At 38.6% G+C, this 72,089-nt stretch overlaps 2 pseudogenes; one reads left to right on the top strand and one right to left on the bottom strand.

Annotated features, from left to right (window-relative positions):
* Positions 1-42,954: 42,954 nt before the first annotated feature.
* LOC114688378 lies at positions 42,955-43,125 on the top strand (annotated as a pseudogene).
* A 22,677-nt stretch (positions 43,126-65,802) lies between these two features.
* Positions 65,803-66,399, bottom strand: LOC114687213 (annotated as a pseudogene).
* Positions 66,400-72,089: the final 5,690 nt, after the last annotated feature.

Genomic DNA, 72,089 nt, shown 5'->3' with positions numbered 1-72,089 from the left:
AACCCTTAACTAACATCTTCATGCTGGACTATTGATTTCTGATTAAAAATATTAAGCAATTTATAATTATTGTCATTTTCCTTTTAGGTTACAAATGAGGAACTCTATCTACCTCCACCCTGGTAGCTGTCCTTACTTGCCAAATATTTTTCCTAATGTAAATCTTAAGGAGGTAGATATTAAAGAAATTTTAAAGTAAATTTAGGAAATATTAAGGTTCCAGTTTTGTGTTAGAAAAGATTGGTATGCTTTAACTAATTCCTAGCAAAAGAATCATGGTATCTTCCTACTCATTTAGCCAACTGATTACAACCTTTGAAGACTTTCTAAATGTCAGATGATTTTAACATGGTGTTTGTCTGTGTATATTTTGGGAAAGGTGTGCTTGCTAATAAATTTAAGACAGCATGGCAGCATTTTAAGTGCCATGTAACCTTAGTGCTGGGAAGTATTGTCATGGTTACCTGCGAAGCAGCAGGATGTATGTGGGTGAAAGACAGACGTGGCTCGGGGAGCATAAGAATAGGCTGCAAACAGAAACCAAAGACCATGGGCCAAGGAGGAAGGTAGAGAAGGAGGGGGCAGTGTGAACAGGCCATTGTTTCACAGCTCCCAGAAGAGGCAAGTCTTTGGTCATGATCTCATAATTATTTATTTCAACGGGCTCTGGCTCTGAAATTGCTTCCTGTATAGAAGTATCCCTCCACACAAATCTTAAGAAAGTTAGAGTAAAGTTGTGTTATGAAAGTAATAAAAATTCAAGAGGTTTGCAGAGGACATGGTGTCATTCCCTGACTTCAGTCATTTTCAGATTATTGAACCACCTAATCATCTAGCTTACAAACATTATTACATTTACCTAGAATATTTAGCCACATTTGTGATCAAAGAGCTATACAGTGCAAATTTGTTTTATTGACCATCTCCTGAAACACAAAATATCTCTCTATATTATTAGTTCTTCTTAGTGCTTAGATTTGTAAAAAATCTAATTTTATTTCATTTATTTGTGGCAAGTTAATCATGCATTTTTCTTACTTTTCACCAGCTCTCTTAAAAGCAATATTGTTCTAAAATATTAAAAACTAGATAACTATAGCATAAATCCAACAGTATTCTGTGCAAGCCTTGACAAACCACAGTCTAAATGGTGGAGAAAAGGACTAATAGAACACAGGGCTGGAGGGATGGCTCAGTGGTGAGGCTCACAGGCTGTACAAACACAAGAGAAGAGCTTGGAACTCAGAACCCAGGTAAAAGCTTTATGTGGCTTTGTGTATTTCTGTGACTCAGCATGGAGCATGACAGAGACAAGAAAATAGGGAAAACAAACAAACCACATTAAGCAAGCAAACAACTCCAACAACTAGGTTCAGCAAGAGACACTGCCTTAAAGGAGAGTGATAGCCAATTCCAAGGCTTTCCCTCTGGCCTCCTCATGCCTACACACATCCATTCACACAACACACACAACACAATATGCACACAAAAAAGGAAATAATAGAACACGTGCTATATTATTAGCATTCTTACAAAGTAAGAAAAATGACACGTTAAATTTTCTAAAACAATTTAATTTTAAAAAAGAAGAAAGAATATGAAGACTGATATGATGAGTCTCATGTTTAGATTGAAGAACAAGGAGACTTGGGACTTTGGAAAGGGGGCAATTTAAAAAAATCAAGTTAATCAAAAAATATAATAAAAACCATGTCACAAGCTCATTTACTCTTCTTATATATGAGAACTGATATATAAGACAATTTCTGAATACCCAACATTAGTGAAAACGTACAAGTAGGAGCATCATGTGTCACACAGAAAACCTTACACCCCACACAGAAAACCTACATCACTTCAGGCCAGAGGCTGCAGCTCAACAGACTCACTCTTGAAGATAATCCTAATCGAGATTTTATAATTAATAATTATGTAACTTCTATTTCTAAACAACTAAAGCTGTTCTTAAACTACATGGATAATATCATAACTGGTCAATTAGTCAATAAAATAAACACAAACTCCCTGAAAATTACACAGCTTCATGAAATAGGGTCAGATTTACAAAGATACTTTTATTTTCCATGAAGTTTACTTACCTTTTCCCCCATAAATATTTTATTACTATCAACTATATAACTTAAGTTGATGCTAAAACCGTATAGGAATGAAACCAGTAAGAAAGGAGTCAAGTTTGGCAATACTCAAAGAAAAGCTGCAAGATGCAGCCAGCTGCTTTTTCTCCAGGGCCCAATTATAACAGAGCCAATTACATTCTGTGAGGTGCTGTTGCCTCTTTACATTCTTCTACAGGCCCACAGAATAAAACTCTTCATGTGTGTGTCAGGATTTACTAATATGGATTCCAAATATTGCTCCATCCATCAATAGCATTTCATGTCCAAAGGGGAAATGGAAACTAATATGTGTTTAGTTAGTTTTTCAAATAATGTCAAATTCACAGACACACTGCAAAGTAAGAATTAATGACAGGGAGAATGTTCAATTCATGGCTTAATTTTGTCCTTAAAAATATGGCAACCACCCCTTTGTTTTCCTTTATTTCACTAGTATGGAGAAGGAAGGAAAGAAGGAAAGAAGGAAAGAAGGAAGGAAGGAAGGAAGGAAGGAAGGAAGGAAGGAAGGAAGGAAGGAAGGAAGCAGGGAGGATAAAGGAAAGACATCTTTCAACCTTTCAAGCCTAGGTCTCATTTGCAGTGTGTTGACCCTGAATCTATATCTTTGTGTGAACATGCTGTGAAGAAAGCAGATATCTCTGTATGTTCTCTGCCTTCCGTAATTGGAAAAAGATTTGGAGAACAATATGAACATTTGCAAAGGAGAACATTTTCTCTCATGAATGTCTGCTGCGACTTCTCTTTAAATTGAACTGTCATTCTTTTCTCCTACAAAGAAAACCTTACTGTTAATTCCAGCTGGTTATTCCCTGCAAATATAAAGACATATTTTTTTCTTTTGAAAAGGGTGAGTTTGTGTGTTTTTGTTCTTGCTTAATAAGCTAAGCCTTCTAACTTTTTCTTTTTCTTTCAAGAACAAATTATCAGAAAGTATTCCATGATAACCAGATGACAACATTAAAAAACATTGTAATAAATTTGGAACCATGATTTTACAGGCAAAATCTGTCTTTTAAATGCATTAGATCTGAGGCCCACAAAACTGGATGAATTGCAATCTGCTATGAGGATCAGAAAGGACAGAAATACTAAGATCTTTTAACAATGTTTATTTCTTATTAATGTTGGTAAAACATTTCAGTCAAATCTTTGCTTACAATTTCAAAAAGCAGTCACAACATATTAACCCTTCTGGATCAAGAGCATAGATAAAATCCATGGGCTCATCTCCCCCAACCCTGTTTAAAAAAAAAAAAAAAAAAAAGCAATAGAATTATTGGAAATGAATGCCACTGAATTTATAAGCAGGACTGGAAAGCAGGGTATCAGTAGACCAAAAGCTTCCCAAATGTGCAAGATGAGAGCCAAGGATGCCAACAGATATCTCTGGCTGTGGGTGTTCTTTGTGCAATCTTGATAGAAGAAGGAGAGGAGGAACTTCAGATTTGAACATGGAAACGTCATGTATCATGGAGCCATAGGCACTCCACATCCCTGCTCCAAACCGCTCCCGGCAGAACAGCCTGCTATGAGAATGCACCCATTGAAACCACCTACTGAGCACAATGCTCTAAATAACTCAATAGATTCTCTGGAAAAATAAAAAGCAGATAATCCAGCTGTAAATCCTTTCTAATTCTAGAGTTTAAAATGTATTCCAACTAAAGTTGCCTGTCTGACTCATTACCCTTAGAGCCAGCCAAATTTTCTATTCATAGAAAGAATTCTTTACTCTTATTTATGAACCAATAACCATAGTTTTATTCATCTTATCTTTATTAATTGATATTCAAGCTATTTGAAAATAAGAAGTCAATATAAAAATTTAAAGTTTGTCCCAACTGGAAAGCATGGTCATTTCCAGAAAACAAAGTAACATTAAATTGTATACTCTCTTTAAATATTCACTAAGATATTTCTGTCATAAAAATAATTACATTAGGTAAAGGTAAGAATCAGAAAAAGAGAAAAAAGCTACTTGAAAGAAAGTATATAATCTCAAAGCATAAATACCATATAAAGTTTGGAAGAGAAATGAAATAAAATCACATTACATTATTGAGCAAGAAAATGCAAACAAAAATTCTAAGGGACAAATGATTAAGAGTCCTGATATTTGACTGACTATAGAGTTCAAGCCAAGATTCAAGTATAGAAGTATATAAAGTACACTGGGAGGGGAGATTATCAAAGAACACCAAAAAGGCCTTAAAGGGGGACAAATGTTAACAGGGGGGGGGGGGGTGGGGGGGCTGATGTGGTTCATTCAAGCAAAACCCACTGATGCACTCACTGTTCCGTCTTGTTCACACATCCATTTCTGGGAACACAGCAGACATATTGGTATTCTGTCCCTTACAATCTATCCTCATCCTCTTCTGAAATTATTCCTGCACTACAGATGTGAGGCATGCTGATGTGGAACAGGGATAATCTCACAAAGTCCCAACCCTAAACAAAGAACTACAGGCAACTAATGGCTGCTTAAGAGAGAGCTAACCTCTGCCAGGGATGAGCTCCCTAATGGGTTACCCAATACAAAGTGTAAACTGGTAAGATTTGAAATCATGTGCACACTAACAGGAAAAAATGTATTCATCAGGTTGTATTCATTAGAGAATGAAACTGATTTGAGGATATGCTTTAGCAAAATGAAGAATTTACTAGAATTACTAAAGCATTAGCTTTAGAAAAGAGTTAAATTTAAACCAAAAGAGAAATAAAAGGAAGTCTCAGTATGACACTTGGTGCATAAGGAATTGTAATTACATTGAAACTCATGGTACATGCTATTTCTTCCAAGAAGATGGGTTCTGGAGATAGGCTACCTGTACTAGCTTAGAGGCCTAAGGGTCTGGCCTAGTCTTGGTCATACAGATAGCATAGAAGTTATTTTGGGCTATTAGTTACCTCTCATCCTGTTTCTAGGAGCTTGGGGAGCCCCTGGCTATAAGGGTCATTTAGATAAGCAGCCACCACTGGCCCTGGTTCTAGGAGCTTGATGTGGCCTGGCCAAACAGACAGTGCAAATCACCAGACTATTGATTGCCTCCACTTCCCAGCTTTCTGGAGGAAGAATGGCTTTTTGTTTGTTTTACATCTTTCCCATTGAAAAGACGGTCCTGTGTGCTCTTTATTCCTGTTTCTCTAGAGATCTGCAGGTGCAAGGACCTTCTTGCTATGCTCCCTGCACCTCCCAAATAAAAGACAGACAGATAAAAAGTTCCCTTAACACGAAAACAAGCAAACAACTAAACAGTATTAATTATGCTTGCTTTTCATATAAAACTAATCAAAATGTGCTAATAACTTGAGCATTCATCCATTTATCTAGTCTTTATCCATCATTTATATAATAATGAACTGTTATTATGAATCAGAAACTGTACACAAAAGATATTATTTTATAAGTCTTTAAAAAAACAATTTTATTTTTCTAGAGCTTCATATATGAGTATGGCGTCTAAATCACACCTGGGTCTTCCTTCCTTCCTCCAATTCCTCCCACATTCCTCACCAAACTCATGATTATTTCTCTAATTACTATTGGTGTGTGTGTGTGTGTGTGTGTGTGTGTGTGTATAAACCACTGAGTCCATTTAGTGCTGTTTATATGTACATGTATCCAGGGCTGATCACTTGGGATTGGAGAACCTATGTGGTAGTTCATCCCAAAAGGAAACTAATTCTCCCTCTCTCAGTAGTCATTGTCCATATATAGCTATTTATCTAGGGGCAGGGCCATGTGGAATTTCCCTGCCAATGTTGGTATATCAACTCATATAATCATTTTGCCAGTCTAGTTCAGGCAACCGAACAATTGCAATTTCATGGGTGCATTTGCCCTGTCTAGATACTCTCTAGCAGCAGACACCATGGATTTGTGGCTCTCATTATCTTTCTGTCCCGGATAGCCTATTTTCACTTAGACTTAGATATAATGATTACATTGCAGATGCTTCAGTTGGGGTTGGACACCCAAAGTTAGTTATTCTCTACATTTTGACCAGGTCTTAATCTTTGTAATTAACTCAATCTGTTACAACATCCTTAGCAATTAGAGAAATGCAAATTAAAACTACTGTGAGATTTCATCTTACCCCCAGAGAGCAGCTAAGGTCAAGGGAATATCTTACAACAAATTCTGGTGAGGATTTAGGGAAAAGGAAACTCTCATTCACTGTTGGTGGGATTGCTTCCACTGTGAATATCAGTGTGGAGAAGTCTCAAAAAGCTAAAAGTAGATCTACTCTATGTCCTAGTTGTGACACTCCCTGGTACACATGCAAAGGATTTGATAGTCTACTCCAGAGATAGTCTGTCAGCCATGTTCATTGCTGCTTTAGTCACAACAGCTGGGAATGGAAACAAAACTAAATGTCCCTCAACCGATGAATGGAAAATGAAAACTTGTACTTATTCATAATGAAATACTAAAGAAAACTGGAATCATGAAAATTTCAGGTGAATGGATGGAACTGTACTATGTAAAGTGGGGTAATCCAGATTCAGAAAGACAAATGGCACATGTTCTCTCTCATTTGTGGATCTTAGCTTTGATTCTTTAGATGTGATTATATAACCTGAAGTCTCAAAAGAAGCCAGAAAAAAGAAAGACCACGAAAGGGAGGGGAAAAGGTGAAACACTAGAGAGTGGGATATCTAGGGGCACTAGTTTAAACACTAGATAGTAGGATGTAAGTGCTGTGAAATGAGTTCTGGAGACGTTAACTGGGGAGGGAGGGAGAAGAAGAGTTAAATAGAACTAAGGGAGTTTGAAAAGCCACAGGGAAACTTTATTTTATAAGCTTACTTAACATATACAAAGTATAAGTATGTTTACACATATTTGTGTGTGTATTCTTTTTATTTCAGCAGAGTTACACAACATAGGGTGATGGTGTGCCCCACCCTGAGAGCCTTGCACTATCTAATAAAACCCACAATGCCAGACATGGGAAATGTTCCCTTGAACTATTGGTCAGAGAAAAATAAGAATCTCCCAAAATAACATGTACAACCGCCATTGACTTTGGTTGTGTTCCAGGACTTGAAGGCAAGAGCTTATAGCTGAAAACACCACAAACTCCAGACACAGGACTTGGAGGACTTGAGGTGGAACTGACCTAGAGTCTTCCTCCTTGAGGACTAGCTTTCAGGAGATAGTGCTATGTAAGCTGTGAATGGAATGTGTATGTGAATACAGTGCTATCCTAAGGTGTGAAGACTGCGATCCACAGCAAGAACTGGTCCCATAAGATGTCCCCATGGTGAAATAGTGACAACTTTGTTTGAAGGTAACTAACAGATGCCTTACCATACGGAAGACCCACTCATTAGGAAGGAATTTATGCCTGGTACTGTCCACCTAGCCAACTATCCATGGACAAAGTCATCACAGACCCCAAAGGAAAAGAACTACTGCTATTTCCCTAAGCCAATATAATTTCTAACTATATTCTAATCCTTATCCACAGATAACTGTAGCTCCCATTCTTCATCAGAGCAAAAACATACTGCGGTAAATAAAAGCAATCAGACATCAGAATAATGAACAATATCCTTCTAAAAATGTTAAGAAAGATGTCTTGAGGAGCTGTCATTTAAGCTGAAATAAGAATAAGGTGAAGATAGAACATTCTAGATGTATAAAAATTGTTGTTCCAGAAGGAGCAAAGCTTCTGGGGTAGGTTCTTGTGTAAGCAGCAAGGTAGCAAGTGCACTGGGAGGCTCGTGGGAGGGCCTGTGTGAAGGGAAGGGGGCTGCTACCGCCTTGGGGAAAGACTTTATGTTTCATTCTAAACTTGAGGGAACGTTCCTGAGGAGTTCTCACAGGGCAAACACAATCTGCTTTACATCCTGAAAACCAGTCTGGTTGGTGGAGAAGATGAAAGCAGGAGGGAAGTAAGTAGGAAATGGCAGGATGGTAGTGAAGACAGTGGGGAAATTTAGACTTAGGATTTGCTAGAAGACCAGATTCAAGGTGAGAAAAAGCATGGCCAGGCATATCTCCGAGATTTCCTTTTGGAAATCCAATTGGGCAAATGGTACTAACATTTATTGACAGAAAGACCAATAGGAGGCGTCTTGCAGTTGAACATTTTTGCTGCCTTGATTATCTTCTCTGCTATGGGTTTAGCACATAGTTTTGCAGTATATTATAAAAGAGATGTTCCATCACTTACAACATAGTACACTGAGTTGTAGAATACTCATTATATCACCTTGTGCAAATAGGGGTTTGAGGAAAAGGAAGATACTCTAGTTCCTGATGTTTTATGTCGACATCTGTGACATGGTAGTAGGCTATTATTGCAAATAGGGAAAATTATCAATAGTTGCAATTATACACTGGGCTGAATTTGCACAAAATCCAAATATCATTGATACTTATAATAATAAATAATTACTGACAATTATTTATTGAGACAGTGTCTCACTACATAGCTAGTCTGGAGCTCATTACATAGACTAGGCTGGCTCCAAAGTGAAATAGAGATCTCCCTGCCTTAGTTTCCCAAGTGTTAGGATTAAAGATGTATGCTACCACATCCAGCTATTGATATTGAATTTTTACAAGCCATGAACTAGTTGATCTAATAATGGTGCAACTACATCATCAAAGACCAAGACTTTCTATTTTTCTGTTCTGTCATGCTTACCAAGCATGTCTTAGTCCCATGTTACAAGCATTGTGCCCATGTTCCTCAAGTACAATTATTTACAAAGGGAAAGCCAGTGATGAGGACTGTGAGTTTAGCCAAAAAGGTGACAAAAGTCCCAAGAATACTAATTTACATCCTTCTAAATAACTGTTTCCACTCAGTGTCTGCCAAGTGTGTCGGGCTGCAAGAATATATTATAGAGATTCAGCTGTGTATTAACGCTATACTTTCACTTGCCAAGGATCTGTCAAAAGGCAAGCCATTTATCATGGAATATTTGGTGTTATACTGTTTTTAATATTTCAGCTGTCTTCTGCTATGAAATTCTTGTGTGCCAAATACTTCCAAGCCATTTTGGCAAACAGCTAAGCTTCTCAGACACTGTTCCACTAGGTACTAAGTCCCCTGCTGAGCCTAGGAGACAAGCAAGCTCCTAGATGCATAGCTTTGTTTTCTTGTTTCCCTCAGCCTAGGGGCATGCCAGAGAGACTGAGGACAATAGGGTGTTTTACATAACCAGGTGTAGTAAGGACTGGAGCAGAATTCCAGAGGAGACACAGAAACACATGGCCAGGGAGAGAAGAGGAAGAGTGAAGGGTGAGGCAGAAACAGCAGACACAGAACTGTGTGGCCAGAGAGAGAAGGGGAAGACCGAGGTTCTGTACAAGGTAAAGCAGAGTTTTCTGAGGGCTGGGAGTAAGGAGTGAGGAAGGTGAGATGGAGGATGAAGGGACAGAGGACAAAGATCAGGTCAAACACATAGGAGCTTACTAAAACTACGAGGACAGGAAAACTGAGCACAGAGAGGCGTTGTATGTGAGGACAGGGCTGGAACTGTGTAGACAGAATTGACTGAGAAGAATAAAATAAATGGACTAAAGATTAACTCAGTGTGCTTAGATTCATTTGATATCCCTCAGATTAGTATCCCAGCCGCCTGTAGCATCTGTTCTGGATCCTGATAGAAATCTCCTCAAGGCAGGTACTTGGGGAATTCATCAGTATAAGATGAGCATGCACACAAGGAGAGTGGCTCAGTAGAGGGTAGGTTGTGCTGGCCCAAAATAGATCAAGAAGGCAAGTACACACTGCATACCAAGGGTTCAAAATTGGCAGAGAAGGGGATTTATGCGGAGGATAAGTGGGACCATCATGATAAGACAGATTTAGAAGAAAGAGGAAGGAGTTTGCACAAAAGAAGGGTGATTGAATAAACTGGTGTGCTGCATACAGTTTTCTCACTAAGTGAATGTATTAAGTATCATGGGAGTCCCATTCCCCAGTATCACCCAGAGATAGAAATATGGAAAGGAGAAAACAAAAATGAAACCCATGGTATTTATCTGGAATTAGGGGTGTGAGTATAAGCCTTTATGTATGAGTATAGGTATACCCTGTTTGCACATGTGTGAACCCATATACAAACATGTTCAATAGTTCTGTCCACTGTCAGTTAATGACACCCAATAACATAGCAAACTCCGAGCTCAGACCTTAAATGCTCACACAGGCATTTCAACTAAAAGTGACCATGGCACTATGAGGCTTCGAGAAATAATCTACACAGGGACTTCATTGTCTGTGACAAAGAAATGCTAAAGAATAACTTGATGTTTCAAAAGGATATACGACAGCTAGAAAAGCCCCCATTAGTTACAACAGAGACAGCATAACAAGTGAATGCTAGCAAATCATGAATCAATATCAAAATAAAAAAGCAAATTACTTAATTCAGTATATGATATGGCATATACAATATGATGTGGTATCTCCACACATAGTGTCTAATTTAAGAATGAAAAGAAAGCCAGATGGCACGTCTTTAATCTCAGTATTTTGAGAGGAGAGATAGAAGAATTTCTGTGCACTTAAGGCCAGCCTGATCTACATAGCATGTTCTAGGACATCCAGACCTACATAGAAAGAGTGTATCTTAAAAATAAAACACACACACACACACACACACACACACACACACACACACACACACACAAAACACAGAAAAAATGAAAAAAGAAACAAGAAGAAGAGGAAAGAGATGAAGCTGAAGAAATTGCTCTGTGCTAAGAGCACTGGCTGTTCTTGTAGAGGACACAGGTTTGATTCTATCATTCACATGGTGGCTCACAATCGTCTCCAACCAGTGGGTCTGATAACTTCAGTCGTCCATGGGCATTGCATGCACATTATGCACAGACACACTCAGGCAAATGCTCATACACATAAGACAAATATCTCAACAAAGAAAAGAGAAGCCCAGCAACATATACATATATGTGAAAATATAATCTTGGCAGACATCATTTTAATCAAGAGACAAAAATGTAGGTGTGGTTATAGACACCAAAAAATCACAGTACTTGGGAGGTAGAGCCGGGAGGGTCAGGAGTTCGCCAGCTTTGGTTACAAAGTCATTGAGGACTGTCTTAAAGCAAACCAAGTAACAAAGTAAAAGATAATCACTATTAGTGACAGGAAAAATTGAAATCATGCCTCACTTGAAAAGATATGAAGAGTCCACAGATATTAACTGTCCTGTCTTGTCAAACATGCATCAGACAAATTCAAACTGGAGGCCTTCTACATCCAGTCATGTCTTCAGCAACACCAATGTGACAGATCAACGGATAAGGAGATTGTCTAAACTGCAGTAATTACAGATGAAAGCCAAGTGTGGCTGCTAACTGCAAACAGCATCATTCTTCAGAAAAGGCATCTATAAAATACTAATATTTGAGTGGTGTTTGGGTGCAAAACAGAAACATTTTTCAGTGCTAATTCTTGGTTTTGATTATTATAGGTATATACAAGAACTCTCTTACTTATTAGAATTACACAATCAAGTATTGTTAGATTTTCAAAATGTCATTTGAACTAGGTTTTAAATCACTCATTAAAATACCTTCATCTTCTGTAATTTCATCATCTATATGTATATATTGTGACATATATGTAGATACATATATACATATTCCAAATGCATCCTCAAAATGATTCTGAAAGAAGATTCTATAATCTCATCTTACAAAAATATATGATGTTCACCTTATAAACTAGTGCAGAATCTAGACAAAGCGGAATAACATTTCAATTTGGTTTATGAAGCTATCATCACTCTGACACCCAAATGCCAAAACTTAGTATATATGACACAGAGAGCAATCATTTCTGGGAATAATATCAGATAAAATATCACCATTGCCAATTATATAGTAAATCATGAACATTTAAAGTCAACAGCAGAAATAGATGTATTAAAAATCCAATGATTAAAAACAAGGGCAGTGAAGTAAAAATGTACACGAGATCTTGAGCTATTGGGCTGCCACTTAAGAGCTGGTGAATTTGGATTAATTCTCTAATTTCTGAAGCCTTCAGTGTCTCCCTTAGTAACCTGCTTCATGTAGTTGTGCTGAAGCAATGAAATATGCTTATACAAGTAATAACTAATTGTTCAGTATAAGAGCTACATCAGCAACTATCCATTCAGAAAAACTCAAGGGTCATCTATTTTGATTCTAAAGGAACACTTAAAAATTACAGAATTGCTGAGCTTGATGGGTCATTTCTTTAATCTCTGCATTCTAGAGGGAGAGGACAATGAATCTCTGAATTCAAGGGCAGCTTGATCTACTAAGCAAGTTTTAGATTCATGCTTCTGTTTCCTGTGCTGTTAAACCTCATGACTAGCAAAATAAAAACAGTTGCTGAAGAGAGACCTAAGTTTTATTCTGTTGGAGCCATGGCATCATCTCTGTTTTTCCTTCTCAAGAACCCCTCGGGCCGGTGACATCTTTGTGCCATCCCAGAGGTTGATCCACTCCCCGCAGTGGGAGAAGCTCTAAATGAAGGCAAAGACAGCCATCATGTTGCATTTTCTGCACCTAAGTGTGGCCTGGGGCCTGTGGACAGGGGGTTTTAGTCTTGATGAACCCCAGATTCTTCTTAAAGAGACCTGGGCTTCCATGAAGGAGCGAAGAGGAAGTAAGTAGTTATGAGAGATTCAGTGGCTGCCCATTGGAATCAGGGTTAGGATAAAGTTGGGACTGAGAAAACCAGAGAAAGCAATTATAAGATTTGTATTTGATATACAAATCTTTATATGAAGCTATACCCACCTAAACTTGTTAGTTATATGAGTCCATAAAGTGCTCTAGCTTTATTTTCTTGAAAGTCAGAGGCACTTATATTTTGCAATTATAAAACTGTAAGAAGACCTTTTTATTATGAAAGTTTTTCTGGGAGAAAATAACAATAATTTCCAGATCTACGGAAGTAGCTTAACATGAAGCTATTTTTAGCTCTGGTAATGTTTCCACATTTCTTTTATTTACAGACCTTCCCCTCTCTTCTTACAGTTTAGAAGAAAAGACCTCTAATTATCTAGGCTTCATCCACAATGAGGCTACTTTTCTCTCCATATAATCATAGTTCTAACAAAAGCCTTAACTCTTTTCCCTGGCTTGCATGAAGCAGTGAATTCAGCCAGACATGGCTTTCTCCTTTCATCCCAGCATTTGGGGGGCAGAGGCAGGCAGAGCTCTGAGTTTGAGGCCAGTCAGATTTACAAGGTAAGTTCCAGGAAAGCCAGGACAACACAGACAAATCATATCTTGAAAAACCAAAAAACAAAAATTAATTAATTAAAAAGCAAATTCATGTCCATGTTACATGTAAGACTCTTTTTGTTTTTGTATTTATGAAGATTTTTCTCCTTAAACATTCAATTTGGAATAATTCAAACCCATAGACATGTTGGAAGACTGCTGCAGGTAATACCCACGTGCACTGTTTTAAACTAACAAACCGTCATTATTTCTCCACGTTTGCCCCCTCTTTCCACTCCCATGTGCGTATGCTCATATGTAAATATTCATACGTGGACTCTTAATTAGTGCTGGGATTTGTACATCTAAAATGGGACAGTTATTATCTTCCGTGCTCCTGTGGCTGACTCAGTCATCTGGGTGGTTTCTGCCTGGAGTCTTCTGTACGGATACGCTGTGTGGTACGTGTGGCTGCCGTCAGTGGCAGGCTTCATGTGTGAACAAAATCAAGAAGGCCCACTCCAGTCTTTGCCCCAAGTGTAACATGGCGTATCTTTCTGCTCTAAGGCCCACAGTTCCTATATCATCACACCAGTTACAGCAGGTGAATGTTTACCTTCCGGGCTTCACCTTGATGATATTTCAAATGAGGTCTGGCTCACTAGTGTTTGTAGTGAGGACTTCATTGCACACATATACCTTAAGGGACATAATTCAGTGAAAACAGGCAAAAAGAAGTCAGTTTCCATTTAAAATTCTTTGGGTTGGCAAACTCATTAAGTCTCCTTTCTGTTTTCATGTTGCAGGTGCAGGACTATGCTCCACATGTCAACAAGGACCCTCTTCTCTTCCTGTTATACAGCATTTTCAAAACCTTACCACCTTCCCAAGAATCGTCCAGCTTCTGCCTGCTACCCAGTCCCAATATCAGCATCCTATGTTTGCTATTTGATGCGGATATCTTCATATAATCAAACACACATATATGCTTATGCAGACAAAATGCAATTACAATCCAACTTTGACTTGGGTATGATGTTTCTTACTGTTTACTCTACTTCAAAGTTTCATAAACAGGATTTTTAAAAATTCAAAACCCAAATAAAAATACTACGTGTCAAAGAGTTGTTATTTTCTGCCGCTTTATTCTAATTAGCGTTTGTTAAGAATTTAGAACAGGTATGTAGAAGCCCTCTGCACATACACATACACATCCTGGTGATCGTATGAATGCCAGTCATTTGGTCATTTTCACCAGTGAAAACAACATTTGATGTGGTTATACTTTATAAACAGGTGGCCTGTCTTTAGCAAGGCACAGATCAGAAGGCAGGAGGCACATGATGATGTCACTGTCATTGGTTCTGATCTTGATGCATTTGTTAATTAGTTGAAAATAATATCCAATAGAGTTTTACACTGAAGATTTGTCATTTTACCTTCTGATTACTAATTTCTAAAGTATACAACTGAAATTTTCTGAATAATTTATTCTTCAAATTCCTACTGCCTACTGGCTTAAGAATCCATGGAAAACCTTCTTATGCTAATTGTTGGGGAAAGTTTTCTTAGATTATTATTCTTTCAGTGTTAAGTTCTCTTTCTTCTCTTCTTTCCAGACATGATTCTTTATAAGTAAGCTTGATATTTTTTAACAACTTGAAAGCATACTTTCAAAATTATAATTCCTTGGCATCACTCTCCTGATTGTCTCTTCTTGTGTCCCAACCAATATCATTTACTCTTGAGTATGGATGGTCCTGAACTTGCTACTAAATGACACACAACCTTCCTAACGCTGAGACCCTCTAATACAGCTCCTCATGATGTGGTGATCCTCCCAAACATAAAATTATTTTGTTGCTACTTCATAACTGTAATTTTGCTACCGTTATGAATCATAACATAAACATAGGATATGCAGGGTATCTGATATGAGACCCCTGTAATGACCCACACTGCTGTCTGTCTACAGCAAAGCAATCTTCCTCTTTAGTTAGGGTCCTAAATCACTTGCTTCACAAGCTAACTTAATGCGACATAATTTGAGTTGGCCTCCATTAATCAGGTGAACACATTGAAAAGACAGACTGGGAAGTCCCTAATCTGACCACCTTTATCCTTGACGAAGCTGTGAGGCTGGTGGTCACATGACACGATACTTCGAGTAGATGCTAGGAAAGCAGCTAGCTGTAAGGAATGCTGGAGGCCTGTATCATCTGAAGACAGTGTTAGCAGCCAGCCAGCCAGTCTGACAGTCGTATGGAAATGAACTCTGCTGAAATCCCAAATGAGCCAAGAGCATATTCTTTCCTTTGTCAAGCCTCCCTATGTGGCCTAGCTAAGTCAAGGGCTACTGAGATGCAAGGGACTCCAGATCCATCACATCTTGTCTCCCTAGAACCCTTGAGATAAGTGTTTAAAGCTGTTATTTTATGATAATTTATTATGTAACAAGATAATTCTAGCAATCTTAGTGTAGCAGAATTAAACAGTAAGGAAAATAAACCTATATGACTGTAATCTCATTCAGTAAATGTGTCGATCTGATAACAAGATGGGAAGAAAATGAAACCAAACACTATGTGTTGATCTCGGCAGGCTTGACATATAGGTGATTTTCACACCACTAAGAATATTTTCCTGGACTTTACACAATGCATTTTCTGTGATAAAAATTTAAATAGAAATTATTTCTCAAAGATATTAAAAAATATAATTGGTAATCCAAAGGAATTGTCTGTGAGTACGACACACTCAGTGTCTAGGCCAGCTGTACCTCTAGGCAGTTGTCTCTACTTTGGTAACTTATGTCTGACAGAATGGAAACAATTATTTTTTTAAAACATCAATTATTTGGTGGTTTATTGTCGCTTTACAAGATTGAAAGACAGACAGTCCTGTAATGTTGTATCTATCAGTGTTGTAGCATTTACAAGTTCTGAACCCTTTAAATGTAAAGTCAACCTCTAGCTGGTTATTCCGATCGTGAACCTGTTACAGTTGATATACACGGTGAATTCACGTCATTATATTATGGTTACTGCATCTGCAATATGTCCTTCTACATCTCAAAATGCAGATAAACACTGATATCTGACCCTAATAGTGTCTTCAATTTGAGAATGCCGTATAAGAAATAACACCTATTTAGATACTTTAATCATTTGAAAGGTGAACTCTTTAGTATTAAAGAGAGCACATTCTACCTCTAAAACTGCAGTGCATTTTAAGATCCTGGGAGAAATGATTTGATGATAAATTATGTAACAATGAGAATAAGAAGTTCTAAAGTCATTACTCAAAAAAAATGCTCTATTTTTGCTTCCCATAAAAAATATCCAGAGTAGTTAGATTATTATTAATATATAAAATGAAAGCCTAAGTATTTAAAATAAAGACATAAAAATATAATAAAAGCAGAATAAGTTTATGTTTCTATGTTCTTCTCAGTGCCAATTAATAATATTAATTAAGCATACAAGCTTGCCTTAATTGTTAAAAGGGCTACATTATCAAATGAATGAATCACTGATATATGGGTGTGTATATACTGCTGTCTTGTTATTCAATTGCCTATGTGTCACTTACCTTGCTATGGCTGTGATGAGATCCAACATGTGATATAATGATGCACAGTCAAATCATAAGGAAAACAGGGCTAACATCAATGAAGATAAACACACTCAGTGGTTCATTTATAACCAAAACTTTTGTAAATTTCAAAATTTGTCCTTATTTGCTATATGTTTTTACAAGAGAAAAATTGCTTACTTTTTGTAATGATCCAGTTTATGTGAAAATTTTAAAAAGGCAGCCAGACAAGATTGTGAAATGTTTGCATTTTGTGTGGGCACCATTTTTGGTATACAGTTTAAGGATTTAAAAACAACAACAACAAAAACAAAAACAAACTATGCCATGAAGACCACATCTCTGGTCAGCATCTACTGAGAGCACGCCTATCTACTCGTGTTCTGTGCATCCTGACTCGGCTTTAGAGATGATGCAAAGCTCCTGATGCCAGTTTCTAAGTGATTACAGCATTTCCATTCTATTAATTCATTAAAAATGCTGAACAAAATGCAATTTGTTACCTTCAGTTTGCTTTTTGGTATTTATTTGGCATGTCAAATCTCCAGTTTCCCATGTAATAACTTTGAAATGAGACTATTAATCTGTACACTGGCTTATTCTGTATGCAGATTTTCTTAGGTGGGAAATACTGAAAATGAATTGAATAAAGAACAGAAATCAATTGGCTTATGTTTTGAGAGGCCAAGAAGTCTGAGCTCCTGGGAATATCATTTAGGACAGGCCTTCTTGCTGAGTTATAACATGGCAGAAGCTGGAAGGGTGAAGGATAGACATGAAGAGAAACAAAGAGACAGAGACACAGAGAGATGCATGGACAAAGGGAGACTGGTGGGTCTTTCTTGAAGAACTCACATGTGAGAAAAGGAAGCCTTACAAAAGCATTAATACATTCACGAGGGCAAGATCTCTCAGCCTAATTGTTTTCCCAAAGCCCTGTCTTCTAACACTGCTGCACTGAGGACTTAAATTTCAATACACCCTCTTTAGGGAAATACTACAGCCTTAGTATGAAGATTAGCAAAAATCAAAATCTGAGTGTGTTCCTATCCTACTTTCACATTATTATTTTTTCAGAGTGTGAATGTGTTGAAAGTAACCAACTAATGTATTCAAGCAAAACATTCCATACAGCATTTTGTAAAGCTTTAGGCTTATTAAATTAACAAACAACTGTAAGGAAAAATCAAACTTGTGTGTAGCTCCATGCCTTTAATGTTAGCACTTCAGAGGCTGAATAGGAGGATCATACATGTTTGAAATCACTCTGGACTACACAGCAAGAAACTATCACAAATTCAAACAAAACCACAAAATAGCACAGTATAACTCGATTCCTGTTATGGTTTGGATATGATGTGTTCTCCCCTTAATTTTAGGGGTGGGGCTATTGCGAAGCCACTGGGGTATATAGGGTTAGCCTCACAGATGGATTGCTAGACTGCTGTTTTCATATCTGAATTGCTATTGGAAGGTTTCCTCATTGTAGGAAACAGGTCAGTGAGCGTGCTTTGAACGGTGCATTGTGCCAGCCACTCCTTTCTCTGGTACATTCTGCTGCCCTAGAGAGGAGATTCATCTGCCACAGGTTTCCACTGCCTCAAGCTTGAAGCAATGGATCCAGATGATCTTAGACTGAAACACTGAAAACTATTATTAAAACGAGTCTTTCTCCCTTTCAAAGTTTCCAGACCTTTTGTCACGGCAATGGAAAGACAACTAACACAGTTCTGTATCAAGAGAGCCATCTGTGGCTGAAGAGGTGGCCCAATGGTTAAGATCGCTTGATGCTTTTGCAGAGGATCAGCATTCAGTTCTCAGTAACTAAGTCAGGAGGCTGCAACCAACTTAACTCCAGCTCCAGGAGATCAGATGCCTTCTTCTGGGCGCTGTAGGGACTAGCATGCACATGTGAATACTCACACATAGATGCAGACACACACCTAAATATATAAATACTACCTGCTCAATCTGTTTAGTATTATGCTTTTTAATACTGATGAAGAACTTTAAATTTCACTGTTCCTTCATTTATAAAGTTATTTTTCTTCTTTTCATGTGTATAAGCATGTGGTATACACACACGTGTGTATGCATGTTCATATGTGTGTGATCTCACCTGTGTGTGTGTGCATGTGTACTTGTATGCCCATTTGTGTAAATGTGCAAGGCTCATTCTGGGAATTTTCTTGATTGCTTTTCCTCCTTATTCTTTTGTGGCAGGGTCGTCATTCACGCTGAGCTTTACAGGGCTGGCTTTATAGGTAGACAAGTGTTTTCACAGCTGAGCCGTCTCCCTCATCCCTACTTCATCCTTCGTAATCTGACTTTTTATTTGAGAGTCATTATGGAATAAATACTGCAGTTAAAATAAATGGGTGTTTCTATCTGCATGACTTGGGTCTGGATGTCTGTGAGCAGTCACTGACACTGAGCTTATTGATTGCCATTTCTATGGGAGAAAAGTATTGTAGGTTTTAGTATCAAACCCCATGACTGTTTTAAGACCTGAGGTTTCATCTGAAATTTAAAAATGGAAAAAATAAAGTAACTCAGGGGCACACATAACACAAAGAAAGTAGTTAAATAAGCGAGACTTGTAGTATGCATATAGAAGTGTATTTTTGAGATCTATATTAGTCCACTGTGTCTCAACTGAAGCAGGAATAATACTGAAGGCTATTAATCATTCCATTTTCACAGCAGTACACCAGCAGGAATTTATTTAGCATAACCACTTGCATTATTTTGACACATTAGAAAAAAATTGTTCTGTCTAATTGGCCTTCAAACTCCCACTTCCACCAGGACGGTGTGCTAATCTATTATTATTTCACATGATATGTGCTGTGCGGCCCACGGTGAACACTGCCTTCGCTTCAGATCTGCTAACGAAGTAACATTGTGCCATCCACACATTCCCTTTAATCACGTCCCTCTCCTTTTGCAGTCATTACAAAAACACAAACCTTCAGAAAAGCAAAGAGAGATATGGAATCCCCAGCAGCATCTGCTACGCAAGTAGAGGCATGGTGCCTCAACAACTGATGGGGTTGTGAAGACTTGAACTAGAGCTAGCAAGTGTAGTTCAAGTACTCTCCTTCATCCCATCTTCTGCAAGTAAGCCGGTCAAGGTCTGTCATGGACTATGTCTAATGGCTGGGGTCTGTGGAGTCAGGATAAATTAAAATGGAAATAGGAGTTAAAAATCTGAATAGGAAAATCACCCTATGGATACGGACCTCATACCTTCCAAGGCCACAAAGCAACCTTGCTTACATGTAAGCAAGTGTATTGATTGGCGATGGCTAGACTAGTGATCTGGTTGAATGGCATTTTCTGGGTTTCAGTGAGTTTCCTCTGAAACTATTCACAGACTTCTTTCATTCACTGCCTACATTTTCTCATTTTGTTTTGTATTTGATTATCAAAAGAGAAGCAGCCATCGAGTAGCCCTGAATATTCCCCATACACCAGTCTTCCCTGGCGCTGTAGATAACCGTCACCCCCTAAGCAGGTGTCCTGTAGATGATCTCCCCTGCATCATCAGTTTCTTCCTCTCACTGGGTTATGATATCATCGCTCTCATGTTGTGGGCTTCAGGATGATTTAAGATGAACAATCTTAAATTGTGGCACTCACCCACTGCCTCTCCTCCACACCTATCTTCCCAGCAAGAACTTCAGGAGACTATGATTACTGCCTCACACTACCCATTAATAAGATAGACATTTTTTCTGCTCTTGTATCCCATTATGTTTTTCAGGGATATCTCAAAAGAAATCCTTAGCAAGAGGTCTGCTCATAATATTCATCTACCACACGAAAAAAAATTAACATGATGCTGATGTTGTTCATGTTCAACATTTCCTGTTGTCCTAAAATACTGTGATCCCTTCCTTTTTATTGCTATTGTATTGTTCCTTTGGAACAGAATTTCACTAGACATAGCTCAGGCTAACTTTAAATTCAGAGTCTTCCTGCCTAAGGGACAATGTATCTGAGATTACAGTTGTGTGCCATCATGTCCAGTAAAAACTCTGTTCTTTATAAAGTCTCCAGTATTTTGCTATAGCAACAGAAATCAGACTGAAACATTAGCATTTTAAATTCTCTCATTTGAAAATATAAAGAATTTGCCACTCCTTCAATTTTATCTCTTTCAAACTGACTCATGGTAAAATAATTTGAAGACATTATCTGTATTTATCATAAATTCATTCTTAATGTCCATTCACATTTCAACACACAGCAATCTTGCTTTTTCCTACTAAGAACTTCACTGAAATTAAAATGTTTTAGTTTGTTTTCTGTTGTTGTGATAAAACACCTTGATCACAAAGCAACTTGGGAAGGAATGGGTTTGTTTGGCTTACTGAATGAACCACTGTTCCATACTGAGGGAAGTCAGGACAGGAACTCTAGCAGAATCAGGAGCATTACTGGGAGCCACGAAGAAAGCTGCTCCCATTGGCTTGTTGAACTACTTATCTTATAAAGCCCATTCCCACCTGCATAGGAATGGCATCACCCGCAGTGGGCTGAGCCCACCTACATCAATTAACAATGAAGAAAATGTCCCACTGACATGTACACAGTCCATTCTGAAGGGAACAATTCCTCAATTGGGATTTCCACTTCCCAGGTGACTCTAGTGTGTCTCACTTTAATAATCACTAACCAGCATGTACAGATTCCAAAGAATCAGTCAATTTCCATATCATTAGGTCAGAACAGTTCTTCAGTTCTTACCATTGGTGGTTTAATGTCTAGAAATATGGGACAGTCTTGGGATTCTTCCTATCTTGAATCTTCTGTTTTGTTAAGATAAGTTGTATTCTACTTTAAAACTCTGACACTTTCAGCTAGTTAGGAGCGACCTCTAGATGAACAGTTTATCTGATTGCTATTTTTTATTTCTAGAATGCAGTATGAACCATGGTCTAAGACTTTTATTGCTTCTACTTAATATTATTTGAATTTTACTATAAATATTCATAAAATCAAAACATGAATTTACTTCATATGGAGAGTTTTAATCAGATAGTTAACTGCTCAGAGAAAAAACTCACATATTTTTTTAAAAATATATTCATTTTATTTTATTTTGCCCTGGGCAGACAGACCTCAGATTTCTTTCTTCAAAAGCCAGCTAATTAAAATAGTGAATAGAGTCTGGAAATAGAATTTCATACTGTCATATTTAAAGAATGTTTATGCAGTTGAAACAGCAGATTAAAAAATATTCTTGAGCCCTAAGGAATTAATTAAAAGTGAATTAGAATAATGACTACCAGGGCTAGATAGGTCTTGTTGGACAAGATATTTTTATATTAAAATAATTAGTTACATTCTAATACTTCTATTATATACATTAGGGCATAGTGACTCTCACTGCTCATTTGTAAGTAAAACATTTTCTAGCTAAATTAAATCATTAGCTCATTAAAAATTCTTATTTGGTAAAAAATTAATAAGAATACTTTGAGATATGTCTTTGTAAAAAAACATCTTAAAGAAACAGTATTTCTATCAAGAAAAGACCAGCCCAACCAAAATTGGATTTTTAATATTGATTTACCACTCCGGTGAAGTCTGTTAGATAATGACTTTGGTCTAAGCTTCCTAGCAATAAAGAGAATTTTACTCTTATAATCTAAGGAAATATTACTGTCCATACTCTAAAAGCTTCTTAATTTTACAGTTTTAAATGTGTTGCTAGTAGGGAAGCATTATAATATTTTGAGTGGAGACCATCTATGGTTATGATGCTGGAAGACACTTGTTCTGTTCAAGATTTGACATTATACATGCTAACACATTTGTATGAGACAAATCCCTGATATTTATTCATATCACTTACTATCACAGCTAACTTGTTAAAGGTAAGTATTGCAGAAATGTTAATTCTGTAGTATTTTCACAAAAGTAATTAAAATATTTGTGAACTCTTTGAGTATTCCACTGAGTAATTATTAAGCTAAAATTAAGATATAGTTTGGAGTACTGATTTCAATGTTGGAAAAATATCAACAACATAATAAATTATATTGCAGACTATGCTAGTGATGATTTCTACCTTTGAGATAAACACAGAAGTCACTATACCATTAGGCAAATGTAAGACATGTTATTGGTAAGACATGATTGCATATAGCATGCATAAAATACAACCTACAGACAGACACCCAGATTCTGAATGTCCAAGGATTCCGAGGTATCTGGAGTGAAAAAATGCTCTTTTTAAGAGGTATGACTATATTGATGGAGGAACAACCTTATTCTTTTTCCACCTCCCCCATTTTTGTAGTGCCAGAGACTGAACCCAGGGTCTTACACGTGCCAAGCAAGCCCTCTATCTCCAAACCACATCCCCAGGCTTCATTCTGTTTCCTTTTTTGAGCCTGGATCTCACTCTGTAGCTCTGCTGCCCAGGAAGTTGCTGCATAGAAAGGCTGCCCTAGAACTCTAAGAGATTCTTCTGCCTCTGCTTCTGCCTGGCTTAAAAGTGTGCAGCACCATGCTCAGCCACATTCTTTAAGTTATGTTTGAGTTATAAAGCTTACATGTTTCGATATATTTTTTTCTGTAAACTTGATATTCCCGTTTTATTTTAAATTTATTCTTTTGAGAATTTCATACATGAGTACTGTATTTACGTAATTAACCCCTTTTCCTTCCCCCTTCAGCTCTTTCCGTGTTCCTTACCATTCCATCTCAAATTCATGATCTCGTCTTTAATTATTTTTGTCACACACACATATGTCCCGTACACTGTATGTGTATGCTCATATGCACATGTGTTTAGGGTCAGCCAGTTAGAACTGAATAATGTATGAGGTGGTTCATCCCTGGAGAAATTAATTCTCCCTCTCTTGGTAGCCAGTGATTGCCCGTAGCTCTTCAGCTGGAGGCATACCCCTGTGAAACATCCCCCACTCACGTGTCAGCTGGCGGAGTCATCATCCAGGTTCCGTTTAGGCGACCGTTTTGCTGACATATCACTGGTGGTGCAGCTTCCCTGTGATGTCTAGAAGACAACACTATCTAGACAGATGTCCTGGTACCCTGGCTCTTACAATCTTTCTTCTCATCTCCTCTGCAGTTTCCCCTGAATCTGAAGTGTGGGGGTTTCACTGTAGATACATCAACTGAGGCTGGCCACCCCATGGTCATTTCTTCTCTGCATTTTGATCAGTTATGGGTCTCGGTAATGGTCTCCACCAAAGAGGCTTCTTTGGTAGGTGGTAAGAACTACACCTATGTGTAGGTATAAGAAATTCTTTAACTTTTAATGTAAGAAGTAATACCAAATCATCAAAAGACTCTGACAGGATGTGAAATAATGCTGTTAAGCTTCATATGTGTGTATAGACATTTGTTCATTTATTATCTATTTGTGTAGATATGAAAAACTTCTATTTATGCTTCAGTGTGTAAAATTTTTCCTTAAAGTACTATAAAATATTAAAAATATTTATTTGAATTATAGAAAAGTTTACTATTTACTCAAAAGGCTGATACTCATAGAAGAATTCAAACTACGGAAAAAATGAGAATATTCTTGAGAAGTATCTTGATAAATCAAATGTGACAAGTTTGTAATACTGTTTTTTAAATAGGATTTCCTCAGGATTAAAAGTTTTGATATGGCTGGGCATAGTGGTGCACACCTTTATTCCCAGCACTCATAAGGCAGAAGCAGGTGTTGTCTGTGAGTTCAAGGCCAGACAATGCTACATAGTGAGGCCATGTGACAGTTTTTAAAATATTTATTTACTTTTATTAAGGCAAGCGCTCATTATGTAACCTAAGCTGGACTTAGGATTGCGATCCTCTTGCCTCATCATCCAAAGAGATAAAATCAAAGGAATGTGCCACCATATCCAGTTATTTTTATTTCTTGCTTTTTCTTTCTTTCTTTTCCTGTTGTTGTTTCTCAGATAGGATTTTGCTACTCATTGTTCAAGCTGGTCTTGAAATCCTGGCTCAAAGTACACTTCTTCTTTCAACCATCCAAGTACCAATACCACAAGTGAACATTGATACCCCAGCTAAAAGTTTGCTCTGTAAAAATTCCTGTTCAAAACCCAAAGGCAAGAGCCAGGAGGAACTATGCATGTTTCACCTATCCAGTGAAGGACTGGTCACTAGGATATACAAAGAACTCATGTGCTTAAACACTGAGAAGGCAAATAACTCAAATGTTCAGTGCTAATAGACCTCAGAAAACATGAACCACAATCCTAAGCCAGAATACTTTCAGAACTGGCTAAAATTTAAAACCGAAAATACCAAGTGATGGTGTGGTTAGGATACACAGAAAAATGGGAGAAAAAAACAAAACATACAGACACTACTGATAGGAATGTGTCTTTGATATATTGCTGGTGGGAATGTAAAAGGAGATCACTCATTCACAAAACAGTTCCACCCAGCAATTCCTTTTACAATCAATCATAAAGATGCTTACAGCCTAGCAATGATACTGTATAGTTATTAAAAACATGAAAATAAAGTGCAGATAAACACTTGTATATGACTATTCACAGAATCTTTAGCTACAAATGCCCAACACTGGCAAGAAAAGAAATGCAAAGGGGTGAGTGCATGGAGTGTGGCACATGTGTGTATGAAATAAGACCCAATAACATAAATGCATGAATTATTGTTCTGCATCATAAGCCTGAATACCATTATGCAAGCTGAACTAACCCAGACACAAAGATTATGAACTATTTGGTTATATGAAGACCTAGAAAGGACAAAAAACTGATCTATGGCCTGGAATCCACTACCTTAGCTGTTTGATGCTAAGTACAATGTGACTGAATTTAAAACTGCAAGAGAGATTTTGAAGGTGATAAAATATCTTATGCCTTGACTGTAGTGGTGACAATCGGAACATGTAGACACTTCAAAACTTGGTATAAGTTATTGCTTGTAAATTAAACAAAAAGATTGTCCTATGTGAAAATATAAAACAGAATGGAATGGGAAGCCATAATCTGGGATATATTTCCATGCTTATAAAAATATAAATTAGGATGCAGACAATAAATAACAATAAACCCACAAAAAAAGAAAACTAACCTAGTTTTAAAAAATGGGTCAATGAAAGTATCAGTCATTTCCTGAGCCAGAAAACAAGAGCTGTCAAAAACACAACTAAATGAGCACTCCAGCCAAATGGGGACATCTATTCAGAAGGCTCTTAGGCGGGCAAGCACGTGAGGCTGCTGGACATGTGTCAATCACTAAGATGACAAACTGGTAAAGTAACTTTGAGAATTGCTTTTTCCTTATGTTGAAGATGCTGATATTCAAAGAACTCCTCTCCTAAATGCGTACCATAGACAAAAGTATAAGTACTTCATAGAAGCACTGTTCATAACAAAAACGTGAAAAACAATACAAATGTCTACTAAAGGAAAGGGAGTTGAGTATTTCCATAGTAGAGGCAAAAAATGAACTATAATTACACATGGTGACATAAACGACTCTCTGCATATTTCAATTAAAAATCACAGGTCATGGACTAACCATAAATAGATTTTCTTTACTTTTTTTCTTTGCATATTTCAATTAAAAATCACAGGTCATGGACTAACCATGAATAGGTTTTTTTTTTGGTTTTTCAAGACAGGGTTTCTCTGTGTAGCTTTGCGCCTTTCCTGGAACTCGCTTTGGAGACCAGGCTGGCCTCGAACTCACCGAGATCCTCCTGACTCTGCCTTCCGAATGCTGGGATTAAAGGCGTGCGCCACCACTGCCTGGCTACATGAATAGGTTTTATAAACACAGTTTTACATCCATCCATTTTAAGAAAATCTATAATGCAAAGCCAAGCCATTGTTTTTTGTTTGTTTGTTTTAGTTATTTTCAAAGTATTTTTGAGGTTTTTCTAAATTGAAAATAATAATTTTATACAATATATTCTGTTCTCAGTTTCTCCTCCCTCAACTATTTGCAGATCCTCCCACCTCCCTACCCACCCAATTCTGTGTCTTCTTTCTCTCTTTAGAAAACAAACAAACCAGAATAGATAAAAACCAAAAAATATCAACAAAGAGAAAGTACAACATAGACACACATGCATAAGAACACAAAATCTTTCCTCCTCTTTAAAGCCCTTATAGGAGGGGTTTGATAAAGACATTCCACTTAGGATTGACTGTTCCAAAGTCTCACTCTCTGCATATTGTCCAGTTATAGGTATTGATGTTAATTTCCATCTACGGCAAGAGGAAGCTTCTCTGATGATGATGAGTACTCACTCACTGACATACAGGCATAACAAGATGTCCTTAGGGGTGATTTCATTGCTGTGTTCCTTTAGAAAAACAGTAGTATTCTGTTTTCCCCTAGACCCATGAGCTATCTACTCTCAGGTTTTGGCCTATCTGAGCAGTCTGACATGGGTTCCATCTTGTGGACAGGGCCTTAAATCCAATCAGAGAGCAGTTGGTTACTCCCACAGTGTTGTGCCACTACTGTACCAGCATAATATGCACAAGATTGCAGGGTTTATAGCTGGTTTATGGTTACCTTTCTCCTCTAGTATCATGCAGAGTACCTTCCAGTACCATGAGCACTAGTCAGTAGGGGTGAAGGCTTTAATTAGGCACTAGTTCAACTTCTCCATGTTCAATGAGATATGTAAGTATTATCTTCTGCAATAGGGCCTTGCCATCAGATCAACTGATTAGCCTTAGGTATTAGCCTGAGTTGGTTGGGGGTTTCTATGGGGCCCGTTTTCACCAACAGCTCAAGATCCAGCTATACCACTCTTGGGTATTTACACAATGGACTCTACATCCTACTACAGAGACACTTGTTCATTCATTGCTACTCTATTCATAATAGCCAGAAATTTTGAACAGTTTATATGTTCATCATATAGGTGAATGGATAATGAAAATGTCATATATTTGCACAATGGAATATTATTCAACTGTTAAAAACAGCAAAATTATGATATTGTTAAGTGGATAAAGGTAAAAATTCATCCTGAGTGAGGTAACCCAGACCCTAAAAGACAAATATTGTATGTATTTTCTCATATGTGGATGCTATCTGTTAAGCCCTTGCTACACATGCTACAATCTGCATAACCACAGAGGTTAGGTATAGAGTAAGGAACTAGGGTAGGAGGGAAGATCTCCCAAGTTAGGAGGAATAGACTGTACAGTTAGAGAAGCACAGGCTGGGGATGGAGTGAGAGGATTAAATGGGCAGGTGGAGGAAAGAACAGTAAGGGACGGAATATGGGGAGGGACAACTAACGCTAGGTGGCCATTTGTGGTACTCTATGGAAACTTACTACTGTGGAAGATTCTAAAATCTGTACATACACGAAAGAAACCTAAAGAAGTCACCAAATAACACAGGAGACAATGCTCCAACTTTATGTCTTTTGCCACCAAGTAAAACATCTAGTCCCAGAAATGTGTTAAATCTAGTTGAATCAATGTATTATTATTTTTTAACTCAAATGATTGGGATCTTCTGAGGAGAACCTGGGGCTTAGAATTAGGCTGTCCTTTTCAGAAGCAACAACAACACTGCATGTTTAAGAAAAAGTATAAATAAACAAACACATAAATATGGTTCTATGAATTAGAATAGTGACCCCTAGAGGCTGGGAGGTGAAAGGGGAAGGCAGGATAAAGAGAGTTAGAGGCAGATACCCAAAATCAGTCTGATGGAAGTCATCCATCCTAGGAATCTCCAGAATAATGGGGTGATTAGAGTTCACAACAACCTAGTTTATAATTCATGATTAGCTGGAAAAGAAGAGCTCAAACACAATACAATACTGTGAAGATCACCTCCAAAGACAACACAATGATATGGAGATTACTCCCATTTTATCAGCATAGTGTGTGTGTATGTGTGTGTATATATATATATATATATATATATATATATATATACATATATATATTAAAATATCAATGGAATGCCATTGAACACTTATTAAGTATCAATCCAAATTAAAAAAATATTTTAGCAAATATTAAGTTTAACTATTTTAATTAATCATTACATATTTTATACATCCATTAAATTACCATATTGTACTCCATAAATCTGTACAACTAAACAATAGGTTTAAAAACAAACAAAAAAGAAACCAGGCATTCTTGAAAGCCTTGAGTTCTTGAGCTGTGCTTTGGGTATGTTTATATCACGTCTTTTTTTTTTTTTCAGTTTTCAAATATTCCTTTACAAATTAAAAAAAAAGAAAAGCAGTAAACCAATGCATTTTGTCTCTGCCTTTTCCTCTCTACTCTTCTTTATTTGTATTCTTAAAACATGATAGCTCACCCAACACTAAAGTGCATTCTCCTTCTGTAAAGTTTTCTGATCGCTCATCTGATGTGTCATTTCCTCTCACAGATTGGGTGATGTGCCCCTGCTGTCTGAACTTCCTTTAATTTCAAAAAGATTATCACAATGGTCTCTTAGGGTTAATTTTGACTCCATTCCCACATCTCCCACTGGGTGTGCCTCTCTGTGACTGGAGGATCATTCCGTTTCAGTTTTCCCCGAGTTCTGTTGTCTTGGCCAACACTGTACCATAGATCTTTCTCATGATGATATGTTCTATATATGCTCTGTCCATATGCTTCTTCCTCACCATATGCTTTTGATGCTCTGAGACGTGGTGACACTGGAGAAGTCAGTTTTTAATTCTATATTTTATAATTGATTTAATTTTAATCGATTTAAACTTAACCATATGGGCCTCTGTGTTAGACAGTGCTGCTCTACACAGCAGCATCTTGATTTTAACTTATTTCAATATAAATTCATCTGCATGTATTTAAAATTATAAAATAAATATAGGAATAAAAACATACAATTATATGTAATATGTGTTTATTTTTACTTCCACTTACAGATCTGTGGAAGGTTTAGGAAAAAGTAATTGTAGATTCCATTTTTTTAGTAACTACTTTGCAAGGAAGTGAAATGAATTTCTAAATTATTTCTTTAGATGATTGTTTATTTTCCCAAAGTGGGTGTGGAAGCTCATTAAATAGTTCCTGAATTACTATGTGCAAGTACAGCGGTTGGAAGTGCGTCCCTAACAAGCCAGCTAGCTGTGGAAATTTTCCAGTTTATCCCAGTGGAAGTACAAACACCAAGATATTGACAAAACTGGGCAGTTGGTTTTGCTTTCATAGTGTTTGCTTGAAAGTGACAGAAATGCAAATCAACCCGACTTGAGAAAAAAGGACAGTGCTGCCATACGTGTCTGCAATGTCTGTGTTTAGAGTTGAGCTCATCCAGGGAGCTCAAACCCTGGGTGTGGTCTCCTGTGCCTCAAATGAATAAAAAGATGCAGCAGAGAAATTGCACAGCATTTGCTTGGGTTGGGTTCATACTTGGAATCTTCCGGGGGAGCTACTTTCCCCTCAATGAGCTCTGTTCTCAGATACAAGGTGGGCCCTAGGTGCTTCTATTCTGTTTTGAAAGTTCTGGGTCCTCTGGATAAGAGATGATATTTCCCCATTGTTTCAGTAAACCCCCAGGTTTGCTCCAATGAAGCTGTCAGATCTGTTCCCTTTCTAAACAGTAAAAAGGAGTGGTGTTATTGATATGGTTAGGAAGAGGAGACACTTGGAATGAGTGTAGAGGGTTTCCCAGGGGAAAACCAAGCTACAGGCAGCAAGGAAGGGGAACCCAGAGGGCGTGGCTGAAACCCCTTGAGCATCCACTCCACCCATGCTCTATGCCATTCTGAGCTCTCCACTTGCTCTGGATTGTTGAAATCAAGAGCCCTTTTCATAAGCAAGAGTTTGTTTTCTCTGTGAGTGTCATTACAGAATGCTCAAAATAAACCTACCAAGAGGCATTGCCCAAAGAAATTCCTGTCTAGTGTTTTGTTTATTCCACCAATTAATTCTACAGAAAACAATCTCAACAACTTATTACTGATAAACCCTTTTCAACAAACATGGATGCATTTGTTGATTTTTCGATAGTGTTAACTTATACTCCATGTTTTGCTAGAACATATCTGGGTTGTCAAAAATAAAATCCTGGCAATTCATACTCCTTAGCTCTAGGATGCATCAGATACATTGCAGCTATCAACAAATCTGCATTCTTGGTGTAGAAACACAGATTTTATTTGGTGTCCTCTAATGGCCACACTGGAATGAAGTTCATTTCATACAGTGGGGCATTTCCAGAACCTCTGAATAGGTGGTAAGTCACATACTATCTCTGGGGGTGGGAAGGATTAACTTTGTTGAATTTGTTTAAATCAGTTAACAATATTCATCAAGAGGTGGGGACAGCAGAAATGGACAACATACAAATATAAGCAACAAAAAATGGGTGCTTCAGAAGTCCTCCAATAAATAGAAATTCCAGTGTTCAAAACTATGCAGTAAACTCTATGTCACATGAAAGAGAGTGTCACACATTCAAAAGACAAAGGGAGATGTAGTGCTTTTCCTGGGGTATGGACATGATGGCACATCAGAAGTGAAAATCTGCATCTGTGTGACCCTCCACCACTAGCCTGTCATGGCAAGGCCTTCAAGTTGCAAGGGTTCTTTTCTTACCGGCTTTATGTTAGATACACAGTAACATATGGTGATGGCAATTCCTAATACCATATTCTTGTTTATTTACCCTGAGGTCTTGACAGTACTATATTACAAATACCTTTCTTTGACTCATTTGTATAAACATGCTTTACATCAACGTGAAGAAAAACATCCACTTTAGGCTTCTCTTTGAGGCCATTTCTTTGAGGTTATTATTATTATTGAAGTAGAGGGGAAATACTCAAAATCAATTTTTATCCACAGCACCACATGAAAGAGCAAAATATGGTGTAGGATGATTTGAGAATTGAATAGTTTCCTTTAGCACAGCATAAGTCCACTTTTGATGGACAAATGTAGACTCACATTTCATCAGTCATTTCTATACATTCCGAGTTTCAATCAAACTGATCTAGTACATCTGTCATTTGCCAAAGGGTATTTTGGTACAAACTCCAGGTACTGTGTGAGGACTTTAAGGACATAAGATGAGAAACATAACAACTCCATGACAAGGAAGTGGTCACACAATATTTTCCTTGCAGTAGAAGTAATTCAAGCTTAGAGCAAACACCTGTCCATGTTGCAGGGTCACCCGTGTTGATAAAAGCAAAGGGTTGCATCCCCACATCATCACAAGCTTCTCTACTACTCACTTTTCATAATAACTATGTTAGCTAACATCTCCATAGCCTTATGAAAGGCATAAAGAGATTGCATATTCAATCAACAAACACACTCCCCCAATGACAGATATTTCTGACACTGAACCTTACAGACAGGAACAGTTGGCATACTCTAAAACAAACATCTTATTGTTAGCTCAACAAGCACCTGGTAAAATACCAAGTCATGTAAATAAAAGAGGCTTTGGGTGTTTTTTTTTTTTCTTTTGTTCTTGGTTTTTAAACTTTACTTTCAAAAAAGCTGTAATTCACCCTTATGGACTCCACAGTGTGCTAAAGATTGGAGAGTAGATTATATAAGATCTCAGTTGGTCCCTGCTGGAAAGAAGGGCAGCAAAGGGCAGAGAGCTTCATGCTCTGCTGCTTTCTCTTGCTCTTGTCTTCTGAAACTTCTTCACCCTATAAATCTCCAAGCGCTCTGTCTTTCTCATGAGCTGGCAATAAGTCACTGCTTGATCCTGTTCTTTGGGAAGACTGATAAAGAAGTGGTACCTCGGGACTTGTTTTTTGAGGATGGAGTCTCAGGAAACAGGAACTTCCTGCGTTGCTAGCCCTCCAGGTTCAGATATAAAACAAAATCCTGCCATTTACACTGGAAGGTAATCTCCTGCAAGTGTATTTTATATATTATGTGAAAATAGCATCTTCGTATGGCCAAGGATTTCCACAAGGTGCCTTTGTGTTATTTCATGTCAGGCTTTAGATTACAAGGGATAGGGGCATGTGATAAGACCCTAAATCTTTGCACTTTTGCAACATATTAATCCTTATTCTCTCAGTACTCTCTCCTGAAAGATTGCTAAACCTGGTTGATCATGAGAACCACTGGGAAGCCTTCATTCTTATGCTGTTTTACTTTTAAAAAATAACTTTTTAATATTCTTGTGATTGTATAGGTTTAGAAGATATTCTATTCTGAAAATAACGAAGTCATTCTAATCAGTGAGCCCCGTCCCCACTTGTCCTTCTACACAGAAATGTGTCTATTTCATCTTCTATTGTTATACTTTACAACTTGGAAATTCCTTGTGAGAGGGATACAGTGTGAGGCCAGGTGATTGAGAAGAATGTATTAAAGATGATGAAGTTGGCCACAATCTCAGATTGGTGAAGATGGTTTGGTCAGTTGACAAGTATTTCTTAAGCATTCGTACAACAAAGAAGTCATGGTCAGTGGTACATCAGGCAGAAGAATGAGGCAAGAAGGGCACTCAAAGGATGAGGTGTTAAATTGCTAACATTTCAAGAGGGAAGTAATTTTGAATTAGCATTTCAGTGAAGAGCTTTTCTTTGAAATTCATGTACTCAATAGTAAGTTTAGACTTCATAAGCAATCAGAAGCCATAGGAAATTTTGGCAGGCAAGTAACTTTACCTGTGTGTTTTAGAAAGCTCTGCCTTGGCAGGCAAGACGGCTCAGTAGGAAAGATGCTTGGTGCCAAGCCCGATGGCCTGAGCTTGATCCTCAGAATCTACATGGTGGAAGGAGAGAATAAACTTCTACAATTGTGCTCTGACATGTACACGTGAACCATGGCACTCACCACACTCCCATAAACTATATAAATAAATAAATGTTTAAAAATTAAAAGGAAGAAAGAGTTCTGTCTTGGGGCTGGGGTGATGGCTTACTCAGTAAAGTGTGGCCTGTAATTCTGAAGACTAAAGTTAGATGCTCAGTACCCATGAAAAAGCTGGATACAGATAGTGTGTGCTTACAAAAATCCCGGTGCTTGGAGGTCAAGATGGAAGGTGCTGCCTAAGCAGTCTAGAGAACTGAGTCAGTGTACCCCACATTCAGTGAGAGACTTCATCTCAAAAATGAAGGTAGAGAGCAATGGAGGAGGACACTAAATGAGCAAGTCAGAGCACAGTTGTAGAAGTTTATTCTCACCTTCCGCCATGTAGATTCTGGGAATCAAGCTCAGGCCATCGGGCTTGACACCAAGCATGCACCACTCCCTAGCATGTGTGCATATGCAAACACACACACACACACACACACACACACACACACACACACGGAGGGAAACAGAGAGAGAGTTCAAGAAGGACCATCCTACCATCAGTACAGACTCAGTGTAGACAGACTAGGAAAGAGACTATTAGGAAAAACTGTAATTACCTGGTAATAATAATGATAGACAGCAGATGTTAATTATAGAGCATTTAACTTTCATTAACTCAGTCTGCGCTATAAAATATATAAAAACAATTTCCATGTATTCTAGAGAAGGTATCTAGAGGTAAGGGGATAAAACTGAAACTAAGCACAAGAGAAAATGCTTGGGAAGATTTTTAAGAGATGAGATTTGGAAAACAAACGTGAAGCACTTGTAGAGCACCCGAGATGACTTTTCTTTGATAGATACTGATTTTGGAAGAGTAGTTAATGTCATATATTACTACTTCCAGACATGGAAGGTAATTTTTTTATATAATTTATGATTTGTATTCACTATTAGTACTTTTTATTCTCTTCCTATAATTAAAAAATTACTATTATAGCTTTTAAAACCTTTGCTATTACAAAGAAACCTACCATTTGTGGTCAGTATAATTTTTGACTTATAAGTTGTTGAAAGGATGGTTGTACAATGTAATTTTCATAATCCTTCAAGGAACTGATGTCTATAGATAGGGTAGTAGTACACTACAATAAAATGATACTGTCAAGGGGTGGGATTTAGTCAGGCTTTGAAGAACCAGTTCATCTGAATGGACACAAAACATAGACACAAATGGAGAATTTGGTAAAAGAACAACATTTTTGTATATACTTTATGTGTTCTGCCCTGGTGTGTTCAAATCTAAAAGAAAATAAAAACATTACCAAATACTTCTTTTTGTTCTGCTAAGGACCACTCATATGGATTAAAAGAAGTAATAACAGTTATCAACTTGAAGTGAACTCTGAGCACCAAAATATACAGTCTTAGGGTTTCTACAGCTGGGAAGCGACACCATTGCCATGGCAACACTTATAAAGGAAAACATTGAATTGGGCCAGCTTACAGGTTCAGAGGTTTAGTCCATTACCATTAAGGTAGGAAAGGGCAGCACACAGGCAGACATGGTGCTAGAGAAAGAGCTGAGAGTTCTACATCTGGACAGGCAGGCAACAGGAAGCAAGAGTCACACTGGTCCTGGCTTGAGCATCTGAAACCTCAAAGCACACCCCCAGGGACATACTTTGCAGTTGGACTTTTCTTTGGTCTGCCAGCTCCCAACTAATGACATGGAGACGTATTAATAATCTTGGGAACTTGGCCTTAGCTTAGGCTTGTTCCACTCATTCTTGTAACTTAATTTAACCCATATTTTTATTAATCTACTTTCTACCATGCTACTTTTACCTCTCCCTCATTTTGTGTCTCTGACTCATTCCACGTCTCTGTCGTGTCTTTCACATGCCTAGATTCATCTCTTCCCTCCTCTCTCTCTGCCCAGAAGTCTTGCCTTATACCTTCTGCCTAGCTATTGGTCGTTTAGCTCTTTATTAAAACAAATCACAGTAATATATCTTCACATAGTGTACAAATATCCCACAACATTTCCCCCTTTAGTCTAAATAAAAAGGAAAGGTTTTAACTCTAACATAGTAAAACTATATACAATTATCAGATAAGAATTACATTTACAATGCCCAGTCCATTAATATTGACATGTTCAAAGAACATACTCAGTTATCTATCCTATCTTATTGAATCCAAAGTTTTGTACCTAAATCACTTTCTATGCCAACTTGCATGATCAACCAACCCAAAACTAATTTTTTTAGACCTCAAATCATTTTTCTTTTCTTTTCTTTTCTTTTTTTTTTTTTTTTTTTTTTTTTGGTTTTTCAAGACAGGGTTTCTCTGCGTAGTTTTGCACCTTTCCTGGAGCTCACTTGGTAGCCCAGGCTGGCCTCGAACTCACAGCGATCCGCCTGGCTCTGCCTCCGGAGTGCTGGGATTAAAGGCGTGCGCCACCACTGCCCGGCTCATTTTTCTTATATAAACAACTTAAGCATTTATGTTTCTCAACCTTATATACTTTATACCTCTTTTGTGAATTTCTTTTTTTTTATTTGGTAACAAAGAAAATTGTAACTATAACTATCTAGTATTTAATTCCATCAAAGACTCAAGAAGGATATATTACCTGAGTAAACAGGAAGTACAGAGCAAACAACTTCCAAAACTATAGAAATGACAGAGACATCTGGTTGCCTGGACAGTCACCCAAGGTTCCTCTGTAATGTTAGGGAATTCTTCTTTGGCTTACAGGCCTAGAATATCTGACAGACTTTCTTGTGAAGCAGGAATTTTGAAGGACTGTCCTACCTTGTCTGGCAAAGTTTGGCTGTGGCCTTCTTTTGTGTCCTGTTCATTCTATTTGAATAGCACACTGTCAGAACCGAGGCAAGGGCAGTTTCTTGCCCAAATGACTAACTTTGCCACATTGAAAGCAAACTCCATATGGAAGTTCTTTGATGCTCTTCCTCCTCTTTTGAAGTAAAGTGATGCTGCCAGGAGCAGACGTGTCTCACTGTCATGAAAAGCCTTATGTTATTAAAACATTTTAAATGCCACATTCTACAGGTCTTTGAAGTGTTTGAAGACCATGTATCTATTTAAAATATATCTCTGTTTGACTTTGAAAACATACCTAACATGACTATAAGTTTGATTGTTATAAATGACTACCTACTAACCTGCATTTCTTTATTATCCTACATAGCTTTTAAGTACTAGAAATTTACATTACATTGCTAAATGAGGTACATAGGTAAAATACCTTAAACAAGAGTAGAAACATTTATACAGTATAGTTAAAATAACATTAAAATTTTGTCAATATACAAAAATCCATATCAATGTAAAATATTTGAGGCTAGCAATTGTTTTTTAGTTCAAAAGTAGATGCAACAATCCACTCTTTTATCCCATCATTTCCAAACTATACCCCCCCTTTTTCACTTCAGAAAGAGATGCCTGAATCTAATCTCCTTTGTTCAGCTTTTTTCCTGCCCATGACCAGTAACAACTTGTTACCAACCCCTCTAAACAATGACAGACATCCATATACCACCAAAGGACGAAAAACCATCCACCTCACCTCTCGGGAATATGGGCATTGTTCTCTAGACTACTTCCTGTTGTCTGGGGGCAATGAAATTTTTAGAAAACCTTGAGAAGATTGGGATATTGATCCAGTCCTGAGAGAGCTAGTGGTATTGTTATTTGTTTAGTCTCTGTGTAATGGGAAAGTGTAGCATTATCTGAGGTTTTGGCTGGATAGTCTGTGAGGCTGGACCATCTCAGCTAGCAGCTTTGAAATTGTTCTGAATGCAAAATTTTGAGGAAACTGCAACAGAGGCATTCTGAGAGGCTGAATCACTTGGGCTACTTGACTTCATTGGGATTTGGTCCATTTTTTTTTTCTGGAAACACATAAACTTTTAAAGGCAACATATGTATTTGCATTAACACAAGTATGGAATGTCCAGTGTACACAAGTCAGTTAAAAATGATTTTTTTGTTTTGTTTTTTGTTTGGGCAGGTAAAAGGCATCTGTCAAATTTATAAATTTGTTTGGATTGTATAGCCAAACCTATATCTACACCATATGAAAGGATGGCATGTAATAATAAATCACGAGGGTTCTGTAACCAACAAGATTTATCATGTCTCAATAACCAAACAAATGGAAACACATGAACTATGAACCAAAGGCTGAGGGGCCTCCAACTGGATCAGGCCCTCTGAATAGGTGAGATAATCGATTGGCTTGATCTGTCTGGAAGGCATCTAGGCAGTGGTACCAGGTTCTGGGTTCGTTGCATGAGTTAGCTGTTTGAAACCTGGGACTTATATAGGGACACTTGGCTCAATCTGGGAGAAGGGGACTGGACCTGCCTGGACTGGGTCTATCAGGTCAATCCCAGTCCTTGGGGGAGACCTTGATATGGAGGCAGTGGGAATGGGGGGTGGGCTGGGGGGAAGGGGAGGGGGCCAGGAAGGGAGAGAACAAGGGAATCTATGGCTGTTATGTAGAACTAAATAGTATTGTAAAATAAAATAAAATAAAAAGATTTATCATGTCTCATACAGTCTCAGAGCTGCTCCCATATTAGATGGATCAGCATATATTTCACCTGTCCTGTAGTCTTTCTTGATTTCTTTTTTCATGTCTGTAGCCAAGATTCTCAGAGATCTCCCTCAATTAAATCTGATCTTCATTAATTTTTAAGAGAACTATAACTGTTCGTTTCCTATGGAAACAAAGGCATAAACTCTTTCCTGACAAAACATTTAAAACAAAAAATACATACGTTGATTTAATTTAGCAGTATCCATAATCCAATGTCTCTCAGAAGCTATTGCTTTTTGAACATTAGCATCGGTTTTAGTTTGGGTTTTTATTGCCGTGAAAAGACACCATGACCATGGCAACTCTAATAAAGAATACATTTAATTGGGGTGGCTTGCTTACAGTTTCAGAGGTTGAGTCCATTATCATCATGGTGGGGGCATGACACCATGCAGGCAGACATGATGCTGGAGCAGCAAGTGCTACATCTTGCAGGCAACAGGAAGTCAACTGACTGTCACACTGATGAAGCTTGAGAAAAGAGACCTCAAGGCCCGCCCCACAATGATACACTTCCTCCAGCCAGACCACATGTACTTCAACAAGGCCACAACTCCTAATAGTGTCACTCCCTTTGGTGACCATTTTCTTTCAAATCACCACAGCCTTTAAAAAATTCAAAGTTAAGCAAACACCATATAGGATCCAGACTCACTGTGAAAATCCCATCTTTATGTGGATTTTTTTATATTACTTTATTTTTCTTTGAAGACTTTATTTTATTATTTTTAAGCTATTTATTTTTTGTATGCCTGTCTATACCTATTATCTTTTCTTTCTTTAGCATCTAAGCATATTTTTAAACATTTTGTACCTTTTTAGTATTTATATCTATGAGTCTATGGGGACCATTATTATTCAAATTACCAAATACACCCAATAAAAGATTCCAGATATGTGTTATTTCCTTGGAAGGGAGAAGAAATAAGAGGGATACAAACTAAAACTAAGCTTCATTTATTTAATTAGTTATTTTTGTGGAGTGGAAATTGAACCTATGACCTTGCACATGCCAGACTAGTATTATACCACTGAAGTATATCCTCAGGCCTTTAAACATTGCTGATAATTAATAGAAGTAATGTCAACCTCAACAATAAGAAAAATGTAGACATAAATACAGCATAAGGAAGCATAGAAAACTGAAGCTTCTTGCGGGCGGTGGTGGCGCACGCCTTTAATCCCAGCACTCGGGAGGCAGAGCCAGGCGGATCTCTGTGAGTTCGAGGCCAGCCTGGGCTACCAAGTGAGCTCCAGGAAAGGCGCAAAGCTACACAGAGAAACCCTGTCTCGAAAAACCAAAAAGGAAAAAAAAAAAAAAAAACTGAAGCTTCTGAGGTTTGTACCTGGATAAAGAGAGAAAGTACATAAAACTAGGAAAAATACTGGTGTGCTGGTAGGTGGCATTTTTAGCTTAATCCCAATTTTATTACTAAAGTGTTTAAAGCACTTTGGGTTCATAGATACAAACAAATATACAACATTGTTGTAAAAAACTCACGTATATTCTTTAAATGTGAGCCTTCCTTCACATAAAATTATTACCATTTATATTTTATTTTATACTTTTTCTGAAACCAAGCTTCCTGTACAAGGTAATTTTTCTTCCATGCAAAGAGAACTCATTCTAGGATTTTAAATAATAATTTATGCTGTTCCTGATATTACAAATATTGAATTGTTAATAAATATCCTTCTTGATGTCAATAGTTGCCATAAAAACTAGGAAGGAATAGTTTTGCTCTGGAGTCCCAGCTTAAAGTCCTCCCCTCAAGCATTAAAAATAAATCTGTCATGCAGTTGCAACCAAGATTCTCTGTTTTCACTTCCCAAAGCCTTATTAGATGGAGTTGCTCCTCAAAATATGTGTGTGTGTGTGTGTGTGTGTGTGTGTGTGTGTGTGTGTGTGTGTGTGTGTGTGTGTGTGTGTGTGTGTGTGTGTGTGTGTGTGTGTGTTGAGGAGGTGTCCCTTGGAAGGCATTCAAAGGGCAGGGTGCTATTGACAGATACATAAGCATTGCCAATGCCTGGTTTGAAAAAGAAATTTCAATGATGGATATTAATTTGTGACAGTTTTGTTTATAATAAAATATAGTCAACCTAAAGACAACTCTGTCAACTTTTAAAACAGGAAGAACAGAATGAAAGCAGAATGATCTAAGAGTGGACTCTAGTGCACCCAGAGTGATCAGTTATTTCTTTCATAACTGACAGGAAAACAAAGCAACTCAGACCATGGAAATATAATTCTCTATGCAGTGCATCCATATCTTAAATTCCCCTTTCCATTGCATACAACTGCAGTGTCATCTTGGTAGAAGCTCTCTTGTTGGTAAGATATTTTATTTTGGGCACATTATATTATATGCATGATGTTCCTGACAGTTTGTTTTCCTGTGTCTCTGAATGCAAATAGAACCCATCCACTGTTTGCTCTTACACACTTCCTGCAAAGTCATTCAGAGTTAGTGGCAGTGGCCGGAGACACCTTTGCTTTGCAATGAATAGTCAATGAAACAATGTAGGTAGGTCATTTAATACAGTTGTAATCGATTGCTGCTGTTGCCTTTCCGGCCAAGCTGTTGTGCAGGAACAGATTTTTAATTAAATAAATAGCTGGGTCGGAAGGCAGGTGCATCTGGGCAAGCAACCTGCGTCTGGATGTGGTTTGCAGTGGTTGCTTGGCAACACAACATAGACAGTCTCTGAACAACAGCTGCACCCTCTGTTAGCAGCTCGCAGATGCTCACACCTCAGAGGATGGCGTCAGAAATAATGATTTGTGAATAATAGCTCATGGAGCTCTCTAATACATGGGGAAGGGTAAGCTTGAGTAATGAAGGTCAGGGACATTTCAGCCTGTTATGGTGCACGTGAAGTTGCATTTAGCAAAATTGCTAGGGAAAAAAAGACAAAAACATTACTCCTATATCCTACAAAAGGAAAAGAGAAAATGAATATATAATTTATGAAGGAAATGTAGGGGTGCTTCTGTGTATATTACTTCATTTAATTCTTTCAATAAGTATCTATGATAAACGTTACTACAGCAAGCAAGCTACTAGGTTTCAAGGAATTTAAATCACTTATAAATATAAACTTCTATGATTAATTTAGTATGCAAATTTAAAACTGTGTGGCAAATAGAAATTCAAGACAAAATGTTTAACATATTATAAGATAAAATATGTGTAATGTAATAACTGTTACTACCAGCAACTGGTAGCTGTGTTGGCGTCTAAATACATTTTTTACATAATGCCTACAGGAGCATGCTCACATTTAATACAACCCAAAACTCGAGTCATCTGGCATATCGAAACTAATTAGAAATAAAATAAAATATAGGCCTGGAAACAATGAGTCTCTGTACTAATAAGAATGTGTAATTAAGTTGTGATGAACCAGAATCCCTACTATTTTATTAGGATCAAATTATCCCATGCCATGAACATATGGCCCCAACTTTCACTTGGCTTTTGGTATAAAGTTAGCTAAGTGAAATTATTAGAGCATTTACTATATTCATTTTGGCAAAACAGAAGATGTGCTTTAACATTATCTGAAAATACAATATTTATGCTTTCAAGGGATTCCACAATTCCAAGTCAATCTGTATGCAGTGTTTTTTGTTTGTTTGTTTTGATTTTTTGCCCCTAGCTGTCATCCTACGCACACATGGGTATGGGAACTGAAGGACAGAATCAGACTGATGGACTCACACAGATGAATCTGCATGTACTGCCTGTGATGACACGATCAGATTTTCCCTGTGTTTGTGACAAATGGAGTATATGTAACAATGAAGCATCTCCAATACATAAATATCAGTAGATTTTATCCTTTTGATAACATCTAAGAAGCAAAGTCTATTCTTTTTTCAAATTTATGTTCCAATAAAATATATGTTCAAATATTGTATGTATGTATACTATACTATTTTCCTGTTAATTTTTGGATAAAAGCTATTTAATTTTTCCTTTTAAATACTTAAAAACTTAAGTTGGCTAAACAGCATTTTGTAAGTTGTCACTTTGAATGACCAGCTCAGTTCTTTTATTTGTTTTTACTTTGTGTGTGCGTGTGTGTTCGTGTGTGTATTTGTATTCGTGTGTGCATGTGTGTGTGCATATGTTGAGGGTACATGTGGAAAACAGAGATGAACCTTGGGTATTGTTCTTAGGAACTGTCCACTTTGTTTTTGTGAGACAAGGCGTTTACTTGGTACTCAAGGCTCATGAATTAGACTAGGCTGCCCAGCCATCAAGCCCCAGGGAGCTGTTCGTCTCCACCTCTCCAGCTCTGGGATTATAAACCCACATAACCATACCTTGCTTTGTACATGGGTTTGGGGGATTGAGTTTGCACAGCTAACACTTTGCCAAGTGAGCTCTGTCCCATCCCTTAAAAAGAATAAATATTGAAACTCCAACAACTGAATATATAAATTGTGATATAGCATCGAGTTAATTCCATGGTGTGTCGCTAAAGTGGGTTGGTTATTCCTTGTTGAATCAACAAATTGTGCATAACCTAATGTTTCTTTCATAATCATCTCTTGGATCTTGGTGAATCTACTGAATCAATAAAGAATCCATTCTCTAAGGGGTAGTGTCTTCAAAGACAATACTGTTTGGACTCATTTCTGTAGTGTTACCAGAGAAATTTCTTAGAGCCTGTAGAGTTCTAGGAAGCAAGAGGAGGCACAGCCTTCTCCCCGGAGCATGAAGCCATGGCTGTTGATGACCATTGTCCTTAGGAGGGGTTGTGGGAAGATGGCAACTGAATGCCTCTGTTTGGGAAAAATGGAAAAAAAGATTTTCAAGAGTAAATAAAAACTTTCCCTGTTGAAGAAGACCAAATGTTTTGATTGGACACATAATTGCATTTTAGGGGGAATGCAATCCTCCACTAATACTTAACCCATAGACAGACCTCAATGCTTAGCAAAATTGCAAGTAATACTCAAATCATTTCACTCATTTACTCTCTAGTGTTGTGTATGTACTGAGAGCAAGATGGAAAATTACCCTTTCTGGGCGTTTCAGAGTGTGTTTTGATGAGTAGTTCACCACATAGAGTTTTCTACTATTGAAGCTGGCCATACCGGTTTATACAGGTACATTTAATTTGTAACTGGGGTTAGTGTCCAAGCAGCCATTCACCTTTAAGGAAACTATTGTGAGTCACTGATTTATAAAGCCAATAAAAAAGTTTAATACCCTAAATAACTTTTTAATATAAAGTGGAAAAAAAATCTAGTGGGTAGTACTACTAAATAGAAAAGTAAACAAGTTGTCTCTGATCTGTGTTCTGTCAATGTGTCTGAGAACGATGCAATAGACAGACTATGTCTCCTCTCTTGAATTACTGCTGTGAGTAAATAGAATGGTGTAATCACTAAATACCAGATAAATGGAAACCGGGAGACAGTCTACGAACTAACTTGCTGCTACCATTCAAAAATTGGCAAAGTCATGATGGAAAAGAAAGCCACAGCATCATAGTAAGATGCACTGTGCAATTCTCCATTGCATTGGACTGGGAAAAGGCCATCAGTGGGAAAATCATCAAAATCTTAACAGGGTTATGCAGCAGAATGCAGCACTCTGTCCGTGTTAATTTCCTCATTACCATCATGTTACACGAGGGTAAACAACAATTTTGGACTATGCATTTTTTTAAAGAGTTTAGCTTTTTTTTTTTTTTTTTAAGATTTATTTATTTATTATGTATACAGCATGTATGACTGCAGACCAGAAGAGGACACCAGATCTCATTACAGATGGTTGTGAGCCACCATGTGGTTGCTGGGAATTGAACTCAGGACCTCTGGAAGAACAGTCAGTGCTCTTAACCTCTGAGCCATCTCTCCAGCCCCCACGGACTATCTGCATTTTTAAAATATCTGAATAATTTAGAACCATGAAGTCAAATGGTAATAATTGCAAATTTATTATATCTCACGAAGTAACTTTTGGATACAATGCCTTCAAAAGTTATGTATTAAGCTCTTATTAATAAATACATTTTCTTTGTGATAATGACTGATGCCATTGAGGACAAAAATATAGATGGAGTCAGATTTTTTTAAGAGTAGAACAGAGAGTGCAACAACAGTATAACCAGAGTAAATGACGACCATGTGGGGGTAGACCACAGGCAGACTGGGATCACCATATTTGGGGAGCCTATTTAGAGAAGAACTTTTGGACTTACAGAGGAACAGACTGTAATAAAAATGAGTCATCCATCTCTATACTCCAGCCACTCAGAGCTTTGTGTACAGTAAAACCTCAATAATAATGATTAGCTGCACAGGAGCCTGCTAAAGAGTTCAGCTTTTATATGGAATTATGACAGATTTAATCTGTTTTTCAATAATCTGAGATTGGCTGACACAGGAAGTAAATTCTAGGCAGATATATTTCTCACCTTATTGGTATCTTTTCCGAATTATCAATATTCTTGGCATTTATAATCAGCATATGACACTAGTCCATGAGCCAGAGAGGATGTCAAGTCAGGAAAACAGGGTCCCAGAAAGAAATGGATGGTTTGGGGAGTATTTGGTGGAAATGCTAGGAATTTCTGGACAAAAAGAGGAAGGAAAATTGAGTGTTTTTATTTCCTTAGGGAAATCTTAAACAAGGAATCATGGCAGGATAGAGAAACTAACTCACAGAAGGCATCTAATTGTTGAATCTGCCTCCTGCGGTGCCAATCAGGAAATCTCTGAAAACCACTAGTCAGCTCCTGACTCCTCCCACATCACAGAGCCACAGTAAACATCTCAACAACCCATCAAGGAATTCATTCAGAATCTGGTGCTGTGTGCTATGCTGCTGTTCCTTGCGATGCTGCAGTAAGCAAGGTTTTGCTTCCCGTTTTCATCAAGGGCACCTATTGATACATTGCTATTGGTTTTCACCAGTCAAAACCACCTGCAATCGCTTGTCTCAGACTCAGGGTAACAGCTCAGCTCATTCTCATTCTTCTAAGGGGATATGAATCTCAAGTATTAATTCTATATTTACATATTGCCAAGTAAATGGAGGGATGCTAATTTACTTTCTCTGATTATCTTTCTTTAATTAAGGAGTAGTTAGTTGGTTTTTTAAAATCTTCTTTCTAATTTAAAGTGATAGAATTGTGAAGCTGTTTTATTTCCTATATTCACCACTTTAAAAATTCAATGTTCTAAGAGTTAAAGTGAATATATTCAAGAGACAAAATTATTTATAGAAAGCCTGGGAATGTATGGGGAGGGCTAAATGTCTTTTATGCCATGCTGAACTTGGCAACATTTTACACAAATTTATTTATTTAATTAGAGAAAAGCTCTTGTTTTTCAAAACACAATAAGATACACAAGAGGAAAACTTAAAAAAAATACAGTGAATATAGTGGAAACATTTTAGATGCTAGGGTAATATTTATTACAAATGTGAATAAAATTGCTGATCATAGAATAATTCCTATTTTCAAAGTGCTTAAATTTATTTTGAGATTTCAGGAAAAATGGTTTTTAATTGTACCCAAGGAAAACATAAATCATAGCTTAAATATTTATTCGCTCTAGCTTGAGCACACACACACATCTCTGGATTTTCACCCCTGGATAATGGTAACAAAGAAAGATGTCTTGTCACTGAGAATGGAAAGAGCTAGAGAGGCTGGAGTTGAATAACCTGGTTCCTCCAAGACATGAAGGACATCAATTCACAGGGAGAAATACTTTTCAAAATGTTTTGAATTTTGAAAGCAGCATATTTCCCCACAACTTTTAGGAAATCTTTACAACTTTGTCCCAATTTTTGTGCACTCAGGTCTTTAAAAGCAAAAAGAATCTGGAAGCACCACCAGCTAGACACAAATTCTGGGATGTGTAGTTGAAAGATTTCCTGTGTCCCACCCAGTCTGTGGTCAGGATAAATCTATCTCACATGCAGTCCTGCAGCCACTTATAAAATAATCATTCAGAGGCTTAATGTTATTTACTAACTGCATGGCCTATGGCAGGCTTCTTGCTAGCTAGCTCTTTTATCTTAAATTAACCTGTTTTTATTAATCTATGTTTTGCCATGTGGTTGTGGCATTACTGGTCTATTGGCATCTTGCTGCTCCTTGGGTGGTGGCTGGCATCTTCTCTGCCTCTGCCTTTCTTCTTCCTGTCTCTCTCTTGGATTTGCTGCCTGGCTATAACCTGACTCGAGTCATAACAACTCATATTCACAACGTACAAAAAGATATCCCATAGCAGGGATGTACTGTAACAAGAGAGCAGGAAGCAAAGTGAGGTGCAGATAGTTAAGACAAGTGGAAGAACCAAATTTGAAATCATATACACTTCTTGGAGATAAACAACATGGACAAGAACAGTTTTATTTTACTAAGTTTATCTGGGCCAAAAAAAAGTCATTACAGCTTTTATTGTTTCCCCTTAATTTAGCAAGAATAAGGAGCTATGGTTCAGTCATTTGTAGTTATTTAAATTTAAATACCTTTGCTTATATTACAATCCGTTTCTCATATTATTCATGGCTTCATGAGCCATGGTGCCAACTCTTGCATCAGCAAATATCTTCCATAACTTAAATATATATCAAATGAATTTTTTGCAATAAATCTATAAAAGTATCCATTGCTTTCTAATGAACAGAATACAGAAGCCAATGAGGCTTTGGAACAAGTTGAAGTTTGGATGTCAAGGTAATTGTTGCTCTTTTATGTGGATCAGTGCTATTTCCAAAGTGCCTTACATATCAGCATCCCCATCAAGCTCTAAAACACTGACAAGCAATTCAGACAAAATGCAGACTCTCTGAAGCTGGTCATTTGTTGGATTCTGGATGCTTTTGTGAGCCAGGACTGAGGAACACTGCTGTATACTTTAGGAGCAGGTAGGCCTCTCAGGAATGGAAACTGGTTGCTTCCTTTCCTTCCCCTTCCCGCTCACTAGCTATGTGACTACAGTAAAGCTAGCTGGACTACAAAGAGGCTATGGAAACAGTGCCCCTCACAGGCTTGCGAATCCAGCTAAATAACCACATAAATGTCTATTTAGCAACTGAAGAGAATAAGTCAGGCTTCATGACAAGGGGAGAGAAGTTTTAGGGCAGCAAAAGAGCCTGTGTAGCAGCCAGAAGTGAGACATCTCACTGCAGGTGGATCATCTTCAAAGGTGTAGTGAGGGTTTGATTAAGAAGTCCAATTAATCACATAGACAATGTCGGAGAGTCTGATGATTTATTTAGTTGAAAATGACTCAAACATGACACAAAATTAAGATACACATTAACTGAAAATACCAGTGGTTTGCATGGTCCCTGTACAGTTTGGAAAAGTGCCCCTCTGTTTCTAGCATTCTATCCTGGACTTTACCTTCAGATATGGCCCTCCTAATCATCGTACGTAGACCACCTGACATGTATTCTACTGGGAAATGAAAGAAGTAACTTAATTTCCATGTGGGCTGGGCAAAGTCTTAAGTCTGGGCTAGGAAGATGACTCTGTATAAAAAATAAAAAAAAATGAAAGTGTTTGCATGTAAGATTGATGAACTGAGTTTGATTCCCAAGACCCATCCTGATAGAAAGAGAAAATAGACTCGTGGATGCTTTCTCTGACCTCCATGTGGAGGTAGCACACCTACACAAATGCACGCGCGCGCGCGCGCGCACACACACACACACACACACCACATACAAACACATGATGCATATACACACAGCATCCTACTTACATCACATACATACAAACGGACCCCCCACACACACATTCATACTACACACAACACACACACACACACACACACACACACACACCACATACAAACACATGATGCATATACACACAGCATCCTACTTACATCACATACATACAAACGGACCCCCCCCCACATTTATACTACACACAACACACACACACACACACACACACACACAGAGTCACAAACTCTGTTTGTCTAACAATAAATTTACCACAGAGTTCAAGAAACTCTGATGCTCCAACTAATTAGATCAAATTCATATGCTCATCCTGGCAGTGAGAGCTGGATGAATGCTACATAAACTACAAAAGAGAGAGGGATTCACTGTCAGGGACAGAAGGAGGAGGGAGCCTGCTATCAGGAAAGGGAAACTGGAATTAGACAGGCTAACCATGGATGCCGTTCTCACCAGAGTAATCAGGGTTGTGCCTCTTTCGGGCTCCGTTTTGTTGCTGATTTTTATATTTTGTTTTAATTTCTTTTGGACAAAGTTTCACTAGGCAGCTTAAGATGGCCTTGGACTCCTGAGCCTCCATGCCTCCACCTCCCGAGTGCTCACACTGCAGGGGTGATCCTCCAAGCCTCTACCTACTGAGTGCTCACACTGCAGGGGTGATCCTCCAAGCCTCCACCTCATGAGTGAGTGCTCACACTGCAGACATGAGCCTCCATGCCTCTACCTCCTGAGTGCTCACACTGCAGGGGTGATCCTCCATGCCAAGCTCTCTAAAATCCTTTTAAGAGAAAGCACAGTGGTTATTCTGAGTTTTAAAATAGAAAATGTTCTGGTCGGGAAGGTGCTTTTGTCTGAATTCAGATTAGGATGTAATTGGGGGAGGACAGAAGACAGAGAGTCAGGGCAGTGCCTTGGGCACAAAGAGTGAAGCACCGATCACTCTGGGACAACAGCCTGGTCTACTTGCTGCCAAGACTGCCCCTGTCCCTGTCGGAGCTCTGAAATACTCACTTCTCAGTGCATCACATCCTGGCGTCTTTTAGCATTAAGTGTGGCTCCAGCTTCGCAGTGTGCCTAAAGTGCCTCTGATTCAAAATCAATTCTTTGCGGCGTTATAGATGGGATAGATTGTGGATGCCAAAACACTCACTCAAGTCAAAGAAAGACTTGATGGTTTGACATTATCTGGATTAAATATTGTGGTTATGGACTCATTTCTTTCACATTTAAAAACGAGCCAGTTTCAACTCAAACACTTGCCAGAAGTTACCAGAACGGCTCTGAGCCTCTAACACTTGGACATATTCATTCTGGGAGCTGGTTAGCACAAGAGGGTGGAAGACTTTACTTCTCCCTCAAATGTCACGACAGGACAGGATCCCATGCCTGCTTCTCTTGTCTAGGCTTTCCCGGTCATCCACATTTACAATGAACCAGAGTGTGGGCCCTGTGTCTGCAGCACATCAGCCCTCAATTCGGAGAATGAACAGCGTTTGGAAAACCACTGTCTCCCTAGGTGATCTCTGATTTCCCATAGTTCCTTTCCATTCTGTCCTCCATCTTCCTATGCTGTGATTAGTAGGGTTTTTTTAATGCTGTTTATTTATTCTTTGACAATTTCACACACGAATCCTATGTATCTTGATTCTATCAAGCTCCCAAAAGCCTTAGAAATGATCCAACACATCTCTTTTCCATCTCATGTTCCTCCTTTGTTTGTTTGTCTTTTGGAACCCCCTTTGTTCAAGCAGTACCTTCTTCAGGAATGTGGACTGTTCTTGTATTGACCTTGAGCAGGTAGCCATTGCTACAGTGAGTTCATGAGTGCATGCCATGCACCCCAAAGCCCCCCATACCTCTGAAGCTGGGTAAACTCTATCTTCATATGGGTCCCTATCATATGCTATTATGGAATTAATTGCAGCACACTTTAATGTGTTCTTTGGATCATGGTACCTTCCTTGAAATTTAAATCTCTTGAGGAGAGAAAGAAAATGCTACTTACTGTTTCTAACTCTATGACTCAGGCCTGTGCCTAGAACTGAAAATGAAATCTTTGCACTTGCTGCACTATTTGTAAGGTGTATTGCCCGGAAGAGTCAAGTAAAGACCGCTGCAGACCCTGAGATATGGAAGTAGATCTAATGCCATGTGGTAGCTTTTCCCAAACTGGCCAAGTGTGGGTTCTTCTACTCCAGGCCAAGGGAATCTGTCTTTGTCACCAGGCTGTGCTACTACCAGGGAAGCCAAAGCCGTCTACCTACATACAGATATAAAAACATACTTAAACTGTAGTTAGAGTTAGAATAGCAATTTTTCACATTTAAAAAGTTAAATTTCAATACAGTAGATTCTGATTGTAAGCAAAGAATAACTGGAGACCAGAGGCTATACGAAGGCCTGTGAGCAGTGATCAAAGTTCCTGAGTTACTGGAGTCAAATGATTCAATACCCAGGGCACTGGTGTGCTCCCAGCTCTCAGGAGACTGAGCTAGGGGGGTTACTGTAAACTCACGGGAAACCTGGGCTACACAGTCAATTCCAGGCCAGAGCTACAGAACGAAACCTTTCTCAAAACAAACAAAACTTCAAACAAACAAAAAAATAAAAATAAAAAGCCTTGGAGTCCTTTTAAAAGGGCACATTTTAGGGTTTTATATATATATATATAATATAATATTATATGTATTATATATATATATAATATATATAATACATGTAGAAACATGTATACTCAGAATCATATGATATGCAGAAAACAGTGATGGATAGATGTGTGTTTGAAGCCAGGATCACTCTGCCCTCATACAGCCTAGGTATAGATAAGAACACAGGGAGCCTGTCACTGGAGGGGACATACACACACACATACACACACACACACACACACACAGCTAGCAGATGAGATTGTATATCTCCTCTTCCAATTATTTTCATACTGGCATAGTGGCAGTTATTGAGAGTGAAGAAGCACTCACAATAATAAAAAGGTTTAGGAAGGTATAAAATATTTTTTTAACAGAGTAGTGGAGTCATGAATGACTTCCATATTGCAAAGTCTTCTGGATCACATGTCCTGCTACTTCCCACTTAGGACACAGCACTTTCCTCACAAGCTTCCCAGGCTTCCTCCAGCCTTTCCTACTACTCTTTGCTGGTTTTGCAGTATCCACCTGAATATCCCACACCTTCTGACTCTTTCTGCTAGCCTCTCTAGGTGATCTCATCCATTCTTACTCTTTCAAAGACCACCATGTGCCAATGGTTTCCCATTTCTATTTGAATCCCTGACATCTCTGCAAAACTCTAGATAATGACGTGTTGTTCAGCTTTCTATGGCCCCACATTGGAACGCCAAAATATTGTTTGGTTTTGCTCTTTTGGGGCCCACCAGCCATCTCCCAAGTAAACACACATGGAGGCTTATTATTGCTTATGAATGCCCAGCCTTAGCTTGGCTTGTTTCTAGCCAACTTTTCTTAACTTAAATTATCCTCATCTACCTATTGCCTCTGGGCATTTTCCTTTCTCTGTTCCTGTATACCTTTCTTTGTTTCTTACTCCGTGGCTTGCTGTGTAGATGATGGCGGGCTCCTGGGTCTTCCTCCTTCTCTGGTTACTTCTCCTCCCAGATTTCTTCTATATATTCTATCTCCTGCCAGCCCCACCTATCCTTTCTCCTGCCTTGCTATTGGCCATTCAGCTCTTTATTAGACCATCAGGTGTTTTAGACAGGCACAGTAACACAGCTTCACAGAGTTAAACAAATGCAGCATAAACAAAAGGAACACACCTTAAAATACTGTTCCCCAACAATGGGACAAATGTTACCTCCTGACTCCACTACAAACAAGACCCCTTTGCAGTCTTCCCAAACCCAGTAAATGACAGTTTCTATCTCATGTTTATCCACTTGGTTGCTCAGCAAAGCTTATTTTACATTCATCACATATGCATCTTTTGGGCTATGATTTTGAAATGGATCCAGACCAAACGACATTGTCTCAGCTCTACGGACCACGCCAAGCCGCCATCATCTTTCCACTCCTAACTCGTCACACTGATTTACGTTACTATTTCTTTACATCCATCTACTCCAGGAACACATCTGGCTTTTGTGCTACCTAGAGTGTTGACACAAGCTTGCTGTTTCCCTGCCTTTCCCCTGCCAGCTGAGTAGCTGTATGACATACTCTCCCATTCTCCTCAGGTCTGCATAGATGCAAAGAAAAGATTAGGAGGGATTACAAAGTAAATATCTTGTCTTTAAACTTTGTAAAACCTACATAAAACTAGTTCTCTTCAGAGGGTAGAATTTAAAGAGGCACTTAAGCTTGCATTTGAATGTTTAAATATCTTCTTAGATCACTGCAATGAACATTTAATAATGAAATCTCAAAGCAGTTCAAATGGAGTTAAGTAGCCACATGACTTACAAGCCTTCTGCGTTTATCCTCTTGCTGCATATAATGGCGAGTAGTATTATCTGCGATACCCCCATCCATCACTCTGCTCGCCCATTACTCAGTCTCTTTCATTGTATGCAATAGTGAGAATTTAAAGAGCCAGTGCTTGGGGTCTAAAGTTGAATTTTCAGATTTTTATATTCAATTTCTATTAGTATGGAAAATTATCATCAACTTCTCTTAACTAATGCTGGGACAGGGGTGGCAACGACAGTAACTAGCGCTGTTGGCAGTTTCCTGAGGTCCAGCCGCCATCGTAAGCACAGGATCACATCCAAACACAGCCTGTAAGGAGGTATTATTTCTGCTCCCTTTAAAGATAAAGAAACAGCTACACAAGGAAGCTGAATAAGAGAGCAAGCAATTAGCCCGAGATCACATAATAGATCAGGGATTTTGAATTCCAAATGAGGTTTGCTTTACCTCAGTGGCTTTGGTATTGACCATTTACAGTTTTCTGACAAGAAAAAAAAAATCTCATCCCTCTGATAGCACAGCATCCAGAAAATGGAAATGAAATAAATGTAAACCCAGAATTAGGTCGCAGAGGAGCCCATCAGAGGGATTGTTCTCACCTGATACCAGAGAGCTACTATCTGAATCTCTGTGAGGTTGTCAAAATGACTTGGTAAATTGCTGGTTTAAGCGGCAAACATGAGCAAGCATTAACTTCTCTATGCTTCCCCTTCTACACTGAGCTGGCTTTTTCAATGAATTCTTTCTATATAGCAGATTTCTCATTTTCAAAATGAATGTTTTTGATTTATTTTTCTCTGAGGCAAATTTCAGCTTAGCACTTAAACTATTTTACAACTGTATGTATATATGTAAATATACCCATAGCAACTTTGTGTTCCTGTTGGAGTCTTGAGAATTGGTTTTGTAGCAGCATACTGAATATTAAAGAGGTTCAATAACGTTTGGATTCCTACACATCAGTAGGGCTGTGAAAACCATCTCTGATACACTAAAGCCCCGAGGGAGACCCTTCAACATGACCTATTGATAGTACTTAATCATAACAGGCACCTTGGACTTGGATGGCTCCTGCTCTTTTTTTTAAAGATTTATCTATCTATCTATCTATCTATCTATCTATCTATCTATCTATCTATTTATTTATTTATTATGTATACAGCATGTATGCCTGCAGGGCAGAAGAGGGTACCAGATCTCATTACAGATGGTTGTGAGCCACCATGTGGTTGCTGGGAATTGAACTCAGGACCTTTGGAAGAGCAGTTAGTGCTCTTAACTGCTGAGCCATCTCTCCAGCCAGGCTCCTGCTCTTTTTGAATGAGACGAAAAAGAAGAAGAAGAAGAAGAAGAAGAAGAAGAAGAAGAAGAAGAAGAAGAAGAAGAAGAAGAAGAAGAAGAAGAAGATATATCTGTGTAAGCATTCATCTTAGACAAAATTCCAAGAAGCAGATTCGTAATAGCTCCGAGGAGAAGTTTGGATGTCCAGAGCTCATTATGTTGTTTGTGGTCTAGCATCCTTTGGAGAATGCTACACATAACAACCTGTGGGAACAGGGGTACTGGTTAGCTAGTCAATGTTAGGGTGAACTCAGTTATTGGTTGACACCATTATATTAAACACACTGTGTTGGGTATGCTCAGCTCTGGGAATCTACAAAACATTTCCCTTGTTGTTATTTTAACTTAAAAATAGGAAAATTGGAAGGAATGAGGAGCACAGCTTATCAAACTTGTGGTCAGTGGCCCAGGGTGGCCTTGGACTCCTCATGACTCACCTTCCCCAATTCTGAGGCCTCAGGCTTGTACCTAGTCTAACGATGCCGATTTCCTTTTTATTTGGGGAGGAAAGAGAAAGATTAGCAAAAGGAAAGATTCTAACCATGGAAAATCCCATTAGGAATCCCAAAATGTACTTTAAAAATTCAGCTGCGCAGAACAAGGGTTGTTTCTTGTTAGCTAGGTACCAGGACTGACCTGTTGAAGAGGACTCCGCATTTCCAGTATTGGTCTCTGGATCCATCTTATGGTGCCGGCTATAGTTTTGGCGCCATCTGGTGGGGCTTGTCTCTGTGTCTGAAAAGGAAGGATTTCAAACTCTGGCTGACTAGAGGTCCAGGGCAGGGAGAGGAAGTTTTGAAACCTTTCCCTTAGTTGGCAGCTGCTTCATTGTCTCAACAAGAGAGTCTGTTGAAGAAATGTTGGAGATGAATGCATCCACTCCTCCTTTCTCCTGCTTTTCCAGATGGAGTTTAGGAGTACAAGTCAATCCAAAGGGTGGCATCACATGAACACACACACACACACACACACACACACACACACACACACACACACTAAATTTTGTCCACCCATAGTCTTTGTTGAATCCTGATCGTGGAAGCTGATGCTGGAGTCACTTCTCCTCCAGAGGCATGTATGTTCTCTATCTTTAGTTCCTTTTCCAGCTGATCGTGCTTCTGGTATCCATTGTTCCATCTGTTGGTATTTTAAGGTTCTACTGGGTTCCCTCCCCTTTCACAGTTGGTCCTTTTGTGCCTTTGTGATCTTGCTTTGGTCGGGACCCCCTCGAAGCTCGCCCATCTTCAGCTTACTCATTATACTGCTCTCTTAGCTTCATAACTTTCAGCATATTTTCACCACAGGCGACTGTTGCTGAGAACGGTAGCTTGGATGCAGTTATGTGTTTCCATGCATACAGCCTTTACTTCTTTTTATAATTTTACACCAGAAGATTGAATCCATTTTTGCATTGTGTGATGTTTTCAGGCACATTTAGAGAAGTAGACAGATAGTTTAAGTAGTTGCCTTAATGGCGACTTTAGTTTGGTTTAGTGGTATAAATGTCATCAACGCCATTCTGTCTGGTAGCCGGTCATGATGCTCTCACTCTTGTGGATGGAATGCCGGTGCTTTTCCAAGGCCCAGAGGCAGTCGCCCTGTCTCCAAGGGTGATGATGATGTAGATGAGACCTTTGAGAGGTACTTAAGTTCAGATGAGGTCTTGAGGGTGGGATCTGCATGATGTGATTGTGATTAGGGCTTTACAAGAAATGACAATGTACTATCCTATGACTGTATTCTGTCATAAGACAACCATAATGATCATTATGTCATTATATTCATATGTAATCATCTCTTGCTTTCTCTCTCTTTCTCCCTCTTTTTTGTATCACAGAAAGAAGACAGCCATCTACAAATTCAAAGGACAGTGCTCACTATAACCCCATTAAGACAGATGAATGCTAGAATCTTTATCTTGAATTTCCACCTTCTAGAAGTTTGAAGGGGGAAAAGTCTGCTATTTAACTTGTCTAGAAATGGGTACCTTACTATAGCATCTCGAGATGACAGTTTTTTTTTTGATAGACCTCTAAATTGATGGTTTATGTTATTTGCTTGTTGTGATACCAACATTTTTATTTCTTCTACAAATAATAATCTTCCCCAGTTTTTGTGAAAGTCCATAATCCTTCCAACAAAACATGGATTTTGTGATGATATTCTCTTGACCTCTACTCTATTAACCACCACAATTCTTTACAGGTATCTGTTATCCACAAGTTGTACCTACATTTTGCCTATACAAAACAAAGCACCTGTACTCCTCTTTATTCTATTCCAGTAAGAATACAGATTAGTCATAGCCTAAAAACACCTAGGGACATGCTGCATGCTATCTATCATCTATCTATCTATCTATCTATCTATCTATCTATCTATCTATCTATCTTTCTATCTATCTATTCACAGGAGAATGCTCACCTGAACCCTATCAAGACAGATGAATGCTATTGTGGAACAATGTTTTTACAATCCAATACAGTATAAATATGTATTACTCCCTTTGGCTAATAAGGAGCTGACTGTCCTATAGCTGGGCAGGAAGAGGTTAGTTGGGAGAGCCAAACTGAGGATGGTGGGAAGAAGAATGGCAGAGTCAGAGGAGTCACCAGCAGATGCAGAGGGAGCAGGAGATGAATGTGCCATGCTAATGAAGGTACTGCCATATGGCAGAGTGTAAATAAGGAATATGGATTAACTTCAAGTGTAAGAGCTAGTTAGTGCCGGGCGGTGGTGGCGCACGCCTTTAATCCCAGCACTCGGGAAGCAGAGCCAGGTGGATCTCTGTGAGTTCGAGGCCAGCCTGGTCTACAGAGTGAGTTCCAGGACAGGCGCAAAGCTACACAGAGAAACCCTGTCTCGAAAAACCAAAAAAAAAAAAAAAAAAAAAAAAGAGCTAGTTAGTAATAAGCCTCAGCTATTGGCCAAGCATTTGTAATTAATATTAAGCCTCTGAGTGATTATTTGAGAGTGCTGTGGGAGGGAAACTCTGCCTTACAGAATGCTGGAACATTTATCTTGAATTCCCACCTTCCAGAAGCATGCTATGTAGTCATACCCAACTGTCCTGGAAAACACATTCCTTGTCTAATTTCAAGAATCTTTTTATTTTACCCTTGCTATTATGCATTGTCTTTGTTATGCCTAATTTTCCTTATGTAAAATTAAAATAGTGGGTTGTTTATTCTTCATTCTGTCATGTCATAACCATAGTAATCATGATGTCATTATGATCATAAATAATTTACATTGCTACACCTCATAAAGGAAATGTGTCCTAATCAATGTGTTTTGTGCATTTTTGGTGTTTCACAAACATCACAGAATGTACTTACATATGATAAGACCACCACAATTTCACTACTGGTACAATCTTACAGGACCAACGTTTGTGTTGTACATATGCCACCACTGACTCCAGTGTCATTGTGCCACTCAAGACTGAACTTGTATAGCCCCTCGAAAATTGCTTCACTATTTGCCACTTCGAATCTTAGTATCCCTGAAAGCCAAAGATTGCTTTAATTGTTATTATTTTACACTTTATTACAAAAGTCGGACTCAAAGTAATTTGCCCAAGTGAGAGAAGGGTAATGTTGGAATGAAGATAGAAACCTGGGCTTCCAAATTCCATGTTATTTCTACTCTGCCAAGCTATGTCCTCAAATGGAAGGTCAGATGCACATTTTTGTTTCCACGGAAGCCTCTCACTTGAGTGCTTATTTAACATCAGGCTATTCCTTCTAAAGTGATGCAAATCCATGGCACATATGACTGTTTCCAAAAATCAGCTCTATTTTCAAATAGTGGTCCTTGGTACCAGCATGGTAACTCCCTGCTGCTTTTCTTCCCATGGTCATTCTCCTTCGAAATTAGAGACTCTCCAAATTATGGGAAATATGCCAAGATTACCAGTAAGGAACACCGATGACAGAGATTTAAAGAGAGTAAATTGGGTTGGTACCATAGTGTGATCTAACTCCAGAAAGGCTTGGGAGCAGTGGGGATGTTAAGGGACACCTAGAGGATCATTATATGACCCTGTAATTATCACTTTAGGGCAGGCCTGATTCTACCCTAACTAGCTGAAGGATCATGCTAAATTTGTAGATTTCTTAGGGTCTAGGTTTTCTTAGCAAAATACCTACCACATGTGCTGTGGGTTAAGAGGGTGGGATGCTAAGTGTCATAAAAAGAAGTATCTATTCTATTTTTAGCAATACAATGTTGATGGTGACCAATGGCATTGTGTCTAGTTATTCATATTACCTCATATCCCTATAGTTAACAAAAACTAAATAATGAATCGACTCTGCATCCATTGACAATTCTGTGATTTCAAAATATAGTCTAGACTATGGTTTCACTAATTTTCTTTTTCTACAGGGTCTCATATAACTGGTGGCCTCAAACTCACCATGCAGCCTAGCTTTTGACTCTCCCCCCTCTTCCTGCCCAGTGCTGGAGTTAAGGTGTGCATGCCACTCTAAGGTTTAGGCAAGGCTTCGTGCATGGTAGGCAAGCTATCTCTCAGTTGAACTACATGGCCAGCCTTGTTTTTAAAGTCACTAAAGTAATGACATACATTATGTTAAACTTTTGGTTTGTTTTTTCAAATGCGTATTTATATTACAACAATTCATCAATTTAGTAGGTATATATTGATGATCTGCTGGTCTTGGTACTGAGAAAAAAAGATACAGACTTTGTCAACCACAATGGAGTTTATACTTCATTTGCATTTCCATAGACTTGCTTAAATAAATAAAACATCAGTGCATTTTTATAACATCGTGCCATTAATAGGTCAAAATTTACTTTTCACTTTTGTCTAAACTCCCTTGACAACATGAACTCCCACAAGCACAACAAGGCAGCAGATACATTTGGCAGAGCAACTATTTATGTCCTGTCTTCTGGGTTGCCAGGGCGACGGTAGCAATACTGAAAACATCGGAGGTGGCTGTTACTGGCAAGGATCCTGATTTTTAGTCCAAATGGGAGGACTGTAAAAAGCAAAATGTAGGCTGGAATGTAGGTAGTAGACTGGCTATGGCTTTATGTAAACTGGATGAATGGATTTGGTGATTAACAGCTGTGTATGATATTCTTAGAAAGGTAAGGCCAGTAGGCAGTATTTCTTTCCGATATCATACAATTATGAAGCTGTGGTGATCACATCCAATATTTAGGCGTGATTTTGAGCAGCTGAAACACTGTGATCATATGATTTCAGAAGTTGGGGCTTGTTTCACCCACAATTCCCTCTCATTTCCTTAGAAGGGAGTAATTCAGAAGGTACACGAAGCCTGCAGTACCAACTGGAAGCGAGGAGTTAAATGCTGCTCCAGTATAAGTGCAACTTCTGAAGGATTTTTAAAAACACATTGATCATCTACTTTAAAGGGAATATATGATCATACGCTAACCTGGAAGGCGACCATCCTCTGCGAGGTCTGCTGAATTTCCTGTCTCAGCTGAAAAGACCATGTTAGTTCAGATGCCCTAAACTGGGGGTTAGTGATCAGCATTTTCTTTCTTACCAACTTTATCCCATCACTCTTAAGTCCACACCAGCTCGTGTTTCATCATAGACTTGAAGAAATGGAATACTGTGGGTTGGCCTTACCAAACCCCAGACATATAGTGTCATGCTTGGGTCTCCCCCAACCCCCGTGTGTGTGTGTGTGTGTGTGTGTGTGTGTGTGTGTGTGTGTGTGTGTGTATGAGAGAGAGAGAGAGGGAGGGAGGGAGGGAGGGAGGAAGGGAGGGAGGCAGAGGGAGAGAGGAAGAGAGGAAGAGAGGGAGAGAGAAGAGCTAGGTGTTGAGACACACTCCTCACAGGCATCCCCAGAGGTTCCTCTTGGTGCTCCCTTCTCCAACTGCTGCCGTTTTTTAATTACTTAGTCCCACTTAAATTACTGCATGCTCAAAATACCTGAAGTAAATTTAGCTTCCTATATCAAACTTTGTCTCATACATATCATAAGTCCTTCTTTGCTTAAAGTATGTAGTTCTGACCTGCTCTTATAGGAAAGTATCTGAATCATTAGCATCTTATCAATGAATCTGTTTAATGGCACAAACTTTGCAATTATAAATCTCTCCTTACTCTCCGCACAGTCTGTTCAGCTCTTCTTACACATTCATGTTTTATAATCCGTTATACACACCAGGACATAACTATTGTCTTACTTTTCTGTCTTCCTTCTTGTTTTCACTTCCCTTAATAAACACAACCTCCTGTGGTCCAGAAAGGTTGACTTCCTCAGTTAAATTAATCTAACACTTATGCTCTTTTGGGTCCTGTAAACTTCTTTAATGCCATTCAATTTCAACTAAGCAGTGATGATTCTCCTAGTTGGCACTATATTGTTACTTAAGCAATATTTACAGTATATTTATCCATGAGCTGGTCAATGTGCTGGGCTCTGGGGTGAGACAAAAAAAAAAAAAAAAAAAAAAAAAAAAAACATGATCCCTGTCTTAACGAACCTTAAATCCTAGGAAGGTCAATAATCGTTAATCAAATAGGCCCTAAATCAGCACAGAAGCATCACCTCTGACAAGCTCTACAAAGACAAGTGCTGTGTGCACTGTGACCTTTGCATCTAATGCTACTAATGGCGGATACAGGATGTGATTCCTGAAGAATGATGACACCCTAAACATTATCCAGGATACAAACTGGTGATGGGACATACTACTGTGGCTTTTTCTACTGAAGGCTTTTTGCTAAAGTGGCATTCACCGAGGGAGGGCACGGAGGTCCTGCCCCATCCTTCAGAGACCTGAGAAACTCATTTTGCTTGGAAGCTCATTTTGCTTGGAAGTAGGGGAGGCACCTTTTCCACAGACTCTCATCAAAGAACCCCCTTGCCTTTCCCTTGACAGTTGCCATGCCCATGCCTTTGATAGGTCCATTGTGTTCCCAATTAGTTGCATACTACACACATATATAGAAGGGGCACTAAAATTAGCTATAAAGAAAATAATATCTACTGAGTACTTACCAAAATGCAGACAAATTTCCTACCTGTTTACCTACAAGCTGATATTTAATCTTCACAGTAACTCTATGAAACAAACACTTAAGGGATACTGAAGCACAGAAAATGGTGAGTCTTTCTACGAGTGTATTCACCATTGAGCATTTCCTCTGTAACGAGCATAACTGACTTAGCGTCATTCTGCAGTTATCATTATTTCCATTATACCGAGACAAGGGGTGGAGGAATAATTGACCTGCATGTGGTGACACAATGAGTCACAGCAGAACAGGTTTCAACCCCAGCTGAGTCGACACACAGGCTGTTATCGTGTGCTGCTTTGGGGGCAGATCCTAACGTGATTACAAAGACTGAAAGGAGGAGTCTGGCCCCACCCCTACTTTGGAGGAATCTCTCTAAAAAATGTGGCCTTTACACCTCCTAGTTCTAACTTATTCTGGGATTTTAATAAAATTCATTCTCACTATCCAAATTTCTCTTGTCACTCGACACATCTCTGGATTTCTGTCTCTTCTAGGTAAATGTGACAAGTTTAATATTAAGGTTACTTAAAATATAATTAGGAATGTATATCTTGTAAATAATATCATTTTGTCAAAAACTTCCATTATTGGAACTTAAAAAAGACATGGGTACAAAAAGTAAACAAATAAATAAATAAATGTGAAAAAGAAGAACAAGGAACTATTTCTAAGATTAGTTTGCTGGCAACAAGGGGAGTGTTAGCAGTTTATGTGTTACAGCTGCTGTTTTCAGAAAACGTTCTTATCATACTCTTCTACATTCCTTCACTGTTGTATGAAGAATATAGAGCAACAGAGTTTCAAACAGATTCTAAACTCTTTGGATGCCCATGGCAAGGAACGCCCAGGTATTAGCCACACAACATTCAGTGCAGACTTTGATTTTCTTTCTGTAAAAGTATTTTCTAAGGGAAAGAGTTTGTTGCTTTTCTTCCACTTCCAAAATGGTCCCAACCTCCCAAATAAGACTAAGAAATGCTGATGCCACATAATGGTGGAATTACCAATACGAAGCAAACCTAGGAGAATATGCACTATTCAAGAGCTGCTTTTATGGTTCCCATTTAAATATGTAAACACAGTTGTGATAATCCTAACTGACAACTTGGCATGTTATAGGATCACCAGGAAGAGAATCTCAAGGAGAAAATCCCAGGGTTGGGTTAGACATGGACATGCCTCCCAGAGGGTTTTTTTTTTAAAAAAATTGGGTTTATTGAGGTGGGAAAACTCACCCTGATTGTCGGTGGCACCATCCCCTAGGTTTGGGCTCTGGTTTGTATAGAGTGGAAAGGTGAGCTGAGTGCTATATATGCACTAATTAATTTCCCTCTGCTCTTGAGCACAGATGGGATATGATTAGCTGCTTCAAGTCCCTACCACTCTGACTTCCCTGCAATGATGGTGTGTGACCTGGAACTGTGAGCTAAATAAACTACTTCTCCTCTGAGCTGTTTTTGTTAAGGTGTGTTACCATAGCAACGGGAAGTGAATACAGGACCCTGGCTTAAGAAGGTCTACAAGATAAAAGGTATACTGCCACTGCAGTAACCTTGATTTCATACCTCTGCTCTGGATGAAGCCACGGTGGACCTCTTGCTGGGTGAGCCTTTGGAACTGGTCTAGCAAGAAACTTCCCTCACTAATAACTGCTTATTTTCCTTTATTCATTCTCTCTCTCTCTCTCTCTCTCTCTCTCTCTCTCTCTCTCTCTCTCTCTCTCTCTCGTGTCTCTGTCTCAGTATCCCTCTAAGTCTGAGACAATTACAAATGAGACAGAATTCTGAGATCTGTTTTGTTGTTTAAATGTTTAAATAAGTAAAAGTCATGAAAGTCTCTTTCTTATCCTGATGTAGTTTGGTGTGGTTTGAGTACGTCCTCAGGGTTCACTGTGAGTGCAGCTGTGGTCCACCGGGGCTTGCAATTGGCATTGCTAAAGTTGAGCAGGACCAGTGGATGGACCCAGTCCTGTAAGGATTCAACCTCAGAAGGCAGTTCTCCTGGATCCCTTGGTAATTTTCATGCAAGGGTTGTTAAAAAAGCCAGGGTTTGGCATATCATGTGCCCTCTATGCCTAGCTCGAGACCTGCAACATGTGTTCCCCGTTGTCACCCACCATTTGCCAGGAGCTCGTCCCAAAACTAGGCCTATGCAGGTACAATATGTCCGTGAACCATCAGAACTTTGATGTAAATAAGCAACTTCATTATCAAGCCAGATACCTCAGGTATTTTATTCTAGCAGTGGAAAGCTAATAATAAATCCTACGTCCTGCAAAAACCTTATTTTCAGAAGATACAATTACTTGGTTCTTATTGATCATAACTAGATATTATAGTTGTGGTCTGTTGTATAGTTTGTATACCACAAAATCTTTCTTGGGCAATGCCAGAAGGTTGGCTGATAATCATATCATTGCTTTGTGATATGTTCACACACTTATTAATGTGTATGGATATTCACAAAATACTTATTCTCACTTAGAATCTAAAGCAAAAATGTAAGGATACATATACATATGAAATTAGTAATAGATTTAAATGTTTTAATAAATATGTATAAACTTAATGTCAAATGCGGAAAGCAATAGCTATTTACTTAATGAAACTGGAAGAAAAAAATTGCCAGATCAGAGATAATACACTTGTCATTCCTATTTCTAAGTATTCTAAGCATTACTTGGTACAACATGATGTTCAAATATCATCAGATGATTTCTGCACCTTGAAGTGGAAATTGTTTGGGAATTAGGAATTCATTGAAAGACAATATGAAAACACCATCTACAGGAAATTGAATATTTTAAAACACCATAGCAAAAGACAAGAGACATTTTGAAGAAATGACATGATTTCTGTGTTAGAGCAAACAGGTCACCTTACTCTTTTCTTTCATCTTTTGGAGACATGGCTGGTCTTTGTTTCTTCAAGCCTCTTCCAGTTGATGCCAGCCCACAATGAAGAATTCGCCTGTGCTAGGTCTAAGTTTTCAGACTTCATGTTTTTCTCCAGTTTCTACTCAGATTTGACCATGAAGGGGACCTGAATGCTGCAGAGAAGTGCTCTGTTCTAGCTTCATTTCTGTTGTTATGATAAAAATGCACTGGCAAGAAGCAACTTAGGGGAGAAAGGTTTGTTTTAGCTTGCAGTCCCAGGTTGTATCATAGCGGGAGGTCAGGCTAGCGGAAGCAACTGAGAGCAGAGAGAAATGGATGCATGCTCACTCAGAAGATGCAGCAGAGGGGTTTTGCTTTTTGTTTGGCTGGGGTGTGGGGGTGGAGGCACACTATTTATAACTTCTTTCAATGGAATTAGATCATTATCTAGGTATGGAGGCACAGTCTTGCAGGCTACTCCCTGGGAGGGAGGCTGAGGCGGGAAAATCACATATAGGAGGTCATATTTGGCTATGCGGTTAAGTTCCAAGCCAAGCCAACCTGGGTTTTCTGGAGAATCCTTGCCAAAACAACAACAACAACAACAAAACAACAATTACCAGCAAAAATTGTACGGGAAAATTTTATAAGGATTAAACTCCTCTCCTCTCATTTATACAGAAATAAGAGTGTATGATACCTTAATAGCAAAATATCTCTGTAAATAGTAAACCATTTACTGTAAGAGAAGAAAGAGACAATGAAACTGGAGCATATTAGTCTAGAAAATGCAAGACAAAATAAGAAAGACTGCACAAAAGACTTCCAAACTTGAGGTGATGTCAAAAATATTATGCCTTATGAATTCTCCACTAAATCACTTTCCAGGAAAGGGGAGCGAACAGGCACCCACATATGTACTTGAATAATGAGGCCTTTTATCAGAATGTTGTAATGATGAAAACTGTTTAAAAAAGTCTAGTTTTAAAATTCTAAATATCTGTAAACATGTATTATGTGATATAAACTTTATTCCCTGCATATGTATAAACTTTTATATGTGAAAATGTTTTAAAATATTATACATGCTTGAATAACATAATATGAAATAGTTGGAAATAAATCTATTATGTGTTTTTTAGTTAAATTTGTTTCTGCCAAAGGCATTTGAAATTAGTAACATTTTACTGACAATAAAAGCTTCAACTTAACTGAGACTCTTTATTACATAATTTCCCTTCAGACTTTAAATTATTTTTATTCTTTCCTTAACTTTTAGTAGTTAAAATTGCTTTTCTTGATCAGTACCTGTTTCTTATTTTATTTTCTATCTTGTATTCTTTACATGTGAATTTTTGTGTCTTCAAGTTAAAAATCTCAGTGAAACTTCATTTCTCTTCCCAGACATCCACAAAAGGAAAATAATCAACATCTCAGAGGACAACACACTGAAACCTCAGCAGAAAAGTCACTGGCAGGGAAGCAGGAGCTCCTGCCGAGAAGCTGAGGATGTTTTTCTCACCAAGCTCTCTATTCTCCAACACCATTAAAACTAAAAAGAAAAAAAAAAATCCCTGTTTGCTAAGTACTTTCTATGTTTCTGATCTCAAATTATTCACATATACATTAGCCAACATAGTCATATTGAATATAAGTATTCTGTTTAGTAATTCTTTGCAATTGGCATATTGACTTGATGGCCAAGTTAGGGTGAACAGTGAGATTTTAATCAGATCTGTATTACTATGAAATTAGGAATATGAGAACTTGAGGGCTCATCCTTTTCCATTTATGCAATAAATTAATGGTCTATGCATAATATATTAGTAATATTACCCATGTGTTCCTCTATTCATTTCTTTAGTAAATATTACTTCCCTCTTACCTGTCACTATGTTTTTTTTTTTTTCTTTTTTTTTTTTTTTTTTTTTTTTTTTTTTTTTTTTTTTTTTTTTTTTCTTCTCTCTCTCTCTCTCTCTCTCTCTCTCTCTCTCTCTCTCTCTCTCTCTCTCTCTCTCTCTCTCTCTCTCTCTCTTTCTTTTTTTGTTTTTTGGCATATAAACTATTTATTAACAGCAAAGGCCCGGGGACTCATTTCTTCTTGGAAACAGCCACATTACGGCCCTGGCAGCCAGTGGTCTTGGTGTGTTGACCTCAGACACGAAGGCCCCCAAAGTGGCGCAGCCCCCTGTGGGCTCTAATCTTCTTCAGATGCTCCAGGTCCTCATGCAGCTTGTTGTCTAGACCATTGGCCAGAACCTGGCTGTACTTCCCGCCCTTCCCGTCCTTCTGTCTGTTCAAGAACCAGTCTGGGATCTTCTATTGTCGTGGATTCTGCATTATGGTGATCACACGTTCCACCTCGTCCTCCGTGAGTTCTCCAGCCATCTTGGTGAGGTCAATGTCTGCTTTCCTCAACACCACGTGAGAATATCTCCGCCCCACACCCTTAATGGCAGTGATGGCAAAGGCTATTTTTCGCCGCCCATCGATGTTGGTGTTGAGTACTCGCAAAATGTGCTGGAACTTCTCAGGGATCACTAGAGACTTGGCAGCAGCACAATCGGCGGCGTGTAGGCCTCCTGTGGAAGAGCCACTGTGATTATTTCTAACACAATAAGAATAGAGAATCTTTGCTCTCATGGAACATAGATGTTATACAAAGAGATAGATTACGTGATTATCATTTAAAAACTGTAACCAGTGATACACTGTAACTAACGGTAGAAACAGAATACATGCTGGCTCAGTTGAGGAACCCAAAGGAGAACTAAGTTGAATGGTGGTTAGTAAATGAAAGAAAACAGCCCTTTTCAGAAAGCTATATGGTAGAATTGAAGCAGGAGACAGCAAGTCTGTGCTACAGACAAGAACGTGAGGATGGGGATCCCCCAAACCAGACAGAGCTCACTAACTGCATAGTTTCTCAAGCTATGGGTCTTTTTCTGTTGCCTTGACTTCCCTCATTAAAGTGCATCAAATAGTGTAAAGAGCTGCCTGAATTATAATTAAAAATTTTTTAATTTGCATGTGTGCATGTACATGTGTTGGGAGTGAGTTCATACATACCTGCACATATAGAAACTGAGACCAACACTGGGAAGTTTTCCTCTATCACTCTCCATATTATTTTTTAATTGAATTTTTTTCATACAATATATTCTGATCATGATTTTTCTTCCTCCAATACCTTCAAGATAGTCTCCACCTTTCCACCCACTCAACTCCACCTCCTTTCTCTCTTCTTTCGCTTTAGAAAACCAACAGGTGAACAAAAAACCCCAAGGAATGAATAATAATAATAAAAAAATAAGAAGCACATGCATACACACGCACAACAAAATTCATAAAAATAAAAACCAGAAAACATAATACTCATAAAAGGTCAATATGGTAGAATATGCCCGAACAGAACACCATGAGACAAGTCTACAAAACTACCATTGCACGGTGCTTACCCGCAGTGTGCTTATTTTACCCAGTGAGATTTCACCGCAGATAACTATTATTTTCTTGATAAGCAGATGCCAACTGAGGGTAGCTTCTTGCTCAGATGGGAGGCTGTGTCCACTCCCCTGTCTAGCGTCTCTTCTGGCTTGAACCTGTGCAGGCCCTGTGCCTGCTGCCACAGTCTCCCTGAGTTCACATGTGCGTCAGTCCTGTTGTGTCTGGAAGACTCTGTGTCCTATCCATCCCTCCTGGATCTTGAGTCTTCCCTCCTCTTCTGTGCAGCTCCCTTGACCCCTGAGGGGAGGGGCTTGATAAAGACCTCCCACTCAGGACTGAGTGCTCCCAAATCCTCCCATCATTGTCTGCTTGTGAGTCTCTGTGTTACTTTTCATCTACTGTATGAGGAGGTTTCTTCGAGGATGGCTGAACAAGGAAGGCACTGATCCATAAGTACAGCAGGAGTCACTTTATTGCTGTTTTCATTTAGGGGAACAATAGTATTTAGTCTTCTCCTAGGCCCAATGCCTATTTAGTTTCAGGGTGTTGGCCACCCTATTGATGTCAGGCAGCAGTTCTATCTCATGGAGTGGGCGTAAATCCAATCAGAGTGTTTGGTTACTCCCACGCCATCTGTGGCACTGTAGCACCAGTGTATCCATGCATGCAGGTCACCATTGTAGATCACAGGGCTCATAGCTGGGCCGCTGTTTACCTTTCCCCTCTGGTAGCATTCAGAGTACCTTTCAGTACCACAAACATTAGTTAGGCTCTAGGTCGGCACCAGCTCAACCACTCTGTCTCAACCTTTTTTTTAAAAGATGTATTCATTTATATATGTGTGTATGGATGTGTGCCTACATGTGTTTATGTGCACCACATGAATATAGAAGCCCATGGAAAACAGAAGAGGGGCTCAGATCGCCTGGGACTGGAATTATAGGTGGTTGTGAGCTCCTAGGTAGGTGCTGGGGACTGAACCCAGGCCCTCTGAAAGACCAGTAAGCACTCTTAACTGCTGAACCATTGCTCTGGTCCTCTTCTTGTTTTTTGGGACAGGATCTCACTGGACCAGGAATTCTCTGGTTCAGCTAGACTGGCTGGTCTGAAAACCTCTGGGATCCACCTATCTGTTCTTCGCAATGCTGGGACTATAAATGTGCACCTCCAAGGCCAGCTTTAGTGTGGATGCTAGGTAACTGAATTCAGGTCCTCACATTTGCACAGCCCCACTTTACACACAGAGGCATCTATCTCCTCAGCCTCCTGAGCTCTAGTTTGAGGACATCATTTTGTTGTATTTTTGAGAACATTGAAAGACATAGAATGTTTTTTTGGGAGAAATTAGAAATTTGTTGCCTTATTTGTGAACAGTATGGTGGTGTTTTGGAATAGGGTTATAATGATGTAGAAACAAAAGGTGAGCAGAGTAAAGAGTATTGAATCAATAAGGAAACTGATGCTTTTTTTAATTATTAAGAGATTTTCTATTCATTTTACAGACCAACCACAGATTCCCCTGTCCTCCCTCCTCCCCCCAACCTACCCCCCATTCCCACCTCCTCCAAGGCAAAGTCTCCCATGGGGAGTCAGCAGAGCGTGGTACATTCAGTTGAGGCAGGTCCAGGCCCCTCCTCCCTGCACCAAGGCTGTGCAAAGTATCCCACCATAGGCACTAGGCTCCAAAAAGCCCACTCATGCACCAGGGATGGGTCCCGATCCCCCTGCCTGGGGGCCCCCTAAACAGTTCAAGCTAAACAACTGTCTCGCCTATCCAGAGGACCTAGTCTAATACCATGGGGGCTCCTCAACTATTGATCCACAGTTCATGTGTTTCCATTAGTTTGGCTGGCCATCTCTGTACATTTTCCCATTATGATCTCAATGTCCCTTGCTCATAGAATCCCTCCTCTCTTTCATCGATTGGACTCCTGGAGCTCGGCCTGGCACCCAACTGTGGATCTCTGCATCTGCTTCCATCAGTCACTGGATGAGGGCTCTATGATGACAGTTAGGGTATTCAGCCATCTGATCACCAGAGTAGGCCAGTTCAGGTACCCTCTTGACTTTTACCAGTAGTCCAAGGTGGGGTCATCCTTGTGGATTCCAAGGAACTTCCCTGGCACTCTGCTTCTCCCTATTCCCATGGTGTCTTCATTTATCATGATATCTCTTTCCTTGCTCTGTCCATCTTCCAGCTCAAACCTCCCTCTCCCCTATAGGAAACTGATTCTTGGTGAGCTGAACAGGGTGCTGAGAGAGAAAAGAAACTGTCAAGAATAGCTGCTAGTCTTCAAGTAGACAGACAATGCAATGTTAGAATGTTTGACACTGGAAAGGGAGATGAATGTGGACATAGTTCGAATATATGGATGTGAAGAATTTTAATCATCCAAAAGCTATCACGTAGACAACTGAAGCTTGTTGACATTTTGAACTAGAAATCTACATTTTTGAGTTATAAAAATGTGTTTCTTCAATGAGATCAGCAATGAGAAACCCCAAGACGTAACTTTAATTAACTCCAACATCCTCTAGCCAAACAACAGACTGGATCCATAAATTATTTACCTAAAAAGAAATATATGAGTGGTATTAGTCATTAAATTTATTTAAAATCTAATCAGTAACACATACCTGTAAACATGTTTTGCATATGATGCAATATGAACTCAAGTAGACATATGCAGAAAAAGCAAAAGGTAGCAGCAGCAGAGAAAGTCACTAATTCTGCCTGGAAAAATAGATAAAACACTAGAAAGAGAAACATATTGTATCACCCCTCAAATATCTCTGAGAATATGTTATTCATGGTAGTTTTATTTTAAAAGAGAAATGAAAACAGAATTCTGGGAAAATCTAATCTCATCAAGTCATACATGCTTCCTGGGAGACAATAAGAAATGTTGATGTATGAGATGGGACATAGTGGATCTAGGGAAGGTCAAGATGGATTCTGAAATATATTTTATGACAGAAGACAACAGATGCTTCATTCTCTAAGAACTAGAGAGTCATGGGGAAAGAGAGCTGTAAGCTGTGAAGTGACTCTGCTGGGAAATCTTAGCTCTGCTGTACCTGCTTACCAGGAAAGAATCCATCTCCGTACGTCCCAGTCACTTCATAGCTAGCCCCCCATTTGTTTTGTGGGAAGACCAACTTACTTGTACTTTTTGGTTCAGATACCAACAACTGGTCCCTAAATTTAAGCTTTGTTTTAGAGCAGACAAAGTTTTATTGACCTATAAGCCACACAGTCATCCAAAGCAATAAACTCCTTTCTCCAATTTGACTTTTACATTCATGACTTTTGGCCCTAAGAAAACAAATCTTTTCTCAGAATCCCTAAGCCCACACAATACAAAAATACTTTCTCTTCTTTGTAAGTATTTCTTCTCTTAATTATCAAATTCAATCTCTAAGTCACATATAAATATGAGACTCATAAGCATACCTCATTCTTAATTTTATTAAGGCAAATTAACTCTAGATTCTAAAAATGAGATAGAGGCTTTGATTGAGTAGGGAAATAAAATGTGATAGCACAAGGGCAAATGCCAGCTTTTGAATTATATATAGTGATGATTCATGGGCTTTACCTTAAATCTTAACTAAAGAGCACATGTATCTCAGGGACTGTCGGGACATATGGAAGTGACAAATGATGATCTGTAAGCCAGACTGAAACCCCTATGTACTGCAGAGCAACAACTAAACATGTGAAGAGAACTTGATCAGCATCAGGCAGGTTTTTATTAATAAAGACAAGAAAATGTAATCCTGAGCAAATCAGACCTCAAATACATTTTAGTAAAAAATGTGCTTTTCCAAAAATGCTGATCATGCTTGATAATTATGACCTTATGCGTACCTGACTGTGTTTGTGTGTACAGGAGCTCATAAGAATCTGTGTATGTTGGGCTGAGAGGTGGCTCAGAGGTTAAGAGCACTAGCTGCTCATCCAGAGGTCCTGAGTTCAATTCTCAGCAACCACATGGTGGCTCACAACCATCTGTAATGAGGTCTGGTGCCCTCTTCTGGCCTGTAGACATATATGCAGGCAGAACACTGTATACATAATAAATAAGTAAATCTTAAATAAAGAAAAAGAATCTGTGTATGCTTAAATGCACAGATGGCAGACTTGGTCTCTTGTGCCATGGTAAGCTTTTTAATTACCCTTCTTCCAGGCTGATTTATTTTTTAACATATATAGGTTCTTTGTTGTTGCTTGTATTTCAAAGAAGTTTTTGGTAAAAGAAACTTACTAGTGAGGAAAGGCATTTCTGGAAGGAGACACATGACTTGACATGGTGTCTCCCTCCAGTTTTGAACTGGATGGCTAGCCACGACTGTGTTATCTATTAAATCTAAGAGTTTTGACCATATGAAGAGCTGCTGTTATTGACTTGTGTGAAGAGAACTAATGTAAAACTTGTTTACCTCTGCTGTGCTCTTACATGACTAGTGCAGAGAATCCACATTTAAAAAACGTTGTAGCATATTTTTCCCTTTGGGAAGTAGCTATAGGGCATGTATTGACCGCCTGAAATAACAGTGCTCAAAACGGAGTGAGAGGCCAGCTCTCCCTCCAGCAACAGGATAGGAGCTGTGATGGCTCCTGCTGAGACTTTCTTTTCTCTGTAAATTGAGTGCATTTTTTATGCACTTGGTTTCTGTTGCACCACTGGATCCTACTTCACAAAGCTTTCAGTATATCTGGGCGTCCCTGGGAGACTCTACTTCTATCAGCTTTTTTAGGATCTCTTCTCCTGATGACCCAGCCAGATCGCTTTTAGGCTTAAGACCCAGGATACCAGGTGAGAAGAGCAGAGAGGCCAGGCTGTCAGGAGCGTTCAGGTTTAGCTACTAAGCACTAAGTATGT

Source organism: Peromyscus leucopus, chromosome 3 (genome assembly GCF_004664715.2).
Source record: "Peromyscus leucopus breed LL Stock chromosome 3, UCI_PerLeu_2.1, whole genome shotgun sequence".
Taxonomy (NCBI): Eukaryota; Metazoa; Chordata; class Mammalia; order Rodentia; family Cricetidae; genus Peromyscus; species Peromyscus leucopus.
The sequence above is the reverse complement of the archived record's forward strand: the minus strand, read 5'-3'. Positions and strand labels throughout refer to the sequence as shown.